The 72,089-nt window shown below is 36.3% G+C and overlaps 2 protein-coding genes across 2 annotated transcripts in view; one reads left to right on the forward strand and one right to left on the reverse strand.

The window, feature by feature from the left end:
• Positions 1–5,714: 5,714 nt before the first annotated feature.
• Positions 5,715–51,395, forward strand: LOC106870696 (uncharacterized). The gene is made up of 6 exons (XM_014916859.3): positions 5,715–5,854; positions 22,710–22,943; positions 31,042–31,113; positions 34,327–34,416; positions 36,000–36,119; positions 49,489–51,395. Exons 2-6 carry the CDS (start codon positions 22,734–22,736, stop codon positions 49,771–49,773), a joined length of 777 nt encoding a protein of 258 aa, XP_014772345.2. The 5' UTR covers positions 5,715–5,854; positions 22,710–22,733; the 3' UTR covers positions 49,774–51,395.
• Positions 51,396–70,242: 18,847 nt separating this feature from the next.
• Positions 70,243–72,089, reverse strand: part of LOC128249092 (uncharacterized) — a 43,932-nt gene continuing 42,085 nt past the window's right edge. The window contains exon 6 of the mRNA XM_089360148.1: positions 70,243–71,436. Within this exon, the coding sequence (XP_089216274.1) occupies positions 71,362–71,436 (75 nt within the window). The 3' untranslated portion in view covers positions 70,243–71,361. The remainder of the gene's footprint in view (positions 71,437–72,089) is intronic.

A 72,089-nucleotide genomic window follows, 5' to 3' on the forward strand; every position in this document is an offset into this window, starting at 1 on the left:
AATTACAGATACTTTCAGAGAGAGAGAGAAAGAGAGAGAAAGAGATGTATATGTATACATATACATGTATATGTACACGTATATGCATAGATATATATAGATATAGATTTATATGCATACATGTATATGTATACATATGTGTAGATGTATATATATATAGATGTACATGTAATATGTACACATATATACATATATATACATGCATACAGATATCTATACATATATACACCCATCACACACAAACACATGCACACAAACACACACATTAGTCATTTGTTTTCTTATCCAAAACTACGTCAAAAGTACTGAACGGGTCTTTATGAAATTTGGAAATTATATTCTATGTATAACGGCCATAACTCCCATGAAAATTCATATATTTTTGATGTTGATGAAATTTTAACCCGAACATAACAGATGAGCATTATTTGTAATTCAACGGTACAACGGTGTAAGACTACCCTTTCAGATATACTTACATTGGGATTTCTGCAATGTGGTGCATAAATTGTCAAGTAAATGAGACGCATCTTTGCCTCCACTGATTCACTTGCAAAGTGTTGAGTAAAATTATTTCGTTGCAGACTTCCTTTGGGTCTTTTTATTATCACTGCGACACACATAGTCCCCAGTTGGTAACATTGATTTCAAGGCCCTCCTAGATGAGAGACTGGCATTCCACTTAATGTCTATGTTCCATGCTGGCATGGATTGGAGAGTTATTAATGTAGAAATATGGTATCGTAGCTACTAACAGTTGAGGGTTGCGTAGTCTAGACGGCGTTTTTAGATTTCATTATTCTCTTTAACCCGGGCAAAGCCGGGTATTTCTGCTAGTTAATAATAAACATAAACATATTCATGAAGATAAACATACCTTAGATAAGAATAATCTATGGACTCAACTTACAAATAATACTATAAATACTGTTAACCCAGTTAATAGCTTACACAATAACTATATATTGAAGAAAAAAACCCACCATACAAATAGCGTAGTAGAAATGAAAAAGTTAGACATGATATTGACAATAGCAATATAAACATACGTATGTTACATTCTAAGCCTACTAAGCCTAAAGAAAGTTATGACAATAATCAGAAAAATATAAAAATATATCCCTAAAAAGGGATAAAAGTGTTACATATAACTATCACTTCTATTCTGTCATCTGTATCTAATTTGTTAGCTAAAACTTTGGCTTCACTGTTAATATTATCATAAACTTGCAGGTCAACCATTATATATTTCTATGTAATGCTATTGCTTAACAACTGCTTGCACATTATTGTCATTTTCATATAAGTTTGTAATGTCATCAGATAACAATAAGACTTATTCTGACTCACAGAGTATAATACCTGAATATTTTATAATAAATAAATTTAAATGAGAAGCAATTAAAGAGTAAATTTTTTCCACTTTCCATAGTATTTTAAACAATCCACTGTCTTTTTAAGGTATGAATTTTAGATGTTTAATTATAATTAATACAGTGTCTCTATATATATTAGCTATTGAATGGCTAATGAAAAAAAGTAGTAATTAAAAGCGATGGACACATAAAAGGTGCAGCAATATCAAAGGAAGGTTAACCGGGAAGATAGTTTTTGTGTGTGGCAGATGCACAGGAGCAATAAACACTGAAGATGTACAGAAAACAGATTCTATCACATGCCAGAGGGAAAAAACTAGAAGTAGTTGCTAGCTTCCAATACCTAGGCAACCATGTCTGTAGTGGGGTGGGTGTGGTTGCTCTGAGAGTGTAGCAACTAGAATAAGAATAGCCTGGGCAACTTTTAGGGAGCTCCTACCTCTACTGGCAACTAAGGGCTTCTCGCTCAGGATTAAAGGTAGACTGTATGATGCATGTGTGCGAACTGGTATGCCACACGGCAGTGAAACATGGGCCGTGACTGTTGAGGAGATGTGTAGGCTATAAAGAAATGAGGCTGGTAAGATCTGCTGGATGTGTAATACCTGTGTGCATACACGACAGAATGTGAGTGCCTCGAGAGAAAAGTTGGACATCAAATGTGGTGTGCAAGAGAGACGACTGCACTGGTATGGTCATGTGTTACATATGGATAAGGACAGTTGTGTGAGGAAGTGTCACATCCTAACTGTGGAAGGAACCTGTAGAAGAGGTAGATCCAGGAAGACATGGGATGAGGTAGTGAAGCATGACCTTCGAACATTGGGCCTCACAGAGGTAATGACAGGAGATTGAGACCTTTGGAGATATGCTGTGACTGAGAAGACCTGGCAACTAAAGTGAGATCGCAGCTATGGCCGATGCCAGTGTTGCATGTCCAGCCCATTTAAGAGTACTCTTGATGTGTTGGGCGATATGATATGCTTGAGAAGACTTGTTGAGGCAAGTAAAACCAAAATCGTAGCTGTGGCCAATAGCCCCCTGACTGGCTCCCGTGCCGGTGGCACGTAAATAGCACTATCCGAACGTGACCGATGCCAGGCCCGCCTGACTGGCTCCTGTGCCGGTGGCACGTAAAAAGCACCCACTATACTCTCAGAGTGGTTGGCGTTAGGAAAGGCATCCAACTGTAGAAACATTGCCAGATCAAACTGGAGCCTGGTGCAGCTGCTGGCTCTCCAGACCTCAGTAGTCAAACCGTCCAACCCATGCCAGCATGGAAAACAGACATTAAATGATGATGATGATGACAATATACATACACACACACACACACACACACACACACACGCACACGCACGCACACACACACACACACACACACACACACACACACACACACACACACACACACACACACACACACACACACACACACACACATATATATACTATGGGCGTCTTTCAGTTTCTGTCTACCAAATCCACTCAAAAGCTTTAGTTGGCTTTAGGCTATATTAGGAGACACTTGCCCAAGGTGTCACGCAATGGGACTGAACCCGAAAACATGTGGCTGGGAAGGAAGCTTCTTAAGGCTAGCAATTTCAGGGGAGATGGGTAAGTTGATAATACCGACACCGATCTTCAACTGGTACTTATTTTTTCAACTCTGAAAGAATGAAAGGCAAAGTCAACCTCAGTGAAATTTGAACAAAGAACGTAAAGCCAGATGAAATGCCTCTCACCATTTTCCAAGCAATTCTGCCAGCCTGCTGCCTTAGTGTTCATAATATATTGATTTGTTGCGTGGTCTTAAAATGTGTATGAGTATGTGTAAGTAGATGAAACCAACCCTAGTTTGTGTTTGGTTTCTCATTTTTATCCCATCAGATGAAGAGCAAAGTCAAGTCTGGTTAAGTGTGACAAGCTGAGGAACAATGAAAGAAAACATGGTAAAGTGCGTTGCTTCACTGTCATTCTTATACCTTCAAAAGTAGAATGAAACAACCATCTAAGAATTATTAAAGTGCTTCAAGAATTACCAAAGTACTCACTGGGTTTGTGATTGTCATGCAAATTCCAGGGGTCTCTGGACAGTCAAACAATGATTTCCCTTGTCCAGGTGCAAGAATGTTTAGGTGCTGGTTAAAGTTGGTCTTGATTTCACTTGCAGTAAATCTGACAAACTCTTTTGAAAAAGTTCAGTTTCAAATTACATTTGTAGGTGACATTTTGTGAAGGCAGTGAAAGTTAAGAGGACATACTGCTTGGATGGCACAGTTGCTGGCTCTATTAGTTTGGCTATTAGGGTTATTAGTTTGTGATTTAAGGGAGATCTGGCTGTTGTTTCTAGTACCTCCCCAGATCTCCCTCGTTTCTTTCTCACTCTCAAATCTATTGATGTTTTTCAATATTTTCTCCCCATAAACACACTTTATGGAACGATGATGCCGTTGTAACACGCACGGTCCATTGCTGGGATATAAGCAAAACAAAAACAAAAACAAAACAAAAAAAACATGGTAATTAAAATTTTTATCGGTACCCCAGCCAATCGTGGCCGTGTAATAAACGAGGTGGGAGGTCTGGGTGTGTGTTAAAAACAACAGCCAGACCTCCCTGAAATCACACTTTTACTTATGAAAATATTAACTTCTTTTAACCGAAAAGGTTTCTTCCATGGGTCGTATGTACGTTGTGCAAAAAAAAAAAAAAAGAAAGAAAACAGTTCGGACTAGCGTGGTGAGGGGATGATGAAAATGAAAAACAAATCAAATTTTCAAAATTGCTTTTTTTTCCCATAAAACAATGCCCCTCGTCATTCTGAAGGCTGTGGTGAAAAAAAAATTGGAACAAATCCCTGTCAAAACGGAGAAATTCCAATTTATGTGGGCCGTCTGATCCGAAACTCCGCTTTTCAGAAACTCCTCCGCGAAACCCTTTGCAAAAGAAATTTTGCCAACAAATTTTTGTAATCGTAATCTATGCCGTTTGAAAGGTATTTGTATGAAATTTCATTAAAAGATACCCATTTTCCTGAAAGTTACGAGGGGGAAAATGTTGGGTCGTGTGAATTTTCCGCAACTCCTCTCCCCAACCCCTCGGGAAAACTTTTTGCAATAAATCTCTACAATCTGCAGGATCTAAGCGGTAATGTTGAAAACTTCGTTAAAAAGTATCAGTCTTTTTGGAAGTTATGAGGCAACAAAGTCGAAGTGGGGTACACATCTGTAGTTATGCCTATATAAGAAGTCTGATCAATAAGTATCCATCTAACCGACCATAAACCGCTGGTTTATACATTCAACGCCAAGCCTGATCGTCACTCACCCAGGGAAGCCCGACATCTAGACTTCATATCCCAGTACACGACTGACAATCGACACAAGGGTACGACCAACTCAGCAACTGATGCCCTGTCACGCATGGAGCTTAATGCAATCCACACCACTGTTACTATTGATCTCCAGTGGATTGCTGCTGATCAACAAGATGACGAAGCACTGCTAAAGCTCCGGAATTCGTCTTTACTGAAATTCCGACAATTCTCGATACCCTCTGCTACAAGCTATATTTGGTGCGACATCTCCACCAGCCATGAAGCCCATACGCGCCGCGATGTTTTCTCTGCATTGTATTCCTGGTGTCCGCGTCACACAAAAGCTGATATCGACCCGTTTGTGTGATCCAGCATTAATAAGGACACCCGTGAATGGGCTAGGAGCTGTGTCGCGTGCCAAAAAGCAGATTCACCGACACAGTAAATCTCCTATCGGTTCATTTGCAACAGCTGATTCACGTTTCCTATTTCTTTACTGCCCACAAGGGGCTACACACAGAGGGGACAAACAAGGACAGACAAACGGTTTAAGTCGATTATATCGACTTCAATGCATAACTGGTACTTATTTAATCGACCCCGAAAGGATGGAAGGCAAAGTCGACCTCGGCGGAATTTGAACTCAGAACGTAGCAGCAGACGAAATGCCGCCAAGCATTTCGCCCGGCGTGCTAACGTTTCTGCCAACTCGCTGCCTTATTCACGTTTCCTTATTCTTTATTCAGCTGATTCACGTTTCCAGCATGTGCAGATAAACATCCTTCTCACAACTGCACTCACCTTCTCTAATGCGCTATTTCTAGCAGGTGGAGATAACATTTAAAAGTTTGTGTGGAAATCAGCACAAACAATATGAAATGAAATGAAGGTTGCGGATTGGCTAAAATTAAATTATTTTAAATGTTTGTAACTTCTTTATTATTAATTTTTAGAAACAAATGAATGCAATTTTCATCATCAGCATGTAAAAGAAAATGAGATCTGTATGTTTTAAGAATATTCTGATGAAAATTTGAAAAAGTTAAACTTGTAACAATAAAGTAAACAATAACGTCATTCTGTGACACCTTTTACTTGGAGAAAGCTTACGAAGGAGATATAAAAGGATCTGCCTATTTTCAGTACTTCTAATATACAGGTAATTTATTATTAAGCAAGAGCTATTTAAGAACGTGTGTATGTGCTTATTTAAAAATGAGATAAAATGTTGAAAAATTAGAATCAGTTACAATTTATCTACACAAGTGTGTCACACCCTGGTCACACAAAAGCTGATATCGACCCTCAATGGTCAGAAAAAATGATATTTCTTTTCTTATGAAGGTTTCTGAAAAACGTTTCAGATGGTATAGATTTGATTTGTAGTGAAATTTGTTATGGAAAAAAATGTTCCGAGGGTGGAAAGAGGAGTTCGGAAAAGTCATATGTATTCGTATAAATTCATATATATTGGTTTAACTGCAAATATAGTTGTCGGCTTACTTATGAAGATAACTAGTTGACTGTTTTGACCAGGACGCCCTATATACACTGGCTCGGGAACGAAATTTACTTAGAAAGTGCAAACCCAGACCCAAAAAGTTTTACAAATACGGTTATGTTTTTTTTTGTCTTTTTAAAAAAATCTATTTATGTTCTTTGTCCTTTTAGAAAAAAAACTAATTTCTAGCTACTTTTTATAAATCACTTTTTACTCTCTGTTTTCTAAACCCGAGACAAGTAAGTAGAGGTGCAAAATTCCCCACAAAAGTTTTAGGGACTGTACCTGTACCTGTACTCCTTGCACCCCTGTTCCCGAGCCCATGCCCATGTAAGTTGGATTTTCTCCGTTCTGACGGGGAGTTTTCCCATTCTTTTTTTTTTTTTCCATCACGGTCTTCAAAGTGATGATGCACATATTTTTATGAAAAAAAAATTTTTGAAAATTAAAATTTTTTTTCACCTCACCACCTTGATCAGTTGGGTGGATGGGGCGTACACTACCACGGGAGAAACTTTTACGGTAAAAAAAAATTAGATATATATTTTCAGGCGAAATGGGATTTAGGGGAGATTTGGCTGTTGTTTCTAGCAGATCCTACGACCACCTTACTCGTTTCCTTGTGATCCTCACATGTATTGATATTTTCCAATATCTTTCTCCCCATAAACCCATTTTATGGTTTGATGATACGGAAATAACACACGGGTGGGCCATTGCTGGGATAGAAGCAACAACAGCAAAAGAATTTGGGTACTATTCAAGAAGAGTGGGCGTGGTGCGCGTACCCGCGCATCCGCGCTAGCTAGTCGTGACTAGTTGATCCTAGGACTACGTACTGCGAGTGCGCGTCATGTGCAAAACATGTCTGAGGGTTTTTTCTAAACAAAGTAAATAATAATGACGGAGGATAGGATAGAGAGGATAAAAATAGGTTCTTCAGAAACTCTTCTACCACTTATTAAAAAATTCTTTATATATATATTCTGATTGTTGGAGTGCGTACAATGGTATTACTGAAATAGATGTGACACCAAAATACACCCTGGAAGAACGTAAAACGACGTTTTAAGAGTAAGATGGGGAAGATTCAACAAAAGAATATTATTTACTTTGTGTTTTATTTACTCTGTTTTAAAAACATTATTTACTTTGTTTAAAGAAAAAAACCTCTCATGTTTTGCGCATTCGCACTAGATAGTCGTTGTAGGATCGACTAGTCACGACTAGCTAGCACGGGTAAGCGAGTGCGCGCACCTGGACCACTCTTCTTGAATAATATCAAGAATTTGGTTAATGTTTACAACTTGACCCGGAAACGAAAATCAGAAAAAAAAAAATAGTGCAATGGGTGTAAAAAAAATGTGTAGGAAACGAATATAAAAAAAAAATGCGCACAAAGCAACGGGAGGGTGGGGAGAGGACCTCGGAAAATTCAGAAGATCCGAGTTTTCCCTCATAGCTTTTAGGAAAATGGGGTTTTTCCAATGAAATTTTATAGACCTTTTAAACGGCATACATTATGATTATAAAGAAATTGACCCAAAGGTCAAACTAAAGTCTTTGACCCGAGCAAAAAAAAAAAAAAAATTGCAATATGTGTAAAACAAGATGTAATAAACGAATATGAAAAAAAAAATGCGCGCTGACGAACGGGGTGGGGGGAGATAACTCGGAAAATTCACACGATCAATCTCACAGCATCCGAAAACTCAATGTTAGCACCCGGTCGCAAAAATGAAAATAAAAAGTCGTGTACTAGGTGTAAAATAATGTGTACTAAACGAATATGAAGAAACAAAATTTCGCCGACGGATGGGGAAGTGATGAGAGGACTCGGAACATTCCCGATGTGAATTTTCTGAGTCCTCTCCCCCGGCCCCCGTTAGCCAGCGCGCATCTTGTTTTTCATATTCGTTTACTACAGGGGTGGGGGAGAGGACTTCGGAAAATTCACAAGATCCGAGTTTTTCCCTCATAGCTGTATATATATATATGTGTGTGTGTGTGTCTCTCCCTCTCTCTATATATATATGTGTGTGTGTGTGTGTGTGTGTGTGTGTGTGTGTGTGTGTGTGTGTGTGTGTTTGTATATATGTTTGTGTATATACGACAAATATCCGTCGAATGTAAATAATGAAAAAAAACCCCATTTTCCTAAAAGTTATGAGGGAAAAACTCGGATCTTGTGAGTTTTCCGATGTCCTCTCTCCAACCTCCCGTGGCTTTGCGCGCATATTTTTTCTTATTCGTTTCCTACACATTAGGACTTCTATGAATCGTATATGAAAAAGAAATTTAAAAAAAAAAAAAAAAAAATATGTGCGAAAAAGAGTTTCTGTGAGATTTGGCTGCTATTTCTAGCATGTGAATAGACTGCTTGCTGGCTGCTTATTTAACGTATTTCCCAAAACCTTTTCTCCCCATTTCACCCACCCATCACCACACCACTTATAGCGAAAAGGGTTTCAAAACTTTTTATTTATGCTGTAGATGCGACGGGAGGGGAGGGGGTAATTTATTATTTATTTTTTAAATTGAAATTTTACAAAAATTTTTGGAATTTTTTTTTTTTTGCAGAATCATAATCTCCGTATTTTTCTGCACATTTTGAAAAAAAAAAAAAAAAAAAAAAAATTCTGAAAAAGAGTCAAAAATGAAGAAATTGGAGGGGAGAGAGCGAAATTTAGATTTTGAATGCCGATTTTTGCCTTTTTGTTTTTTTTTTCATATTCGTAATTTGAAACGGGGTTTCTGTAAAAAAAAAACAAAAACATATAATCGAGCCGTCTGCATTTTAAAACCGAAAATTAAAAAACAAAATTTCCCAAAACCTTTTCCCCTATTTCGCCCACGCATCACCCACGACTTACAAAGTCACACTTTTAGCGTCGCAGTCAACGTATGTACCATGGCGAAAATGGTTTCAAAACTTTCTGTTTATGCCGTAGAATGCGAGGGGAAGGGGAGGTTTTTTTTTTTATTTTAAATTGAAACTTTACAAAAATTTTTGAAAATTTTGGGCAAATTTTTTTCAGAATCATAATCTCCGTATTTTTCTGCATATTTTGAGAGAAAAAATTTTTGAAAAAGTAGCCGTACACTGTGAGGGGAGGGGGAGGGGGAGGGGTAATCTCCACCACCTCCTCCCTTACTTTATTTCTACTACTGCTGTTTGAAATAACACCTACGCAAAAATTATAAACAATACAGGTCACTACGACCATCAACAGGTCAATGTCAGGACACCCAACCAATTAACACTCTGCTACTATCATAGCACTCCTTCTTCGAACCCACAAGAGTTAACAAGTGAAACAGAGACAGGCAGAAACAAGAAAAATGCCTCTGTTATTTGAATGCTATGTCTTTAAAAAGACTTTTCTTTTAAATTTACCAAAATCTAATTTTTCAATAATTTTTCAAAAATTTATTATTCATATTTACTGTTGAAAAGATCTCAAGGATCGAAACCGGTTCTGTAATGTTCTTTATAAAAGTATTTTAGCATTTTCTACTTTGTCTTTTTTCCATATATATATATATATATATATATATATATATATATATATATATATATATATATATATATATATATATATATATATATATATATATATATATATATATATATATATATATATATATATATGGAAAAGTAACCATCCTAGGGCTATAATAGAAAATCTAGTAAAAAATATATCTTTAAGACTCTCCAAACTATCTGCTAACAATAGGGTATTTAATAATGAAGCTAATTTCTATAATGCAGCACTAAATAAGGCAGGATATAAAGAAAGGGTCTCCTATATTGAAAATGGTAGCAAAGGAATTGAAACAACTGACAACAAAACAATAATAATAATAATAATAATAATAATAATAATAATAATAATAATAATAATAATAATAATAGGAATAAACACAAAGTAAATAAACTAAATAAATCAAAGTACCCTCATAAAAACAACATAGGTAACTTAAAATTCTTTAAAAGCAATATTAATAACCATGAGGATAATAATAAGGATAATAAAATCTGGCTCATAATCCCATTTGGGAGAAATATCAAGAGTAATCTAATAGCTAAGTTTAGAGAAGTGATAGGTAGACACTTCCCAAGGAGCTCACACTATGGTAAGATTATCAACACACATATAATCAGATTTGGATTTTCAAATACTAGGAACATAGCACAGATAATAGCAGCACATAACATTAAAATACTTGAGTCTAGGGAAACAGGTATGAATGAGAACTTGAATAATAATATAAATGGCAGTAATAATAATAATAATAATAATAATAATAATAATAATAATAGTGAGAATGATAACAATGATGGTAATAATAATAATAATAATAATGATAATAATGGTGATAATGATAGCAGTAGTAATAATAATAATAATAATAATAATGGAGGTTCATTTATTAATAATAGGAGTAAGAGCATAATCACAGTAAAAGAGGTAAACCCTAGGAGAATAAAATTTGAAGGACCTAATGCGAAAGTCAAAAATATAATATATCAATGCAAAGTAAAGACTCAAACAGATACCATGGCATACTTGGGGTGCACTTCAGGACAGGTATGCCGTAGAATTTCTAACCATTTCTCATGCTTTAGAGATAGGAAGAAAATGGCTAGCACTAGTCTTAGCAAATACATCTGGGGTCTTAAGGAAAGTAATAAACAGTATTCATTAGAATGGTCTATAATAGCTAGATCAATGCCATATGAGAGAGGAAGAAAGTATTGTTCGCTCTGTACGGTGGAACTGTACCACATACTCTTCTCTAAGGATAAATTGATTAATAAAGTAAAGAATAATGCTCTGAAATGTACGCATATCATAAGAGGTACATTTCGTTGGTATAAATGATCTCAAGATGTGATGAAGTACAGCATGATGTCTCATGTATGTGCAATTATGCATATATGGATGAGTGCATAAAAGAGAGTGTGTGTGTGTGTGGGTGTGTGTATATATATGTATGTATGTATATATGTATATATATATATATATATATATATATATGTGTATATATATCTGTGTATGTATGTGTATGTATGTATATGTATATATGTGTGTGCGTATATGTGTGTGTGCATGTGTATGTATATATGTATGTGTGTTGTATTTGTATGTATGGGTGTATATATGTATGGGTATATATATGTGTGTATATGTATGTATATATATATATATATATATATATATACATATATATATATATGTATGTGTATATATATGTATGTATGTGTGTGTGCATGTGTATGTATGCATACATATACGGGTAATATAGTATAGTAAAGAGAAATAAACAAAATAATTAATCTAGTGGAAATCCACAGGAGAGCAATAAAAATAGAAAATTAAGGAGTTATCTCCCCTATAATAACAAACACGAAAGCTAACGATGTCCTAAAGACCCAATAATAGTTATGTATGTGTTTTTTCGTGTTTTATTCGAAAGGTAACCACTCCTGAAGAAGTGCCAAACGTCTAAATCCAATGGACCAGTCACTGGATAAGTTTGGCACAGAAATGTTAACATAGAGTGGTGAATAAATCGATATATCGAATTTGAAGTCTCTGTCTCTTTTGAATATGAAAATTTAAAAGTTTAAAAATCTTATGATATAAATATAAACTGTGAGAACGACCCTTAAGGAATCTAATTAATGATCTCCTAAGGTAAGTTCTTATGCTATATTGGTAACGGTTGCTACATCCTCTGGAAAAAATTATTATAATATTTTCTCGTCATCAATAGACGCAGATAAATAACCGCTGCCAATGGAGACTTTCAACATTGATATATCCATGAAAGATATACCTATCCCACCAAAGAAAATCTACATGGAGCAGCTTATCCATAAGACGCATTCTTTCATAAATAGAATTCGTTGGAGAGCACACTTCTGGGATAACAAAGGAAAACAAGAAAACACATCAGATAAAGGATCGAAATATAAAAAAATCTTTAAATCTAGGAATAATCCGCCTTACAACCATAGACTAGATAAGTTTGAGGAAGAGATATGGTCAGTTGTAAAGAACATCAAATTCAATATGTCACAGAGAAAGAACACACACATGAGACACATAGAAGAAATCATCAGAGAAATAAAGAATACCAATAAAGTCCTAGTAAAATCAGATAAAACAGGGAACATATATAAATTGACTAAACAGAACTACAACAACCTACTGCAGAAGGAAATTGAGAAGAATTATAAAATAGCAAACTGGAAAGTACTTAAGGAAGCTAACATAGAAACTAAAGAAATAATGGAAAAGTATAACCTGACCGATAGGACGGAACCGCTGGTACCAAGAGAACCAAGATTTATACTCAAGGACCATAAAGTAAATTTCTGGACACAGCCATCACTAAGACTCATATGCCCAACGAGATCGGACATAGGAATATTAAGCAAGAACATTATAAATAACTATCTACCCACAATAACCACTAAGTTAAAGTTAGAATTATGGTCTAATACAGACCAAGTAATTAATTGGTTTAGATCAATTGAACATAAAGAAGAAACTAAATTTATCCAATTTGATATAGCTAACTTTTATGGATCAATTAACCCAATAGTACTAAACAAGGCAATGTGGTTCTTCCATAAAAAAGCAGGCCTCACTAAAGAAGAATTTAAAGTTATAACAGCAGCAAGGAAATCGTTTATTAGCTTTAAAGATAAGATATGGGTAAGGAAAGATACCCCTGGAGCATTTGATGTTGCCATGGGAAGTTCCGACTCAGCTCAAATAGCTGATATGGTGGGATCATTTATCCTCTATGAATTAAATGATCAATTCCCTAGGGTTAGGGGGGGTTTGTATAGAGACGACTGCCTGTTATATGTTAGGAATTGCTCGAACCAGGAACTACAGAGAATTAAGGGTAGGCTGGCCAGATTTTTCAGCAGAATGGGGATGGGTATAGTTTATGAAGATGATGTCTCAGTAGCAAATTTCCTAGATGTAACATTAGATATGAAGAATAAAACATATAGACCATACCACAAACCCCTAACTAACCTACAGTATATAAGTAAATCAAGTAACCATCCTAGGGCTATAATAGAAAATCTAGTAAAAAATATATCTTTAAGACTCTCCAAACTATCTGCTAACAATAGGGTATTTAATAATGAAGCTAATTTCTATAATGCAGCACTAAATAAGGCAGGATATAAAGAAAGGGTCTCCTATATTGAAAATGGTAGCAAAGGAATTGAAACAACTGACAACAACAACAACAACAACAATAATAATAATAATAATAATAATAATAATAATAATAATAATAATAATAATAATAATAGGAATAAACACAAAGTAAATAAACTAAATAAATCAAAGTACCCTCATAAAAACAACATAGGTAACTTAAAATTCTTTAAAAGCAATATTAATAACCATGAGGATAATAATAAGGATAATAAAATCTGGCTCATAATCCCATTTGGGAGAAATATCAAGAGTAATCTAATAGCTAAGTTTAGAGAAGTGATAGGTAGACACTTCCCAAGGAGCTCACACTATGGTAAGATTATCAACACACATATAATCAGATTTGGATTTTCAAATACTAGGAACATAGCACAGATAATAGCAGCACATAACATTAAAATACTTGAGTCTAGGGAAACAGGTATGAATGAGAACTTGAATAATAATATAAATGGCAGTAATAATAATAATAATAATAATAATAATAATAATAATAATAGTGAGAATGATAACAATGATGGTAATAATAATAATAATAATAATGATAATAATGGTGATAATGATAGCAGTAGTAATAATAATAATAATAATAATAATGGAGGTTCATTTATTAATAATAGGAGTAAGAGCATAATCACAGTAAAAGAGGTAAACCCTAGGAGAATAAAATTTGAAGGACCTAATGCGAAAGTCAAAAATATAATATATCAATGCAAAGTAAAGACTCAAACAGATACCATGGCATACTTGGGGTGCACTTCAGGACAGGTATGCCGTAGAATTTCTAACCATTTCTCATGCTTTAGAGATAGGAAGAAAATGCCTAGCACTAGTCTTAGCAAATACATCTGGGGTCTTAAGGAAAGTAATAAACAGTATTCATTAGAATGGTCTATAATAGCTAGATCAATGCCATATGAGAGAGGAAGAAAGTATTGTTCGCTCTGTACGGTGGAACTGTACCACATACTCTTCTCTAAGGATAAATTGATTAATAAAGTAAAGAATAATGCTCTGAAATGTACGCATATCATAAGAGGTACATTTCGTTGGTATAAATGATCTCAAGATGTGATGAAGTACAGCATGATGTCTCATGTATGTGCAATTATGCATATATGGATGAGTGCATAAAAGAGAGTGTGTGTGTGTGTGGGTGTGTGTATATATATGTATGTATATATGTATATATATATATATATATATATATATATGTGTATATATATCTGTGTATGTATGTGTATGTATGTATATGTATATATGTGTGTGCGTATATGTGTGTGTGCATGTGTATGTATATATGTATGTGTGTTGTATTTGTATGTATGGGTGTATATATGTATGGGTATATATATGTGTGTATATGTATGTATATATATATATATATATATATATATATATACATATATATATATATGTATGTGTATATATATGTATGTATGTGTGTGTGCATGTGTATGTATGCATACATATACGGGTAATATAGTATAGTAAAGAGAAATAAACAAAATAATTAATCTAGTGGAAATCCACAGGAGAGCAGTAAAAATAGAAAATTAAGGAGTTATCTCCCCTATAATAACAAACACGAAAGCTAACGATGTCCTAAAGACCCAATAATAGTTATGTATGTGTTTTTTCGTGTTTTATTCGAAAGGTAACCACTCCTGAAGAAGTGCCAAACGTCTAAATCCAATGGACCAGTCACTGGATAAGTTTGGCACAGAAATGTTAACATAGAGTGGTGAATAAATCGATATATCGAATTTGAAGTCTCTGTCTCTTTTGAATATGAAAATTTAAAAGTTTAAAAATCTTATGATATATATATATATATATATATATATTGTGTAAGATATAAGTTACAGGCTATGCACCATCTAAGGGATAGATGTATCCATAGGCACTCCTAGTGTATTACCTCAGTATGTATGGTACTTGTTATAAGGTATACATTAGTAGGTAATTTAAAGGTAAAACTGTGGTTTTATATATAGAGAGAGACGATAAGAAATAGAGCAATAATGAACAATGAAAGGTGGATCATTGGTGTTTTAAAGTCATTATTTAATTAGAATAAGAATAATTAAATTATGCCTTTAAAACACCAATGATCCACTTCTCATTGTTAATTATTGCTCTATTTCTTATCATCCGGGACTCGCACTGATGTCAGCCAGTTCCTGCGCCGCATCAAACTGTGCGCGTTCTTTCATACGTCAACACAGCGTCCCGACAACCGGGACTACTTCTCGGACCTGGGACGCCGCCCATCCAACTAGACGCCGCCTCCAGGCCATTTCAGTAGCCTAGACTTGTTCGTGGATGACTGTAAGGCGTTGGTCGAGCGTTCCGACTTTAAAAAAAGATCCCTCCGGGCCAATCTCACCCGTGCCGAATCGGTCGCCCTCCGCAATCTCCGCCGCCCCGACGACATCGTCATCAAGCCGGCGGACAAAGGTGGAGCAGTGGTGGTGTGGCGCGCGGACCTTTACAGAGAGGAAGCGCTCAGCCAGCTTCACAATCCCCTCTTCTACCGCCTCCTCCCCTCCGACCCCACCCCTCCTACCAACGGCTTGTGTCCTCCACAATCCATGACCTCATCTCCTCCTCTGCTCTTCCCGCCACCGCCACCAACCTCATCGTCCACACACCCCGCACCTCCTCCATCTACTTCCTTCCCAAGATCCACAAACCTAACAACCCTGGCCGCCCCATTGTCTCTGCTTGCAATTGCCCCACCGAACTCATTTCAAAATACCTCGACCATATCCTGTCCCCGTTAGTTGCTGCCCTCCCATCCCACATACACGACACTAACCACGCCCTTCGCCTCTTCAATTCCTTTTCTTTCCATTCCGACCCCTCACACCTCCTCTTCACCCTGGACATCAAATCCCTATACACCGTGATTCCACACAACGATGGTCTCTCAGCCCTCCAATACTTCCTTGACCACCGCCCTGACCCCACACCTAGCACCCCTACCCTGCTTCGTCTGGCAGAAACCGTCCTCACCCTCAACTGCTTCACGTTCGCCGGAGAATCCTACCAACATTTGTCTGGGGTCGCGATGGGAACGAGAATGGGCCCCAATTATGCCAACCTCTTTGTTGGTTACATTGAGGCCCAAGTATTCTCCCAATTCTCCGGTCCGACCCCAGAACTATACGGTCGCTACATAGATGACTGTATATGAGCCACCTCACTCTCCCGCGAACAGCTCTGCCTTTTCATCTCCTTCCTCTCTAACTTCCACCCTGCTCTTGACTTTACTTCTACCATCTCTGACACCTCTGTTAACTTCCTCGACATCTCTCTTTCCATCAACCTCCCCTCCAACTCTCTAACTACCTCCGCCTTCTTCAAACCCACTGACTCCCACCTTTACCTCAACTTCTCCTCCTCCCATCCATTCCACACCAAACGAGCCATCCCCTACTCCCAGTTCCTCCGCCTCCGACGTTTGTGCAGCCTGGACCAGGATTTCGAGACCCAGTCCCAGTATCTTGCTCGTCTGTTCATGCATCGAGGATACTCCTCCCACCTTGTCCAATCCGCCCTCGCCCGCACCACCGCCCTCTCTCCTCCCCCACACCAATCCCCTAACCGTACCCCCTTCCCACTCCGTCTCCACCCTGCCACCCTACCCCTTCGTCGGAGGATCCTATGGGCCTTCCGTCGCCTCCAGCTCGGTAACACCTCCCACCCCATTTTCCCTAACCCACCCCTATCCTCTTTCAAACGCGCCCGCAACCTACGCGATCTACTGGTCCGTAGTACCTTCTCCTCTTCCTCGCCACCCCACCCGGCTCCTTCCCGTGCTCCAGATCCCGCTGTCACACCTGCCCCTTCATCACCAACACTACCTCTGTCACAGGGTCGAACCTACACACTCTTCACATTCCACACAGTTTCACCTGCACCTCCTCCAACCTAATTTACTGCATCAGATGCAACCTATGCAACAAACTATACGTGGGGCAGACGGGCCGCCGGCTGGCCGACCGTTTCACTGAACACCTAAGGGACGTTCAGCTAGGTTCGGACTCCCCCGTCGCCCGTCACTTCCACTTGGCCAACCACTCCCCCTCTAACATCTCCGTTTTTGGCCTCGCCATGCACCATGGGTCCACTCCTTCGCCACTCCACTTGGAACAGCGCTATATTTTTAACCTTAGATCATCTTTCCCCTTCGGACTCAACACAGCCCCCTCCTCCTTATGACTCTCTCCTTTACGACAATGCAACACTTTTCTTTCTTTATTATTTATTATTATTATTATTATTATTTTTTACCCCTCCCCCCTTATCCACTTTACATTATATCCATTATTCACTTTTTTATTACAATCACTACAATTTTCCACAATTTATTTCATCTCTTCCTACACGCACACATACCCACACACAAAAAATACACGCACCCATACACACACATGTATGCACACCTACCCCCCCCCCCCCAACACACCACACACACACAACACACATGCATGCACTTACACGCTCAGATTCGCCCACACACTTATACAAACGCACATACACACGCACACTTGCGCATACGCACACACGCTAACAAACACGCAAACATACACACACACACACACAAGCATACACACCCTTGCACACATAACCCATATATACCCCCATTCACACATACCTCCCATACACCTAACACATACACCTCCCACACACCTTACATACATACCGCCCACACACATGACAAACATACATGCGCGCCCTCACACACACATATAGACGAACGCACATATACACACACACACACACACGCACAGTGGTAGAGACACACACCTACTTACACAGCCCTACACACACAGACACACACACACACATACATACGCGCACGCCTACATACGCGTACATACACAGCCACATACATATGCACACACACACACACACACAGAGGAGTGCACACACAAAATAACACATATACCTGGCACACATCCTTACGCTCTCACACACATACGCACGCACACACACATAAACACGCACATACACATACACACGCACACACACCTCTCACATACACAAACACATACGTGCACGTACACACATACACATATACACACATGCACACACGCACACACACCTCTCACATATACAATACTCACTCACACAAACACACATACAACTACACACACAAGGGGCATAAATGACAGACGCACTTGCACGCACGTACGTAAGCAAACACATGCACACACACACACACAGGAACGCACATATACACAACATACACACACACACACGCACGCACGAAAACATACACAATATACACACACACGCACACGGACACACACATAAACACACGCACGCATACACACACACGCACACTCACAAGCCCACACACGCACATCCACACACATACACACACACACACGCACACCCCCACATACATATACACACGCACACACACCTCTCACCAACACAACACACTCACACAGACACGCATACAATCACACACACATGGGCATAAACAACACACGCACATACAGAAGCAAACGCACGCGCACACACATACACAGCAACGCACATATACACAACATACACATACACACAAACACACACGCACGCACAAAAACATACACATACACACACGCACACGAACAAAATACACACACACACACACGTACCCAACACCTACAACCCCACACAAACACACGCACACAAACACACACATACACACTAACAGATAAACCACCAAACCACGCACACACACACACACACATACGCACACACACACGTTCTGTTATCACACACACTTGCAGACCCTCGCGCACGCACAGATATTCACCTCCCTTTTTCACTCTCCTGTCTTAGAAAGAACTTTTCCTCCACCACCTCCTCTTCCGGTCCTTCCACAATGTAACCTCGTGGGCATCGGTGCCAATTTTTTCTTCCTCCGTTTTTCCATTCTCTGAACTTTCCGTCTTTCCGACGAAGGGCTCTGCCCGAAACGTCATACTCTCTCTCTTTCCTTTCCTGAGCGTCTAATAACACTATCCTTATCACGTCCTCACTTTGTTGTTTTTTTTGTTATTGTTTTTTGTCTTTTTTTGAACTTATATATATCTATATATATATGTGTGTGTGTGTGTGTGTGTGTGTATGTATATATGTGTGTATACATACATACATACATATATGAGTGAGTAGACAAACGAAAGAAGGGCACTCAACACATTTATTGAGAATTACATGTATAGATCAAAGCAGTTTGATCAGACTCATTGATATTCTGAGTTTCTAGCGTGTGGCTAGTCTTTGGACATTGGGGTCTGAATGAGGATTCGATTGAAAAGAGTCAATGTTTATTACTGAACGTTAGCCTGCGATTGGTCGAGAAAGGTGACACGGTATTGTGGTTTAATATTGGTATTTCAGCAACAACAATTTGTTGGAAAATACCATATTGCTGAACAGGAAATTGACCGCATGGTGGACAAGCAATTGATTGTGTGGTTGGGGGACAGTAGGAAGGGACGGTATATGTGGGAGTATATATGTATATTTACATGTATATGCCTATATATCTGCGTGTATGCATCCGTACTTATACAAGTGTGTGTATATGCTTAGATGTGCATTCACACATCTGTGCACGCACACATACACATCGACAGACACACACATGTGCACGTGCACATATACGCACACACATGCACATACATACACACACATACACACATGGATACATACACACACTCGCATGCACACCTTTATCTCCATGCACATATGCACCCGAGCACACAAGTGTGCATGTGTACATACATCCACACGCACGGGTGCACATGTACACCTGCACACACACATCCGTACACATGCATACTATGACCAGCTGCATATACGTGTTCACACACATACGCGTACGCGAGTATATATACTCGTATGGTCATGCTCAAGGGATGATGTACAAGAGGTGAGAGTATGAAGAGAGACAGGCATGGAGAAGTGTTGTGGACTGGTGATTTGTGATGCTGTTCATAGGGGTTAATTTGTGGTGGTGACCTTGGTGCAGGCTGACCTAGGGTGGCTGGTACTAAGGAGGTATATCCAGGTTATCAGCAGCCAGTGGCTTGAAATTTACCAGGAGGATCTATCTCTGGTGACAGCAATATGATACCTCATATTTTTGTTGATAGATACTGTGGGTTGGTAGATAATATGCAATTTTTCGTGGAGGCACAGCTGGTAATTAGGAGCGCTGGGTGAATATAGTGGCACCCTGTTAATAATAGTCCACTTGATGTTGGGTGTTTTGTCTTGGAGGTCACGAAGTCTCCAGAGAAAGCACAATAGGGAAGTGAAGTTCTCTCTGTCCCTGAATCTAAATGAATGCAAGTGCTAGGAATATCTTACCTTGAAGTCATTGGCTACCATGCCCGTGTAATGCCCAGTAATGCCATCGGATGGTGTAAGGGTGGCTCTGTATATTACAGCCCTTAACATCACATCAACAGGCATAAAAATGCACTCACAAAACCCCAACCTCTACGTACAACTTCTGAAACCCTACCACATCCCCTCTAGGAGGATCCTGCCTCTCAAGGATGTTTGAATGTACGTCGCGGGTGGCACATAAAAGACACCATTTCGAGCGTGGCCGTTTTCGTGTGGGTGACACGTAAAAGCACCCACTACACTCTCTGACTGGTTGGCGTTAGGAAGGGCATCCAGCTGTAGAAACTCTGCCAAATTAGATTGGAGCCTGGTGTTGCCATCCGGTTTCACCAGTCCTCAGTCAAATCGTCCAACCCATGCTAGCATGGAAGGCGGACGTTAAACGATGATGATATGTAGCCATGTAAGAGTTGATATGTGGGTTCGATTCAGACAAGTTAGCTCATCATTTTCAGTCAGTTTGTTTATATATAAATGTCATTTAAATTGGAGAATATATATTATTATTATACTATATTATCATAGTTATTATTAAACTAATAGTCCTTCATAGTTGCTTTCTCTCTGTAACTTACAAAGCCTACTGGTTTATTTATAAATATAGCTGAAATTGATGGGTGAGTGTTTGGTCCAGTCAGATGTGCATGCAGCCATGTAAGCATTGACATGTGGGTTTGATTCTGGCTAGGACTAGCTCATCATTTTCAGTCAATTTGTTTATATATAAATGTTGCTTTAAATCGGAGAATATATATTGTTATTATGATATATTATTATAATTATTATATATTAAAAGTACATAGAGGCTTGGTAAAGTTCAGAGAAATACTACTTCTGTTAGTAATGAAAGGTTGCTCTGTCAGAGGGAAAGGCAGATTGCATGATGCCTGTGTATGTACAGCTATATTACATGACAATGAGATATGGACAATGACTAATGAAGCCAGTATGCTATGATGAAGATGTGGAATTAAGTAGTGAGAAAGGATCTATGGGCATTGAGACTCACAGAGGGGATGACAGAGGGCCAAGGCTCTTGGCAGCTTGCTGTGCTTGAAAAGACACATCAAGCTAAGTAAATTCGTGGTTGTCCCACCTCAACAAATTCCAACCAACCAATGATGTTGATGATATACATTCACATACATTTACTTTTGATTTACATCAGTGTTGACTAAGCATTCCGTTTCAACCTTTGTTATAGACACCTTCACCCTATCCAGATTGGTTTTCACCAACACTTCTACTGCAAATCATTTATGGACAGCCATTAAATTTTTACCTACATGGCATCCACTATTATATCTGCTACAATGTTGTACTTCTTGGATGATATGAATTTTAATTCAAGGAAATAAGTCTGTTTAAGAATATTAGTTTTTCTGATCACATAAAACCATGGCTAGTAATAATCTAGTCTTCTAGAAAGAAGCAACTGTAGAAAATGTGGGTATGAAAGTAATTCTACCAAAAAGTCAAAGTTGTAGGAAGGAAGAATTGTGTGAAAATGCTTATTACAAAGTCAGTGGGTATAAGTATCAGATACAACAATAGGAGAAGAACTAGGTGCCATGGATGAACTTACTATTTCAGCAGTGAAGAGTCTGTTGTACTAATGTTGTGTAACTTTACCACCTTAATTACAGATGATCAAATAATTTAACTATTGTTTTTGAGTTACTTATTTTTCTTAATTTTAATCCTGTTTCCTCCAAGATTATAAACTTGATAATATTTATATTAATGATATTTGCAAGTTAAGAATATTTGAAAAACAGCAAAAGCTCCATTTACTTCGTTCATGATTAAGTTTTTAAAATTCTCTTTGTTTTTAGAGACATCTCACACAAGCACCAAAGATGGCTGTTGGTTTCAAGTACACTACAATAACAATAACAGGAGCACTACATTTTTCTCTTGGAATAATCTGTGTCATGATTTCCATAGTTGGTCTTTCAGTAGACAATTATAGAGTATTATGGAGTAGCTATTACAGGGATAGATACCCCTACCATCTGGAGTTTCCATCCAAAAGTACTGCTGCTGCATCATTTGTTGTAAGCCTATATGTAAGTATTAAGGTTGTTTGTGACAGCTGTATATTGATCAAAGATCTATTGGTACACCAAAATTTTTCAGTTGTTAATACTGATGGAAAAAATTCTTTAGACAGATGATTGATTTAGATTTCAAATTGTTTCTTCTTTATTTGTTGTAAGATACCAACACTACTATTTTTTGGTGGGTGGAAGCATAAACTGACAGTTAGGAGTAATTGAAACCTACCCAAAATGGTTTGAAGTACTCTCAACCTGAACATGCAATAAAATACCTTACAACAGAAATCAAACTTTCAAATCTGTTTTAACCCTATCCTAACATAACATAGCTGAGTTCACATGGATATAATAATTGTATTTTATTGGAAGAAAAGGATTGATTAATTTTTTATTGTTTCTTTACTAAAATTGTTAAGCTATTCTCGTCATTGTACATTTGCTTTTGTATGCTGGTATCAGCAGGATGGGACAGGTCATCACAGTCCTAGTAAGTTGTAATTTAGATTTAACTTCTCTACCATGGCATATGGATCAGAAATTCTATAATGTTTTTCGTACAATGATATCTTTTAAGTTGATAATTTTGTAATATTAATAATTTTTTAATGTTATAATAAAATCTAAGTTGCATGCAATATAATTTAGATATAAAAATAATTGATCTCATTAGTTGACAACATTCATTATGAGAAAATAGTCAACCAATGTAATGTCAATGTGTGTGGAACATAGTGATCAACTTGCATGAATGAATATTTCTTCTAAGAATAGGCAATAATTTCATGTAAATGTGAAGAACCTGGAGAAAACTATAAATCATAGCTCAGCATGTTTGAGTTGAAAATAAGTGATAAAACAGTTACTCATTCATGTAAATTTCTCAGAGACATTTTCTTGGAATTGGTTGAGATTGATTTTTGTAGGATTGGTGGAAAGGATGCTAAGAGGGATACTAAAGTTGTTGAAATTAATGAAAATTATTTTCTTTATTAAAAATACTAGGTTTGTAAAATGAGCTCACTTCAGTAAGTATTTTGTGGAATGGTGTTCTTGACTGAAAAACATAGATGTGGTACCTTAGCATGATTGAAGCTTTAAAGCTGAAACACTTTAAAGAATTTAAAGAAAATATTTTTGATCATATCTGTCAGAGCTGACTAAATATGAATTTGAAATACACATTTGATTCCTTAAAAAAAAGGGATGGCCACAGTTGGAGTGCATTGTTTATACATTTTCTCGGTCAGAGTTAATCTAAGACTAAATATTTTGGGTTATTGCTGTTGAAAGTAGTATTTTTAGTACAGGTTTAAAAACTAAAATTAATGACACTTATTTTTAATGAAATTTCATTTTCAGGCCAGCATCTGTTGAATATACAAATCTTCACTGTGGAATCGAAGGTTATTCAGTTGTTGATAAAAGTAAATTTTTCTAATAGCATATTGTAAGCACCTAGCTAACCACACTGGCTTTGGATATTTGGTATTATTTCTAAACACTTACTCCAACAAACTGGAGAAAAATTGGGTGGAACTGTGCCATCCCATCTAAAATTATTCACCTACAATTTTTCAAATGTCTCATCTGTAATCTACAGTGTCTTTATAAAGAAGTTATCCTTTAAAATATCTCGCACTGTTAGATTTGTTGCTAATCAGTTACTGAAAATCCTCAGATTCTTTTCAACAGCTTGTGCTTGCTGTCTCTCATACTTGATCTGACGAGAATTCCTGTTAATTACATCACCATTTCTAAAATTGTATTGCATTGTTTCCCATTGTTAGAAGAAAGTCTTTGAAAGAGGGAAATTACTTCAACAATTATTGGAAGAATACTTAGCATATTATAATGCTACGATATCTTGTTAATAGCCATTAGGAAACCACAATCCATTTTGGTCTGAAAAACAAATTAAAAACTGTTTTTCAACCTGATTTCTATTCATATAACCAACAGATTCTACTTCTACCAATGAAGGATCTATTGCTTGTACAATCTAGTTTTTTTTTGTTTATATTTGCTGAGTCTTGAAGAAAAGATACTTATCATCTTTGCATTCTCTCCTCAACTGTTGAGACTGATGCTGTTAACACTTTGTTTAGACTGTTGCAAGTCAATAGCTCCAAGAAAGGCATGAACTGTGATGAAATTCCAAATGGCTGATGTTGTGAGGAGAAAGAACTGGGTGTACATAACACCTGGGGAGTTGGACATAACATGAGTGATGAAAGGAGAAACAATTGGGTGAGGAGTGCCATAGGGAAAGCCATTTACACTGACCATTGCTGAGGAACAGAGGCCATTATAGTAGTGGTAGAAAAGGTAGAGAAATAGTACACCAGTGTGTCAAAGGTAGGAGCATGTTTGTGAGTAATTTTGTACCAGTTGATCAAGAGATCTTTCTCTGAATGTTGTCCCAAATATCAGTATATGTAGAAGAAATACTGTACCAGATGGTAAAGTAAAACTCCATTGTGGGACTCAGCCAAACTTTGTAAAGTGACAGCAGTTGCTGAGGATGAAATATTTTGTGGCCCAGAAAAGAAGGGTCAGTATTTGGGATACAGTCCTAGCTATGTTAAGGATATGCTTTGTCCTGGAGAAATCCTCAGTGATAGTTAAGCTCAACAATTAGAGCCACTGTAAGGGGTCTGATTGAGGCTGTAGCATGACATTATTTCTTGCTATGGCTTCTCTGGAGGTTATGACTGAGGTCTCCATACGTGGAATCAGTGCAAATTTAATATGCAGTGTCTAGTTTGTGCATCATCAGGGTAAGAGTGGGTATTGCTGAATGTGACAGCAAGTGATCATTGACATATGGAAGGAAAAGAGATGGGGACAAAACTGAATCCTGAACACATTTGATTTGATTGAGACAATAAGAGTTTCATTATCACATGCCTACAATTGTGTGATCAGCTAAAAAACTATGGATCCAAGAGATGGGAGATGGCTTGTGCTTGTAAATGGGATGATACAATAAGAGATTCACATGCCTGAGAGCAGAGAACTTTCCTGATGTGTAGAAAAACGAGATTATTTTCCCTGAACTTTTCTAAAATGAGATCTCACGGATGGGTGACATAAGAGAGTAGGTCTCTGATAGATCTGGCTCTGCAGATACCACACTGGTGGTCACTGAGGAGAGAAATAGGGGAGAGTTTCAAGATACTAGAAAATGTCATTGTTAGTGGTCATCTCTGTTACCTTAAAGATATTAAAAGTAAGTGAAATAGAATGGAAGTTGGTAAGCCAGAGGAATTACCATTCTTAAAAATAGCACACATTACTACATGTTTCAAGGAGGTTTGATGAGTATTGGAGCAAGTTATAGGATCCAATGTTTGAATGTAATAGAAGAGACATTGTCAGTATCAGTTTGAAGCAATCAAGTGTATTTTTGTACTTGGCATTGATGTATGCAAAGTCGAGATCCTGGTGGATTGAAAGGGGTTAGGTTTGCAGGAGATGAACCAAGTGTGTATAGTGTGAAGTTGAATGCAAAGTGAGCAGTGAAGGGGAAGGTTTTCTCCATGGAGATGCTACTCACCAAGATAATGAAGGAGAGGAAAAGATTTGCTGCAGTTTGGGAGGTAAAAATAACTGAAGTGCTGAGCATGTTGTATAGCTCCTACATAGTAGTCTTGCAACGTTTGTACTGTTCATAAATACCACCTAATTTTTAGGAGTGTAATTTGCAGAATAAATACAGAAGCCTAATTAATTTCTATGCAGTAATTAGTTTGGCCCATTCCTTTATGGTTGTTAAAATAAGTACCACATATATATATACAATGGGCCTTTTTCGGTTTCCATCTACCAAATCCACTCACAAGGCTTTGACCAACCTGAGGCTATAATAGAAGACACTCACCCAAGGTACTACGCAGTGATATTCAAGCCAGAACCATGTGGTTTGCAAGTAAGTTTCTTACCATACAGTCAATCCTATGCCTATATACCTATTTGAAAACGAGGACACTCATCTATGAGAAAACATGGGATTAAAATGGGAAAAAATATGTAGAGAATGTTGAATTAAAAACTGGAATGAGAAGAAAGAATGGAAAAGTGAGAAAATTAAGTTCTTGATCCCCTTTGTAATGGAGAGGAGACCAAAGTCTATGAGATAGCTACTCAATTTGGAGAGGATGAAGTCTTATGTTCAACAAAAAGAGCCTGCCTATGTGCTGGCATTTCCTAAAACTATCAAATCTGGAATTAAGTAGTACGATGGAATTCTTGCATCTGAAAAGAGTGCATGATCTTTCAGCCATGCATCTCTCTGATCCACTTCTATATGGCATAGATTTCTCCATAGTGCTCCAGTTGATTGTATGTGGTGTGTACTTGTTCTTCAGAACCCATACAAAGCTAGCCAAGTTAGTGGCAATTTTTTCATCCACCCTTATGAGTGAAATTTGGTAGACAGAAACAGAATGAAGCACACTATATGTATGTGTGCACCTGTGTATGTTGTGCGTATTTCATATTTGTGCCTTCTTGACATTAAATGTCAGTCAGACATGCGTTGTTATTTTTTTTTAATCTCCCATATAAACATACCTGGTCATGGGGAAGTGCTACCCTGCTTGGAAAGAACTGAAGGTTGGTAACAGGAAGGGTATTTGGCCATAGGAAATCTGTCTCAATGAATTGTGTCTAGCCCATGCATATATGTAAAAGTAGACATTAGAACAATTACATACACCCACACAAATGCACACACACACACCCGCAAACACACACACACACACACACACACACACACACACACACACGCAAAAGGATTAAAGTGGCTAGACACAATTCAAAACCAAAAAAGGAAATAATTCACTGTCACTAAAATGTGACAAAGGGTGAGGGAGCACTGGCATTGCTAGAAATAAGAGTCAAAGGACTCTTTAGCCACAGAAAGCACATTTTCAATTTTCTGACAGGGGAAACAACCTCCCCATTGCAATTAAGAGGCATTAGATTGGCATGTCAATTTTGCATGAAATTTAATGCTCATAATCCATAATGGGTGGTGAAACTAAATTCTATCCAATCAGTATATATTAATTTTACCATAGAAATCCCCTGTCAGTAAATAGAAAATGTGCTTTTTGTGGCTAAAGAGTTCTTTGACTCTTATTTCTAGCAATGCTGGTGCTCCCTGCACTCTCTGTCACATTTTAGTGACAGTTAAGTGTATATATATATATATATATATATAGTTTTAGGGAAAATAACCAATTTTCAAGAACTCATCGATGAAAATCCACTATCACATATAGAAAAATTTATAATTAAAAGCACAATAAATGAGTATAATATAAAGTAAAGTAAATATCATAAGATAAATATAATAAAAAGATTACACGTGTTTCATAACCAATTTTCAAATAGAAAAGAAATTTAAATCAATTAAAATCAATTGAAATTATCGAAAATAAGTTCTATTCAAAAATAGTAGAAAATCTTTAGCAAAGTGAAAACAGTACTTATCCAAATTTTTCCGTAATATGTATTCTTGTTTTTATACTATTCATTTGGTTCTTTATAGATTATTTTAATAGATAACTTATTTAACACTAAATTATTTAGAAGTTATAGTTTCATTTTAACATAATATTAGAACTTCGATTGGAATAGTGTTGATATATTTTCGATTATTTTTGATTAATATTATTTGATTAATTATTAATCTTTATAGTTTATAATATCGTTAAAGTTTTTTTTAAATCAAAACTTTGTATATATATATATATAAAGTTTAACCTTTTATTCTTAATAATTTTTTCTTTCCTAATTTTTTCATTCATAATTTTTTCCATTCATAATTTTTTCATTCATATTTTTTATTATTACGTTTGTAGAAATAAATAATCTTGTATTTTTCTATTATTCAATTGATCTTTAATTATAATTAAATAAACGTCTTTAGCTTTAAATAGTATAGCTTTAACTATTACACCGGTTAAATATGTACTAATTTTATCTTCATTATTATTTTAAACTTAAACTTCGTTCAACTTGTATTTAAAACAATGATAATTTAAAACAATGATAATTTAAAACAATGATAATTTATGTAAGATGTTTTTTGTATATAATATACATGTTATTATAATGGATGAAGGGATGATTATTGAATGGTTATTATTTTGATATTATGATATTTTTTAAATAATTTTTCTATCTTTATATAATAAGTATTTCATATTAATTCATTTGGTACTTATTGTTGGTTGAGATATATATCTAATTATTGTTCTACTTACGATCTGACGAGTAGCTATATTTTTGAATAGAACTTATTTTCGATAATTTCAATTGATTTTAATCGATTTAAATTTCTTTTCTATTTGAAAATTGGTTATGAAACACGTGTAATCTTTTTATTATATTTATCTTATGATATTTACTTTACTTTATATTATACTCATTTATTGTGCTTTTAATTATTAATTTTTCTATATGTGATAGTGGATTTTCATCGATGAGTTCTTGAAAATTGGTTATTTTCCCTAAAACTATATATTTTATATATACTTTATCTATAAGGCTCAATTTAATTTTAATTTTTTATAAATTGATTTTAATTGAGTTTTTTACCTGTAATTTTGTATTTTGTCCCTAATATTATTATTATATATATATATATATATATATATATATATATATATATATATATATATATATATATATATATATATATATATATATGAGAAAAACAACCAGTTTTAAATCTCTGATTAAGATCTATGTAGTAACAGTACTGAATAGTAAAGTTTATTTGCCAACATAATGTGGCAGCCCTGACCAAGACTATGTTACTACTTTTTAACCCCAAGAAAACGTCTTTTCCAGCTGGTTTATTGACACATGATCTGTGTCCAAGACATGCTGTAAGCAAGGGAGCTCACTGCTCCCTTGCAGCCATTCACTATACCAGCAGACCAATGGTTTCTGGGTTATTTCTCTTCCTCAGTGTTGGACAACTGCCTGGTGAGAGACAGCAGTCAACTGACCTTACTCACAGTATATACTTTCCAAAGCAATTGTCAGTCACTGATCCCGTAAGGAGAAAAACAACTAGTTTTAAATCTCTGATTAAGATCTATGTAGTAACAGTACTGGATAGTAAAGTTGACAATACTCATCCAGCATGCTCTGCTGTATGGGTAACATCAGTGTGCATGTATGACAGTGTTATTGATTTTGAGAGAAAAATTTGATATATGAAGCATCAGATGTGAGCAAGAGAGAAAACTGCTCAGGTATGATCATGTGATGTGTATGAATAAGGACAGCTCCATCAAGAAGTGCTGATCTCTAATTGTGGAGGGAAAGTGTGGAAAGGGTAGACATAGGATGACATGGGATAAAGTTGTGAGAAAGACCTTCAGACTTTGGACCTCTCAGAGGATATGACAAGGGACCAAGACTTCAGGTGATTTGCTGTGCATGAGTAGACATGTCAAGCTAAGTAAAATTATGGCTGTCTATAAATATGTCTTCTATGTCCCTCTCTCAGCTGAGAGGTCCTAGTTTTGTGGGTACATGGATGCTGGTATCATATAAAAGTGTCAGTGCCATGTACAAGATTTATGCTAGTGCCATGTAAAAGCACCCCTGCTGGCACTATGTGGATGTGTCCCTGCCGGTGGTATGTAAAAGTGCACATGCCAACACCACCTGAAAACATTTATGCTGGTACCATGTAAAAGCACTTATGTTGGTGTCACATGAAAGTACCCATGCTAGTGCCACTTGAAAGCACTTGTGCTGGTATCACATAAAAGTGTGCATGCCAATGCTATGCTAAAAGCATCCAGTACACTGGTTGGCATTAGGAAGGGCATCCAGCTACAGAAATCATGCTAACAGAGACAAAACAGAGCCTAGGTAGCTCTCCAACTGACCAGTTCCTGTCAAGCCATCCAACCTATGCCAGCATGGAGAACAGACATTAAATGATGATGATGCATATATGCATGTATATAATATTCCTATTTCTTTTTCTGAATATCCTATTCTAAAACTTCATGTTTGCATATTTTATTCATTTTTTCACTAAGCCTTAATTGAATTCTGTAATATCTGTTTGGCTTAGATTATTGCAGTTGGAGTAGTTGGAATTTTTACAGGACAGATGTCAAATCCAGAAGCAAAAACTAGAAAAATGGTAAATATTTCTTTGATTTTTAATGTTTTTTTTTCAAATTTTCACTGTAGTTTTGAAAAATCAAAGATTGTTAGACCTATTCATAATAATTTCTAGCTCTTGGTACTGCTTTATTTACTGAGACTAATGATTTTAGGATGTACACTGCTATTTTTTAATCATACAATTATTTATGTACTTTAATCGATGAAAATAATAAACAAATGAGTATTAAAAATGAAACTATGAGAAACAAGGCAACAATCTAATGTGAACATGCACGCATAGACACACACACAAAATGTGTCTTCTAAATCCTCTTGAACAGGAAGATTCTTTTTTTTTTTGTTACCAACTGGCTTATATCAAGGATTTCTTGCCAAAATATTAATTTCTTCACTTGGGGATGACAATCTGGATTTACATAAAAATAACTTGTGATTTATACAAAATTATGAAATAATTCTGTTTTGGAATGGTTTAACTCAAAGCAAATAAAGCTATTAATAATCACATGTAAACATTGGGTTAAGAAGCTCTTTGACTATAGTCAAAGGCTGCCCTAGGACACAAACCCACATTTTCTGTAGGCATGTCAGTACCAAAGTACTCCTTCAAATTTCTCTTTCTATTTTAGAAACTTATTTTAACCATCACTCTTTAAATCTTAAGAAGGTCTTGCAGATTTTTATAATCCCAGCTATCATGATCATTTGTAGCATGTGAATGAAGGATTTGCATTCTCTCCCCAAGACTCCAAGTTTGGCCATATTTTGCTCTAGTCAGGTTGATATGTATCCTGTTGCTCCAATAATAGTAAGTATGAAGCTGAAAGTGTATCTTGGGTACTGGATTTGCAAACTTCTTATCAATGGTCCATAGATGTCCTCTTTCTTTTGTATTTTTCTAACCACACTGGTGTCTGGAGGGCAGCTGATTTCTGCAACAGAACATATCTTTTCTTTGTGGTCTCACACAACAATATCTGGCCAGTTGTGTTTTAACTTGGTGACTTTTTTAATATTTAAGTTCCACTAATATTCTTTTGATCCATTAATTTCAATGTAATTAAATTTATTAGTAGGCATTTTTGTTTTCATTATCCTGTTCCAGACCATTCTAGCCACTGCATTATGCTTCATGGGAAGATAATATCTGGGAGACAGCTGGTGATAATGTAGTTGATGTCTTCAGTCTTGGCCTTACAAATCCTATATTTGTTGTCTGTCAATGTTTTCTGCATTATGCCACAAATGTAGCACATGACTGTATGTAGCATATATTTTGTCCCAGAGAGAAAGGCCACTGTACACAAGAAAAAAATCCTTAAGGAGGAGAAAGTTCTTATGAGACATTGTACAAAAATTCCAAATCGCCTAAGCAAACAAATTGAAAGTAGTGAAAAATCCTGCCTGAAAATACAACTGCTGAAGATTGAAGAAAATCTGCAACTTTCCCATGAAAAAGAAAAAGCAGACAAAGAGGTCTGAGCTATAGACAATATAAAATCTAACCCCAAAGCTATCTACAAGTTTGCCATAGACACAGCCTCAGTGCACTGCAGGGTAGGGCCTCTGATTGAAAAAAGAAGGTTCACTTACAGGAACCCCAATGAGGGTAATTGAAATACTAAATGAGAAATTTTTAAATGTTTTTACTCCATCCCTAAGACAATTTCAAGTCAGCAATCCAGCTGACTTTTCCGCCACTACAAATATAAAAACAGGGGCAGTTATGATTGATTACATCAATATAAAAGATGATGTAATAAGGGCTATAGATGAGATGAACCTGAACTCAGCTACTGGCCCTGATGGATTTTCAACAATCTTTCTAAAATCATGTTAACAACTCCTAGCAAGACCACTGCAGTCTCTTTTCTAGAGATTTCTTGCAACTGGCAAACTTCCAAGCAAGCTGAAAGAAGGGAAAATATATCCCATCCGTAAAGGAGGTAGCAGAGTAGAGACCAAAAACTACAGACCTATCTCTCTGACCTCGCACATCAGCAAAGTCATAGAGTGAATAGTCAGAATAAAGCTAATCACCTTCCTTGAGGAAAATGACTTGCTGATTGACACCCAATATGATTTCCAACCAGGAAGAAGTTGCCTGTTCATAATGGCCTTCTCAGATATGTCCTCAGTCACACCAAGAGCCACGATCACAAGTCATTCAGATGATGAAGTTCTCTCGATGGACACCAAAACCATCTAGCATACAATGATGTCACCTTACATGTAATGTGAGTATTGTTAGATATCAATACAGCATTCATTGGAGCATTCATTTGCATTATTTTTCCAGTCGTGTGAGCTACCCATGTGGTGTTCATAGTTTGTTTCATCTGAAGGGGTGGTCATGAATATTGTCTCTGTTTCTCTTTCCAATCTTTTTGACAAAATGCAGTTCCTCTGCTTCTCATTCAAACATTTAATTTTGGAAAGAATTGTTTGATGAAGGGTAGCTCCATTGCTTTTTGGAACTTTGGGTCATCTCTTGAACATTTGTAAAAGGGGAAGATTTTGAATTTTCCTTCACTGCATATTTCTAGATATTTGCTCAGTGGAATCTTGTGTAGTTCCTCTTGGATGTGTTGGCTGTGGGTTCTTGCACAGGAATTGTTTGTTTCGCCAATATAATTCTCCTTGCTGCTGGGGCGAGTAATGCAGTATATGAGATTCTGTGTCTTGTAGTTCATATCTGTATTTACTTTGAACAAGAGTCAGTTCTTGAATTTTTTGTGGGAACCACTTTCTATATATTTGAAGCTGTTGTTGCATGTTCCACATTTGCTATCTCCACATTCCTTTATGGAGAATTCTGATTAATTCTCTAATGTGAATTTTGCCCTTGTGAAGTGTTTTTTGAGATTATTTTGGCTGGCGTCTACATCATCATCATCATTTAATGTCCATTTTCCATACTAGGAATGGTTGGGTAACTTGACAGGAGCTGGTAAGGTCAGTGGCTGCAGTGTGTTCCATAGTTGGTTTGTGACACACACCATTTTACAGAGTGTACTGGGTGTGTTTTATGTGATGTCATCATCAGTGCTTTTTATGTGGCACCTTGGTCTTATGATGTGTGTGCGTGTGTGTGTGTGTGTGTGTGTGTGTGTGTGTGTGTGTCTGTGTCTGTGTGTGTATGCATGCAATCAGACATTACATACACACAAATTTATATATATATAAAAGAAGATAAATAAAATGCTTTCATCTTTTTTTCCCCCAGAAAAAAATCTATTTAATTTTGACGATTTTATCAGCATCACTGTTTTCAACTGGTGGAATATCTGCTTTTGCTATGCATTCTTTTTGGGCGGTAAGTACACCTTTATCTGAATTGTTCTGTTGACGATTTCTATTAATAAAAGTTAACTATTTTGTTTTTATGATGGAAAAAATCAAAACTAAGCTCATTTGCTTCCTGTCAGTCAGAATTCAAAGCATACGACTAATTGAATTATTCTACTAAATTAATTTGTTTTGGAAAATCAGTTTTTCTTTGTGTGAGCCACATTGTTAAAGTTGTAGTTCTATAAAGGAAAACCTTCAATTTTTTGCTTTTTGGATGAGAGAAAAGGGGAGTGGGAGAGAGGGGGAGGGGAGAGAAAGAAAGAAAGAAAGAGAGAGAGAGAAAGAGAGAGAGAGAGAGAGGGAGAGAGACAGAGAGAGAGAGAGAGAGACAAAAAGAGACAAAGACAGAGACAGAGTTTTCCTATTGACATAAAATCCTACCATTGCAAGGATGATGTTAGAAACTGTGGAAATCATGCCTATTTTAAAGAGAATATAGACATGAAGAAGGATTTCTATGAAGAAATGAAACCAAGTTCTGAAGTCAATTTGCTTGGAACTTACGGTACTCACAACTATAAACATGATTATAAATTTATAACTGTGATGTACAATTAATGTAGAGATTAAAAATATCTAGATCAGAAATTATTAATCAAGGTTGGGTTTGTGTCAAATTATTTTAAATTATTGGTTTTTATTGATGGAAAACATTTGTAGATTGTTAAACTAATTTTTGATTTTCTTAAAATTTTTTCATATTTTCTTTTATTCAGTTAAATTTTGGGTCCCTTGTACTTGTGCCCAGGCTGAGAGTGAAGGAACACAACCATTATTGCTCACATGTACATAGTACCTGTTGCTGACAAAATAAATAATAAATTACAAAACTCATCAAACACTTTTTAATTAGCATTAGCATTAACTAACATAAAAGACAATGTAGGTACTTAAAAAATTAATTTTAGATATTTGTAATTATGGTTTTATTGTTTGGCTGAAATAATGAGAATAGATAATCATTTGGTGCTGCGGAACAATAATAGAATCATTAATAATTGGATATTATTACTGAATTTTCTCAATAGTTTCTCTAATAGAAATCCTACAATTAGAATTGTGTGCGTGCATTTTATAAACTTCTCTGTAATAATTTCTATAGAAATGTTCTTTTCTGAAATTTTCTCTTGAGAGACACTGTAATATTCATATAAATTTATATACAAGTTGCTGGATGTAGAAATGGTAAAATGTCTTACAAAACAGGTTGTGGTATTTGGTTACATTCCTTTAGATTCTGAGTTCAAATCCATCCTTCCTTAGGTCAACAACTTTGTTTTTCATCAATCTGAGGCCGATAGAATTACAACCAGTAAAAGTAATTTAGGTTGATATAATTGGCTAAATCCTTGAAGGTGGCACCCCAGCATGGCTACATTCAAATTAGTGAAACTAGTGAGACAATAAAAGACTACATGAAAACCACTTTAATACTACTGAGAAATCCTTAAAGTTTTGCAAGATTAATTTCAGTGTTACTAGAAAAGTATGGAAGATTATCATGTGTGACTTTCTTTCTTATTCAAATGCTTTTTTTCCTTATTTTAGCTTCACTCTACTGACGAAAATATGGCTATTTTATTTTTCTTTGGACTATATTTAATGGTTGTGGAATTCGTTTTGGCTATTGTTACTTCATCCATTTGTTGCTGCTGTTCAGGAATAAAGGTAAGAGCAGTTTTTTTCTTTACTTGATAACTATTTTTTGTATTGCAAGACACAAGCAACTATCACACTGTTTATGCCATCTTAGATCTGAAGATCGTATATGCAACATTCGACACATTTAGACTGCAAGAGATTGGATCACATGATTTGGAGTTACTTCAGCTTATAATCCACAAAGTTTTCAAAAAGAAAATAAGAAAAGAGAAGTATATGATATGGTAAAAAAAAAATGATAGATTTAGACCAAGGGCCTGGGAACAGGGGATGCACTTGCAACCCCCCAAATCTTGTAGGGGTGCAAACTTCACTATTGCACCCCCTACTTAGCTTTCTCAGGCTAAGAAAATAGTGTTTAAAAATTGATCAGTAAAAAGTTGCTTCAAGCTAGGTTCCTTCACAAAATAGAAACAAAGAACTAAAAGCAATAAAAAGCACCCACACCCAATCCCTAAAAGATATATTACTGAACTAAAGCATCCTTATCATTGAAATTAAAATTGGACAACAGACGTTAAATGATTATTATTATTATTATTATTATAATTATTATTATTATTATTATTATGATATATATATATATATATATATATATATATATATATATACATATTGTGAAGTATTTGCCATCTAAATGTGACTGACCCATAGGGAATGATGCTACCGTTGTCTATAGTCCCAGGAAAACATCTCTTCCAGCTGGCTAATGACACACTGTCCAACTAGTGTTTGCAAAGTGATGAGAAGAGATTTCAAATACAAAATACACTATGCTTTTTCCAGTGACAAACTGTTGCTGATCTCAAAAAAGGAGAAACAAGCAATAAAAAAAAAACCGTTTGTGTATTCTCTTTCAGAGCATAGACTACTACCAACCTGAAGGACTGCTTACTCGTGTGTGTCACATCTAGGACGACCAGCTTACCTTCTGGGTCCAGAAAGACTGTACTTACATGTACGTCCAAGCTTTTCTTGACCAGCACCACCACGCCCCCGCCTCCTCCCCGACTAGGAGAAATAAGTTTCTCATAGTCGTTTAGAAGAGGCAAGAATGCCTGTGGCCTGTTCAACTTGGACTCAGTCACAACACATATATCTAATTTTCGTGACCTGAGATTGTCCAGAAGGCATGTTTGCTTTCATTTCGATCCCAGGCCACATAAATTTCCACACCCTAACCTAATTTCCATGGTAAAAGTTGAACATACTTACCTTTTAAACTTGGGGAGCGGCTGTACGACATTCGTCATCGCCGCCTTCTGTTTCCTTCTTTTCTGGTGTAGCCGCTGGTGCCAGAACTACTTTTTCTTTCATTATGTACTGGCTTACATAGAAAATATCCTCCGGATATCTTTGTTTGAACTGTCAAGAACCCTTTCGAAAGAGAATTCGCACTAGCTTGCATAGCCATGAATTGGGGCAAGGGATGACGGTCAGACGGTAGGTGATAACAGACGCAATAAATGTCTGCACCACCTCCGCCCTCCCTTTCAGGGACAGTGCTCTTCTGGACCAGGTCTGGGTTAGTGCTTCTACCCTGTCCGTCACCTCACTCCAATTCTTCTCCGTCTGGGAGTCCGGGCCAAACCAAACTCCGAGCAACTTAATAGGACCATCAGTCCAGTGCCCTATGATACTGGACGTTATCGGCTTGTTGCTCCAGGTGCCAAGCCGCAAACTGATGGACTTGTCCTTGTTAACTTTTGCCCCTGCCACCACCTCATATATTCTGATTGCCTCCGCTACTGTAAGGACTGCTTACTTACGTGTGTCACATCTAGGACGACCAGCGGACCTTCTGGGACTAGAAAGACTGCACTTACCTGTATGTCCAAGCTTTTTTTTTAACAACACCACCACGCCCCTGCTTCCTCCCCGACTAGGAGAAATAAATTTCTTGTAGTCATTTAGAAGGGGCAAGAATGCCTGTGACCCGTTCAGCTTGGACTCAGTCACAACACATATATCCAACTTTCGTGACCTGAGGTCGTCCAGGAGACATGTCTGCTTTCATTTCGATCCCAGGCCACTTACATTTACACACCCTAACTTAATATCCGTGGTAAAAGTTGAACATACTTACCTTTTACACTTGAGGAGGAGGAGCTTCACGACATTTATTGTCCTCTCCTTCCTCCTCTTCCTTTTCTGGTGCAGCCACTGGTGCCAGCAATATTTTTTCTTTCACTATGTACTGATTTACGTCAAATATATCCTCCGGATATCGCTACTTAAATTGTTTGTAATGTTCTGTATCCACTCTGGCTAGTCACAAATGTGGCGGTTTACCTTCTAGTGGTCCCCATATTTTGTAGTTTTTTCTTTGTAATAAGTCATGTAAGACCTTGTTTTTCGTGTTATATGACACTATTTCCCCCCACCCCTGTGTGTTTTGGCGGAGGGTTGGGGTGGGTTTTGATTTGGAAGTGGATAGGGTTGCTTTTTTATTTGTGTTTTGTAGTGTTTCTTTTTGTTTTCTTGTTAGGTGGGGGGAGTCTGGGCCGAGGGTTTTCTTTCTTTTATGAGACACAACTGTGAATTTCATTTCTTCATCTTCCGTCTTTTTCTTTTTCTTGTGTTTTATCTTTTTCTTTTTCTGGTTCTTTTTCCTTATTGATTTTCTCCTTTGCTTCTTTCACTTGTTGCTTCTCTTGTTGGGGAGGGACTTTGGTGCTTTTTGCGTCTGTATCTTCACTTTCTCACACTCGGAGTGGATGTGACCCTTTTCTCCACATTTGAAGCATCTGGGTCGACGCCCCTCCACAGACACTCTTGTGCTCAGTCCCTCCCCTATAAATATTCAGTCGAGCCTTGCTTCAAGAGTTTTGTTTCACGCTTGAACTAATAACTCAAGTGTCTGACCTTTCCAGTTCATTGCTTCTCTTTTCTTCATACTTAAGATATTAATCTCCTCCTCTGCTTCATATATTACTGCTGCCGCCATCCAATTGACATCGTACCCAGCCAGAATCTCCTCAATTACAATTTTTGCGGTTCTTCGGCTGAGGTACGTTGGTAACAACATTACCTGTTCTGTTTTTAGTGTTTGTGTCAAAATTTCTTTCGCAATGTCTGCATATTCAGATTGCACCTCCACCGCCGCATTTCTGGGACCACGTCCGACATATTTTATTTTTCCCCATATGGGGATGAGGCATTTTTCAACAATGTCGTTTTTCATTGACATGATTCTTTTATATTTCCTGTTGTATATTTTATATACAACAGTCTTCTCTGCTAAACTTTGAATAATCTCCTTAGGTGGCGACAGTTGTGTTTTGTTGCCAGACTTTTTAATCATTGTTCTATACTTGAACAACTGTTCTTTCGATATTTCGATTTCACAAAACTGTCCGCCAAATGGCAGCTGAGAAACTTGACTTCTTTGCTTCTTCCTGATTTACTTTTGGGTTTTCCTCCTGCAACAGTGGGAAATCTATCTCACTGAGAAGAAAGTCCAGCTTTGATGACATATCTTCTTCCATTACGAATTTAACTCGATCCATTTTTGTCACAACTGACAAAAAAAAAAAATGATTTTCCCCTCTAACGGGAACACAAAAAAACAGTTCGCACAAAAATGATTTTTCTCCCTGCAACGGGAGCACAAACAATATTTCAGAAACAATTTTCTGCTCCGTAGGGTGAAAATACCATTAAAAGGGCTTCCAAAGTTCAAATCTTAACAATGTAACAAATGCAACAGAAAACCATTAACAATAAATCAACAATAATAGACAGGTAACTCCCTTTGCAAAAAACAGCAGTAAAACACAGAAGTAGGTATCACCAGCTATGTATGAGAAGAGATTTCAAACACAAAATACTATATCCTTTTTCCATTGACAAACTGTCACTGATCTCAAAAAAGGAGAAACAAGCAATAATAAATCTCTGAGGGAGATGTAAACAATAGCAGCAAAAAATCATGAAGTATATTTGCCAGCTAAATGTGGCTGACCCTATATATATATATATATATATATATATACCGGAGTAAGCACATGAAATGTGCAACAAGGTGGAAAAAAGAGTACTCAAATACCAGAGGTAGAGTAATTTTCTAACAAAACTGTCCGATGAACGGGAACATGAAACTCAGAGTAACAGTCTTTTGTTATATTTTCTGCTGCTTTTAAATAAAGTATCATCATCATCATCATCATCGTTTAACGTCCGCTTTCCATGCTAGCATGGGTTGGACGATTTGACTGAGGACTGGTGAAACCGGATGGCAACACCAGGCTCCAGTCTGGATATATATATATTAGAATATATATATATTAGAAAAGATAAGTTACTCAGAGAACTGGATGGTTGTACATTTACAGATTTTTATGAATATGTCACATGTTTTTATTAATCATATACTAGCGCTTTCATCTACTCTAATAGATTCTTCATTTTTAAATGTGGCAGCATTCTCCTGCTGAACAAATTATATGAACGCTTCTTAATCTGGGAGTTAGGATCAGTTCCACAGAAGTTTAAAGATGTTTCTATTGTCAACAAATGTGAATGTGACAACCATAGAACTATCTCCCTTTTGTGTGTTGCTGGGAAGATCCTTGGAAGGGTTTTCTAAAACAGACTAAATGATGCCCATTCCAGCTTTGTGTTGCCTGAATCTCAGTGTGGATTTGGGGCTGGTAGATGCAGAGTGGATATGATTTTCAGCCTTATGCTACTTCAAGAAAAGGCTCATGAACACAACCAAGACTCTTATGTCACTTTTGTAGATCTAGAACTTTCAACGTTGTATCTATGGATGCTCTTTGGTTTGTCATTAGAAAGCTAGCTGTTCCCCAAAAGATGCTCAATGTCATCATTTCTTTCCATCAAGGGATGATGGCTTATGTTAGATTTAGTGGGGAAGTGTCCGATCCATTCACAGTCTCAAATGGGACAAAAGAAGGCTGTGTTCTTGCACCACTCTTATTTGCTTTGTATTTTACTGTCATGTTGGAAACATTGTTCAAAGGTGTTAAAGAAGGAGTAAAGTTACTTGTTCAGTCAACAGCATTTCAAAACAAAAACTAAGACTTTGATGCAAACAGTTTGAGATTTTCTCTTTGCAGGTGATTGTGCTCTTGTAGCACACACTCTTGAGGACATGCAATGGATTCTAAACAACTTTTTACATGCATCAAAGGTTTTTGATTTGACTATTGGCATCAAGAAAACTGAGCTTGTCCAACAGCCCATTCGTGACCATCCTCTGGTTGTTGCCTCCACTGTATATGTTAATGGAAAAGCATAAAAAATTGTTTCCTCTTTCACTTATCTTGGTTTCATTGTATCCAGTGATGCTAAGATGGATAAAGAAATTGACTCCAGAACTGAGAAGGCTAGCTCCACTTTTGGCATGTTTTATCACAGGCTTTGAAACAACCACAACATATCATTGAAGGTGAAAGTTGATGTATATAAGTCGGTGGCTTTGACATCATTACTTTATGGTTCAACAAGCTTGATGCTTTTCATATGCAACACTTGAATAACTATCTCCAACATAAAACTGAGTGACCATATTTGTAACAATGAAGTACTAACAAAATGCAACATATCAGGTATTGAAGCCATCCTCATCAAAATACAGCTTAGATGGTCAGATCATCTCTCATGTATAAGTGATATCAAAATTCTGATATAACATATAAGTGATATGAGAATTACCAACAGGAAGGTCAGTTGGAAGGCCACTCTTGCGCTTCAAAGACAAACTAAAAGACAATCTAAAGTGATGCAACATTCCCTTTTCTACCTTGGAAAACAAAACATTAGAATGCAGTACCTGGTACCAGTCCTGCTTCTCATCAGTTTAAATATTTGAGCAAAGTCGACTCCAACATTGGGACCAACTTCATGCTAGCATGAAGGTATACTGGCATAAAGCTGCTCCTCTAAATGGAAACCTTACCTATCACTGTGATTTTCTAGCATGAAGCAAAGCAGACCTTGCCATCTACTCAAGAAAACATATAGTGAATGATCCACAAACATTTGAGCAAACTGAGTCCTCGACTTTTTCCATTTGCCAAAACATGATTACTGCTTTATTTTACAGAACCATCAATTATCTTTCATGATGAGAAAATCCATTACACACACACACACACACACACACACACACACACACACACACACACACACACACACACACACACACACACACGCACGCACGCACACACACACACACACACACACACACACACACACACACACACATCAATATAACAACAACCATCGCCACTCTTTCAATACTAGCTCAATTGATGAGCTCGTAATCTCCACAATCAAGAGCCCTTCACAGTTCAGCTATTTACTTCCTCGTTTCCTCGAAATACCACAAGTGACCCATCATGTAGTAACACCTATACATAAAGGGAGTTACAGGGTTGAAGCTAAAAATTACAGACCTGTTTCTCTCACATTTCACACATCTAAAATTATCAAATGCGTTGTCTGAAATAAAATTATTACATACCTATTCTTAATAATCTCTTGAGAGAAAATGGTTGTATATATTTTGATTTTGTTAAGGTGATTGACAAGATTATTCATAGAATCATCTGAAATAAGTTAAGGGATCTTGGTACCACAGGAAAACTCCTGCATGGTAGAAGCCTATTTGTTGCTGCAAATGGTTTTTTTTCTGCAAAGTCACCTGTAATAAGTGATGTGTCTCAGGGAACAGTTCTAAGGCTATTATTATTTATCATCAACCTATCACAAGTGCACTCATCCAAACTAATGTGTTACACTGATGATGCAATAATATCAATGGCTATCCAAACTCCAGAAGATACTCTCACACTCCAAAATGTGCTAAACCTCATTTATCAATGGGTGTATTAAAGCAATATAAAATTTAATACATTAAAATTTCAGGTTCTTTGTTACAGGAGGAATACACACAAATCACAATATTCGACGCCAGAATGATTCAGAGTGCTAATGACATACGGAACTTAGAAGTAATTATGTCAAATGATGCATCTTTCATTAGCTACGTCACCAAGTTGACCTCTAAATGCAGACATTTCATAGGATGGATCCTACAAACCTTCATTTCAAGAGAACCAGTAGTTAGTCTAACTCTTTGGAAAACTTGAGTTCGGAGCAGTTTAGATAACTGCTCACCACTTTGGTCTCCTGACTCATCCAGTCTCATAGAAGAAACTGAAAGGTTACAAAGAACATTCACAAGTAAAATAACCTCTGGTTAAAAGCCTTAACTACTGAGAATATTTGAAAGCATTGCATCTCTACTGTCTTGAATGCTGAAGAGAGAGATATACTATCACATGTGTATGGAAAATCCTGTTCCAAATTCCAGCACAGAAGAATTAGAGAAAATTTTAATGTATTAACTGTCAAATACTGTCAGCTTCCAAATATATCACCTATGAAATCATGAACAAAAACACTTAATTGTACCAGTTTGATATTTTAGAGATCCTCAGCTTGTTAAACTGCAAGCCTAAAATAATTAGAAATATAAAGGGAATCTCTACTGAAACATTAAACAAAAAAAAAAAGAAGGAAACATTGGATAAAATCCTAACAATAATACTGGACCAGCCAGCCAGTCAAGGATGCACTCAGGGGAGAGAAGTCAGCTGCTACCAATTCAATCACAGACCAACTTCTAACCACAAAGTGACAACAAAGCTGATAGAAAATAAATTAAAACAGTGCTCAGATCTAGTTGAATCGATTCACAAAATCAGTGCCCCTTAATTTTGCTCAGATTGCTTTCAATTTTGGTGTATCAATGCAACTTTGAACTTTGATTACAATCAACCAAATACTTTATCTGCAAGTTAAAGAATCTGATGTTACTTGGAATTAAAGTTGAGGAAATTTGGGTAATTTTAGCCAATCAACAGACAGCAAGGCATTAACACTTCACCTGCATGTTGCATTGCATTGATTCTTCTCACCATGAGATTTACTTCGCCTGCATGTTTTCTTTGAGCAAAAATTTATATTCATTAATTAGAATTTTATTGTAGATATTTTTCATCATTTGTCTTAATATTTTTCATATTTTTCATATATCTTTTATATATACTTCTTTACACATCCATACACACAATACTTGTGGTGAGAAGAATCAATGCAATACGTGTGGGTGAAGTGAAACACAACACAATGTGTGGTTGTCATGGTAACAAGCTGTTAATGTGCATGTATGTGTATAGATAGATACTTCTAATATAGGATAAAATTTTTTTTTTAAATTTCATCAAATGGCCAGCGTATTAAAATACCTTTAAAGGTGAAAATTATAAACAATTATAAATAGGGGCAAAAGAAGAAAATTTCTATGCCAATATGCTTAGAAATAGACTTTAAATCGTCAATCACCACATACAAATATACATCACTATGAATACATGTCGTGCTGAAATCGAGGAAAGTAAGCTAACGGAATGTTTTTTTTAAATGCTTTCCTCGATTTCCGCAGAATGTCTATTCATAGTGATGCATATTGTATGTGGTGATTGACAATTTAAAGTCTATTTCTCAGCATATTGGCATAGAAATTTTGTTTTCTTTTGCCCCTATTTATAATTATATAGACAGACAGACAGACAGACAGACAGATAGATAAAGATGGATATAGCTGGTCTATGGGGTTACCCTGGGTTTCATGTCCACAAAGTGCTTAGCTTTACAGCAGTTCTTCAGGCCTTAGGCCCATGGCTTCTCTAGCAAGTGGCCTCTCACTAGCTAGAGAGGCTAAGCTAAGTACTTTACGGATGTGAAACCCAAGGTAACTCCATAGACCGGCCACATCTATCTTTATCTATATACTATTCTATAACATAGAACCTGCTTCTTTTTCAAATTTATGATTTACTGACGAGATATTTCTTTCTGTCTGTCTATATGTCTCTCTCTCTACCTCCTTCCCCCCTCTCTCGTTGCTCACACATGACTATCATCCATCTTTCTTTTCCTCACGTGATCATCTTTCTTTTCCTGCACGGATGTTCAAAAGAGTGGATGTGATTTTTTTCTCTCTCTTCCTTCTATCTTTCCTCTTTTCAAAAAAAGTGTTTCTTCCAGTGTTCACTATTTTCCTCTAATTCTGGTCTAATGACCCTCCATGTTTGTTTTCGTTCGGCTTCCTTGTATGTCTCCACTGTCAGGATTTTATTCCCAACTTTAACCCTCCATAATTCCTACATTTTATTTTAGAATTTATGGGAGCAACTGTCTTTAAAGACTCCTATTGTTGTAGCATGCTCGAAATGAGGAGTAGATAGACAACTGACAACTGATGAATAGTTTTTTTACTGTGGTTATTTGTCCTGTTTTCCATTTGTTTCTCCTTGTTTACATATTTCATGTTATTTGCACCGTTGATGATGCTTGTATCCAGATATGCATGTATATATATATATATATATATATAGTGAAAGTTTACAAGAAAACAAAAGACAAAGACGAGTGTTTAAACAACAAAAAGATGTATTAGTTTAATGCTCAGGAAGTGAGAAAATCTTTTACATTTTGAGCCTATGCTCTTTGACAGGAGGGAACACAGAAATAAACAGGGAGAGGAAATAAGAAGAATATATATATATATATATATATATATATATATATATATATATATATATATATATATATATATCCCGGCCCATCAGGAATCACTGCAGAGATGCTCAAAATATCTGGCAGTGTTGGCTACAGCCTAGTCACCCATATTACGAACCAGGTGATACACGAAGGAGTCATACCCAATGACTGGTGTAGCAGCATCATAGTCAACTACTACAAAGGTAAAGGTGACGCTTTAGATACTAATAATTACAGAGGCATCAAGCTGTTAGATCAGGTTATGAAAGTTACGGAGAGGGTCATAGCCCAACTAATTAGGGAGCGAATCAATTTAGATGAGATGCAGTTTGGGTTCGTGCCAGGTAAAAGCACCACTGATGCCATATTTCTAGTGAGACAGCTGCAGGAGAAATATCTAGCCAAGGATAAACCTCTGTACCTGGCCTTCGTTGATATGGAGAAAGCCTTTGACAGGGTCCCCCGATCCCTTATCTGGTGGTCAATGAGGAAACTTGGGATAGAAGAATGGTTAGTAAGAGCTGTGGGAGCCATGTACAGAGATGCTGTCAGTAAGGTGAGGGTTGGAAATGAGTACAGTAATGAATTCTGGGTAGAGGTAGGGGTCCACCAAGGTTCCGTCCTCAGCCCAATCCTATTTATCATAGTCCTCCAAGCGATCACAGAGGAATTCAAGACAGGTTGCCCCTGGGAGCTCCTCTATGCTGATGACCTTGCACTAATTGCGCAGTCACTATCAGAAATAGAGGAGAAGTTTAAGGTGTGGAAGCAAGGACTAGAATCGAAGGGCCTTAGAGTCAACCTAGCAAAAACCAAAATCCTAATAAGTAGGAAGGTAGATAAAACACAACCCCCTTCAGGTAGATGGCCCTGCTCAGTATGCAGTAAAGGAGTAGGTAGTAACTCTATAAGATGTACCCGGTGCAAGCTATGGACACATAAGAGGTGCAGCAATATCAAAGGCAGATTAACTACGAAGTTAGTTTTTGTATGTGGCAGATGTTCAGGTGCAATAAACACTGTAAACAAACAGGAAACAACTTCTATCTCATTCCAGGGAGAAAAACTAGAGGTAGTCAATAGCTTCCGCTATCTGGGTGACCAAGTTAGTAGTGGGGGTGGGTGCGCTGAAAGTGTAACTGCTAGAATAAGAATAGCCTGGGCCAAGTTTAGAGAGCTCTTACCTCTGCTGGCGACAAAGGGACTCTCACTCAGAGTAAAAGACAGACTGCATGACGCATGTGTACGAACAGCCATGCTACATGGCAGTGAAACATGGGCTGTGACTGCTGAGGACATGCATAAGCTCGCAAGGAATGAAGCCAGTATGCTCCGCTGGATGTGTAATGTAAATGTGCATACCCATCAGAGTGTAAGTATCTTGAGAGAAAAGCTGAACATAAGAAGCATCAGTTGTGTGCAAGAGAGACGATTGTGCTGGTTTGGACATGTGGTGAGAATGAATGAGGATAGCTGTGTGAAAAAGTGCCACTCCCTAACAGTTGAGGGAACCCGTGGAAGAGGTAGGCCCAGGAAGACCTGGGCTGAGGTGGTGAGGCAAGACCTTTGAACATTGGGCCTCACCGAGGCGATGACTACTGACCGAGACCTTTGGAAATGTGCTGTGCGTGAGAAGACCCGGCAAGCCAAGTGAGATCGTTGCCAGGGCCCCTGGACTGGCTCTTGTGCGGGTGGCACATAAGATGTACCATCCTGAGCGTGACCGTTGCCAGTACCGCCTGACTGGCCTTGTAGGGTTTTCGAGCGAGATCGTTGCCAGTGCCCCTGGACTGGCTCTTGTGCGGGTGGCACATAAAAGACACCATTTCGAGCGTGGCCGTTTTCGGGCGGGTGACACATAAAAGCACCCACTACACTCTGAGTGGTTGGCGTTAGGAAGGGCATCCAGCTGTAGAAACTCTGCCAAATTAGATTGAAGCCTGGTGTTGCCATCCGGTTTCACCAGTCCTCAGTCAAATCGTCCAACCCATGCTAGCATGGAAAGCGGACGTTAAACGATGATGATGATGATGATGATGATATATATATATATATATCTATATATATATATATGTACCTCTCTCCCAGAGAGTGAGAGAGGGGATATATATATATATATATGTATGTATGTATGTATGTATGTATGTATGTATGTATATATACATATATACCCCACCTCTACCCCCACCCGCAACCTAAACCACACACCACACACACCACTATACCATATACACCACCATATCATGCAACACATCACATCACTTCCCAGCCCATATCTTCACACCTACACATACACACACATCAAGGTTACCATCCCTCTTCCACATGCACATACTCTCTTATACACACATACGCACACCTTCGTTTTGGGATCACTACAACTTTATTATCTCCCCTTCTTCCTAGCTCTCCTGTGTGACCCTTCTGTCCGGCATTTGCCATGATAGATTGCTAGCCACTACACATTCTTTATTTTCTCTCCTTGTTTCTTTCTGAGTTCCTTTCTGTGAAAGAGCGTAGGCTCGAAACATTAAAGATTTTTTCACTTCCTGAATGTCAAACTAATACATCTATTTGTTGTCTACACCACCTGTCTTCGTCTTTTGTTTTTTTGTGAATTCTTCCCCTATATATATTTATATATATATATACATATATATTATATATTTTTATTATTTATTATATATGTTATATATATATAGAGAGAGAGAAAGAGATAGATAGATAGATAGATAGATAGATAGATAGATAGATTTTCAGTAAATAATAAATCCGAAAAAGATGCACACTCCAAGTTATAGAACAGTATAGTATAAAGCTAGATAAGACTAGTCTATGGGATTACCCTGGGTTTCACATCCCAAAAGTGCTTAGCTTTACAGCGCATCATCAAACCCCCAAAATCTGTTGGCACATGACTCTCTGGAAAGTGGTTTCTCTAGAAAATGGAGGAGGAAAATACTTCATTACTTTGTCAACAACAGGGGATTGTCTCCCTTTAGCTGTTATTCATAATCAACTCTGTTAGTGTGTGGATCCCAAGAAGCTAGCTGGAATTTCCTGGAGTGCAAATAGGGTCTGAAGACTTATATATATATATATATATATATTGCACAGTGATCACTTTAATCTTATAAAATATCATTACTATTATTATTTACAGAATTGTAAAAATTCATTGCTGCTTATCAAAAACCATCTCAGAAAAACACATGAAGTTTGCTTACAAAAACAACTTTATGAACTAATTATAATTCTTAAATCTGATGAGAAGAAGCAAGGTTCTAGTGGTGGAAGCCTGAACTACAACAGGCTTCTCCCACACAGAATGTTTCCTGTTACTTTTGGGTACCTCCTCGTACTGAATATAGTGTATACATTGTCATCAAAGAGAGACAAGTGAGAAAGTATGTGTATGAGATATGTGAAAGAAGCCAAAAGGAATTAGAGTAAGGTTGGGAGAGATGAAAAGAGCTGAAGAATGAAAGAAAGAAACTAATGAGAAAATGAAGGAGGAAGGCAGAGTTTTCTTGAATCCTCCTTGTTTTAATTTTGGGGTGAAGCAGAAGGATCAAGGATTTTCTTTTCTTCAAGAATTATTCTATGATGATTTTAGAGGGGTATGAAAATTTTGTAAGAAACTCATTGAGAGATAGTGATGTTATAAGACAAACATGCAAACACGACATATATATAGTAATTAAAAGCTATGATTTACAAGTAATATTTTACTTTTTAAAATAATAATCTATTCAAAATTATTTTTCTGCTTCTACAGAAAGATGCTGTCACAACACAAAGACCAGAAAATTTGTTTCTATCACCAGTTGTTTATCCACCAAATGTTGCTGAATCACATACACCTCTACAATACCCTGTTCAACCTCCAAATGCTGCTGGGGCATATATACCTCCACAATACATTGCTCAACCTCCAAATGTTACTGGGGCATATTTACCTCCACAATACATTGCTCAACCTCCAAATGTTACTGGGGCATATTTACCTCCACAACACATTGCTCAACCTCCAAATGTTGCTGGAGCACAAATGCATCGATAAAATAATACTTCTTTTTCAAACGTTGCTGAAGAAGCTAATCCTTCATCAAATACACAATGAGATGGAATAGAACTTTTCATAATTTGACTAATTGTAAATTGTTTAAAAAGCATTATATATATATATATATATATATATATATATATATATATATATATATATAAAACTTTTATAAGTAATATTCTAAAAAAATATATAACTGAACTTATATTGAGTGCTCAATTATTTTGAGCAAATAAATGTGTATATATGTGTTTTTATATTATTAATAAATTCATGAACTTATCAATAATATACTCAGGAAATCAATATTTAATATTTCGAAAAACATATATCCAATATGACACGGCAACATAATAAATTTAAAATTTAAAATATAAATATACGAAATATAAATATCAATATGTATAAAAATCTGAATGTAGATAAATATACGTGTGAATATAAATGCATATAAAAATTTATGTGTAATTAAGCATGATTTTATACACAACGAATTATGTAAATCATATAAAATAACTAACCCATCACAACTAGATATACTAAATGATGAACATTCCATAATTATGCAAAAATTAGATATTGAAGACTGCACAGAAATATATACTCCAAACACTCCACACTTTAATCTAAAAGACCATAAACAAGATTTCAATATTAATCCTGCCATTAGACTAATTTGTCCTACTAAATCAGACCTCGGAAGAATAAGTAAGAACATACTAGATAGAATTATTCCTATAATAAAGAAAAAACTTAATTCTAATTTATGGTTCAATACGGGAGAAGTAATCTCTTGGTTTCATTTATTACCTAATAAGACTAGCTTATCATTTATACAATTTGATATTAATAATTATTATGCATCCATATTACCTATTATATTAAATAAAGCAATAATTTTAGCTAAAAATATTACTGATACTACACCACTTGAAATTGACATTATTCAATTAGCTAGAAAAACATTGATAAAATTCAATGATAAATTATGGTGTAGATCAGGTAACAATAGTTTATTTAACTTATTTGATATCACAATGGGATCGTCCGATTTGGCACAAATAACAGACTTAGTGGGATTATATTTACTAAATGAAACTAAACACTATTTTCCATCCTTGAAAGGAGGAATATATAGGGATGACGCACTCCTTGTATATAATGGTAGATCCAAAAGAAAAATAGGAAAGTTAAGAGAAAATTTACATAAATTCTATAAAAATTTTGGCTTATCCATCACATTTGAAGAAAGTTATACTAAAGCAAATTTTTTAGATGTAACATTAGACCTCAATACTTCAATATATTCTCCATATCATAAACCAAATGACTATCTTAAATACGTAAATATAAATTCAAATCATCATATTTCATTACTTAAAAGTATAGTAAATAGTATTTCTATCAGAATATCTGACTTATCATATAATGAGGAAATTTTTAATTGCCATGCTGATTATTATAATCAAGCGTTATGGGCAAGCGGACATAAACAAAGTATTAAATATATGAAAAACACCAAATTAAAAAATTACATAGCACAATTAGAACTAAACAATATGATAGAAAATAACAAAATACAAAATAAAGATAACACCACATGCACCAATAATATACAATTAAAAATAAAACATAAAAATTATACACAATATAATAAAAATTCTAAAAACAATATAACACAAAGAACTAAACATCACTAATAAATATCCTATGAATAATATACACTTCCTAAAATCATTAGATAAATTCCAAAAATTACCTACGTGGAGCTCAAATAGACAAATTATATGGTTTACACCTCCATTTTCCTTAAAAGTCAAAGGCTAAGCAAAAAAATTTTTTAATATAATTAAAAAATGTTTCCCCACAGAACACAAGTATCACCACATATTCAATAGATCATGTATTAAAATTTCTTTTTCCACAACACCAAACATAGGATCTATTATTGCCAGTTCAAATAGACGAAAAATTCATACATATAAAAAAACCTACCATAATAACAATAATGTTAATAATAGCAATAATAATGACATCATAAATAGAAGTGCAAATAAATATAAGAATATAAATACGCAAACCCCTAATAATAATATTGATATAATACGACAGCAAAAACATAATAAATACCATATAACTGAAAAAAGACAAAATATAGCAATAAACCCAACAATACAACCTAATATAAATAAAAATAATTCACAAAAATGAACACACATAACTCCAACATAATAGACACCACAACAAATTCTATAAATAATACTTTATATACCACTAATAATAATAAGGATAATAATAAACATTCACAACAGAGATATAAAAATAATAATAATTGCTCATGTAAAAATAAAAAAATATGTCCCTTACAAAGAAATTGCAAAAGATTAAATATAATATACAAATGCATAGTCACAATAACTAATAACTCACATAAAATGGTATACATAGGGAGCTCTATTAATTTTAAACAAAGATACCTGGCACATATACATTCCTTTAAACCAAATACAAATAATAATACAACCTCATTAGCTACATATATACAAAAACTTAATAAAAATAAAATTAATTATAAACTAGACTGGTCAATAATAGATTCTGCCACACCATACACACATAAATCAAATAATTGCCGTTTATGCACATTAGAATCACTGAATATATTACTATATAAACTAGATAACTTAATAAATAACAGATTAGATGCGATAACATCATGTAAACACAGGTATGATAAAACCTTCAAATATTATAATAAATCCCAAAATAAGGTAGAATAAAAAACACATGTGTGTATTCTTATGAATATATCTATCTATTATATAAAAAGCGCACATATTTGGGTGTATATACCTATGTATATATACATATATATAGGGGTAAATATTAGATATATATGCATGTTAAACGTAGAGACTTAATAAGGGAATTCTAATGATAGCAATTTATAATTAATTAATTAAAATTAAAAATAAATGCTTAAGAATTTGAACTTAGATTCTAGTATATTACTTCATTGGAAAAAAAAAAAAAATTATACTAAATTGAAATTGAATTTAAAATGGAATCTTCTGATAAAAACTATTTATTTGCAATATTCTGAAGTCTAGCTAAATTTAATGTTGAAATATTCGCGGTGGATGAATTTTCAAACTTGGATCGGATTTATAGGATTACCAACACGTCTAACAGCAGGATGAGTTTTGCCGAGGTCTTGTATACATTTAGAAAAAAATATACCAATTTTTATACAAAAAAGTGTTTAACACTTAAAATTTCAACAAATGAGGAAATGAATGAACTTTACATATTTCAGAAGGATTAATTTTACAATTTATAGGAAGGACAGTATATATTTTATTGTTATTTTTAATTTTTTAATATTTCTAATGTTTTAATATTATATATATACCATTGGTTCTTAATTCATCTCTGAAGAGCGGAATTACTGATAATAAGCTGATCTTTGGATCACTTTGTGATTATAGTAATATTCGCGAAACGATCGTAAGATACTTAACTCTTTAAATTTTAGGTTCTTTTATATTTTATATTTTAGACTTTACAATATTCATGCTTAATTACGCATAAATTTTTATACGCATTTATATTCACACATATATTTATCTACATTCAGATTTTTATACATATTGATATTTATATTTCGTATATTTATATTTTAAATTTTAAATTTATTATGTTGCCGTGTCATATTGGATGTATGTTTTTCGAAATATTAAATATTGATTTCCTGAGTATATTATTGATAAGTTCATGAATTTATTAATAATATAAAAACACACACACACACACATATATATATATATATATATATATATATATATATATATATATATATATATATATATATAAAGAGAGAGAGAGAGAAAAATAAATAAATGGAGTTAAATGCAGGTGTTATTCAAATCCTTTTACTTCTGACATATTTTTCGAAGAAAACATTGGTATTATTCCAGAAGGAATAAAATGGTGTAAAACAATGCAATCTTCTCATCAGGGAAAGAAAGAAACTAAACACATCAATAAGACATTTTATCAGAATTCGACGACTGGCACCCATGCCAACCTCTCCTTCATTGGACACTAAACTCTGCTTGCGAAGACCTGTTGGGGCAAGTGAAACCGAAATCGTGATGGCACCTGTACCAGTGGAGTGCTAAGAGCACCGTCCGAGCATGATCATTGCCAGAGCAGCTGACTGGCTTCTGTGTCAGTTGCATGTAAATAGCACCATTTGAGTGTGATCGTTACCAGCGTTGCCTTACTGGCACATGAAAAAACATTCAAGTGAGGTCATTGCCAGTGCCGCTGGACTGGCTCCTGTGCAGGTGGCATGTAAAATACACCATTCTGAGCATGGCCATTGCCAGTACCGCCTGGCTGGCCTTCGTGCCGGTGACACGTAAAAGCACCCACTACACTCTCGGAGTGGTTGGCATTAGGAAGGGCATCCAGCTGTAGAAACTCTACCAAATCAGATTGGAGCCTGGTGTAGCCATCTAGTTCGCCAGTACTCTGTCAAATCGTCCAACCCATGCTAGCATGGAAAGCAGACGTTAAACGATGAATGTATATATTTGAAAAAGGGAAAGAATGACTTCACTGGTAGTTCTAATCAATTTAAATTTCTAATAAATTTCTAATAATTTCTCGCATTTGTCCCTATTAACCCTTTCAACCTGGAATTTTTTCTCAAGATTTGCATGCATTTATCTCTAAAATTTTGGTAAAACTATATTGTGCAGATGCTTATTAGATGGTTTACGGTGGTGCCAATTATGTAGACACTATTTTTAGTCTGGTACATATTTGTACCATTTGAGTTTTCTAATCTACCATGTATGTACCACTGTATTTAAATGAAGTACCATGTATGTATCAGTTGTATCAAAATACCGCAGAAATATGTATTAGAAATATGTCTTAGAAATATGTATTGCAACATCGTTGCAAGAATATTACTCTCCAATGTTTATAAACTATGCACAATATGTTTATGATTAAGTAAATATGTTTACAGCGAAGAAAATTTTATAAATAACTTACTAAAGCATGAGAACCAAAGGCTGCACTCAATTAGTAGGAAAGGAGTTGAAAGAAATTCCATTTGCTGCACCCAGTGTAAACTATGGATACATAAGAAGTGCAGTGGAATCACAGGTAGATTAACAGATAAAGTTGTCTGTGTATGTGACAGATGTGCAGGAACAATAAGCACTAAGAGCACATGGGACTTAGATTCTCTCAAATACTCAGGAGGCTCTCTTGAGGTTGTAGATAGTTTCTGTTACCTAGGTGACAAAATTAGCAATGATGGAAGATGCTCTGAAAGTATTGTTTCTAGAATAAGAATTGGGTGGAGGAAGTTCAGAGAGCTATTACCTCTGTTGGTAACAAAAGGACTCTCTCTCAGAGTGAAAGATAGACTATATGATGCTTGTGTGTGAACAGCTATATTCCATGGTAGTGAGACATGGGCTCTGAATGCAGAAGACATGTGTAGACTGGAGAGAAATGAAGGATGTGTAACATCAGTCCACATGTACGACAAAGTGCAAATGTATTGAGAGAAAAGTTGGGCATAAGAGGAATCAAATGTAGCATGCAAGACAGAAGACTACATTGGTTTGAACATATGATGTGTATAAATGAGGACAGCTGCATAAGGATGTGCTGATCACTGAAAGTAGATGGTACCTGTGGAAGAGGAAGACCCAGGAAGTCATGGGATGAAGTGGCAAGGACCGATCTCGGGATGTTGAGCCTCCTAGAGGAAATGACAATGGACCAAGATGTCTGATGATATGAAGTTCTTGAGAAGACCTGCCCATGTCAGTGAAACTGAGTTCTGGAAGTGCTGTGTGACCCACCTACACTTAACGAGAAAACTTCTCACACACTCTCCCACAAAGAAACCAAACTACAACTCTACATCTCTTCTCTTCCTCACATTTCCACTTCATGCACTATGCTTACCTCCCACTCCTCAATCCTGTCCTCTTGGCCCTGTGCCACTGTATCGTTACTCTCCACTAGCTTCCGAACTGTGTTCCACCCACACGCCCTGTCTCACTGTAGTATTCCTATCTGCTAGCCCCTGACCTGTGTGTTCCACCCACACATAGCAAAACCTTTTCACACACCCTACCCCAACAAACCAATCTACATCTCTACATATCTTCTCTTCCTCACATTTCCTCCTTCAAACACTATGCCTAGCTCTCACTCCCTAGTCCTGTCCTCATGGCCCTGTTCCTCTGTATCATTGCTATCCAGTAGCCCCCCCCCCCCCGCCCCGATTATCTACATACCCAGGTTTTCAGAACTCATTTTCCCACTCTGCTCTCTTTAATCACACTCCCTTCGCAGTAGCCTGCCACTTATATTATGGCGTTCAAACCTCAAGGGTATGCCCTGGCACTTACCATCATCTCTCTCTTCCTGTACTCAACCATCCCATTTATATTCTGATCTCCATCCCTTGTGAGTATGCCCAGCACTTTGCCACCATCTCTATCCTGCTATCTCCCACTCACTCTCTCCTTCTCTTGCACTTCCCTCAGGTTGGGTAACCATGCATTTCCTTTGCAGCAGCGCACCTGTTTCTGTCTTCAATTTTGATCTCTTTCTCTCTCTCTGGCCAGGTAACCTTGTACCACCTGTTTCTGTCTTCAATTTTGATCTCTTTCTCTCTCTCTGGCCAGGTAACCTTGTACCACCTGTTTCTGTCTCTCTGTCTCACTTTAACTGTTCATCATCTGACACATGATCACTTTCCCCGATTCTCCCTCCCCTCTCAAAAGAGTTTTTTTTTGTCTTGGAAGTACTTGGTGACCCTATCAGTGGAGGTTCCACTTAAAAGCACCCAGTCTGCACTGTAAAGTGGTTGGCATTTGAAAGGTCATCCAGCTGTAGAAACCTTACCAAAACCTACCTTGCCTGTGCTTTTACCACATAAAAATCATTAAGTCCACTCTGCCGAGTGGCTGGCTGGTGTTGGGAAGGGCATCCAGCAGTAAAAATCCTGCCAAAACTGTTACAGAAGTCTGGTGCAGGCTTCTTCCTGGTTGGCTCTTGTCAAACTGTCCCACCCATGCCAGCATGGAAGGAGGGCGTTAAATAATGATGATGATGCTCTGTCTAATGTCTTTCATAGAATTCCACATGTAGGGGTTGCTCATCTGCAGCTTGGGAAAATCTGCATTCATAGACTGCACTGCTTATAGGCAACAGCACAGAAATTTGAAGCTATTTAAACTATGCAAATGTGGCTTCCCTGGAGCAATGCAAAATCTCAGTTAACCAGGTCAGTGAGTTCAAAAATAAGTGAATTTCCACTAGCTGAGGTACTTTCCACTGTGACAAAGTTTTCCAATTTTTCTAAAATTTGAAAGATCAAAGAATAACTTGATTATGCTAATTAATAAATTACACAAGCTACAACTATAGTGGTGGTACAACAACAAATATATTGCAAAAGGTTTTGACCACAAATCAAAAATATTAGATGACATTTTTGATATTAAAACTTCATTTTCTCATCAGGAAAATGTTGAAACAGGAGTTTCTTAAACCATGGCAACATTTCATGCAAAATTACATTTGCATATGATTTTACAATACAAGTAGGATCAAATGATTCATATGATTTTCTCCCATAGTGTTGCATAGATAACTCTTCAGTCTTCTAAGAGTGCTAAAAATGGGTTTTAAAGAAAACATGATCAAGGGTAAATTTTGAACTGCATTTCTAAGAAAATATTGAATATTGGAAAGGTATTCTGTTTAAAAAAATTGTCACAGCAGTGATGCTACGCAAAAAACACTGATGCTGGTGCCACATAGAAACCACTCAGTACAAACTAGAAAATGGTTGGCATTAGGAATGGTATTCAGCTGTAGAAACCAAGCCAAAACTGACTATGGAACCTGTTAAGCTGTCCATCCCTTCATGGAAAACTGATGATGTTGTTGTTGTTGTTGTTGTTGTTGTTGATGATGATGATGATGATGATGATGATGGTGATGGTGATGGTGGTGGTGGTGGTTGTTGTTGTTGTTGTTGTTGTTGTTGTTGTTGTTGTTGTTGTTGTTGTTGTTGCTGCTGCTGCTGCTGCTGCTGCTGCTGCTGCTGTTGTTGTTGTTGTTGTTGTTGTTGTTATTATTTGGTGAAAGCTCACAACTTATTTTGCTGGGTATGATGAAAAGTGTCAGCTGTCCACAGCCAGCGGACCAAGGTGGCACTTGTCTACTGGTCATGCTTCAAGAACCCTGCAAAGAATTCTTGCAGTTCCATGCAATGCTGATTTTTGCTGGTTTTCTGCCTTCACACTTGCACCGATCTTTTTCAGCCATGTTGGTAAGTGAGTGCTGCTACTTCCAAGTACACCAATTACTATTCGTATCATGTCTACTCTCCTTATTGACAACAACCTTGGTAATTCCCACTTCAAGTTGTCATAGTTGTTTATTTTTTTTTTCCTCTTTATCACAATTTTTGTTGGAGATCCTGGAGTCTTGCATGCATAGCAGGCTGACTACCTACAGCGTACAGTGCCATGCTATCCATTCTATTCACCTATCTAATACTTTCCTGATTATTCTAGCTATGCCAAGGAGGCAAACCTTTTGTAACAGTCCTACTGGGCACTCTATTCCAATTTCCTTTATATTCCCCTTGATGCCTTCTGATACTGTTCCCAAGGACCCAACAATAATTAGCATTATCTTCACCTTCTTCATTTCCCATAGCTGGGTTACTTCATACTTAAGAGGGTTGTATCTATCTTTTTTCCTTCCTTCTTGACTATTCTTTGGTCAAAGGGGCATGCAACATATAGGCATATGTAGTGCACCACTAGCTCAGGTCTGTTATGCTCTAATACATTATTAGTTTGGATTGGCAAATCCAAGAACATTTTGCAAGACACTGACTCCACCACTGTCTGTGGTTTGTGCTCATAACATGTCTTGCCTCTCTTTAGCCCCCACTTTTTGCACAGTTTCCAATGTAGCACTTTCGCTACTTGGTCATGTTACCACAACTTGTAGTGGTTTGGGGCAAGTCTAGGGCATTCGTTCATGACATGGGCAATGGTTTCATCTCCTCTATTGCAGAAGCAGCACAGTGGAGACACTTGCTCATTACTAAGGTTGACCCTCCAGTTTGTGGCCAAAGCTTAGTCTTGTGCTGCCAGTATAATGTTCTTGGTCTCTTTTTTTAGGGTTCCTTTCATCAGCCAACCCCTCCTATTTTTTCCAGTAACTTCTGTTGTGTTCCATGGAATTAATTGTGTAGTCCCTTGCTGCATAATTCTTCTTCATGTCCTTTTTGTTCTTCTTCCTTTCTTTTCCTCCTCTTCTCTGCTCTTAATACTCCCTTGTTTCTAAATGTTACTAGCAAGGTTTCCTTACTTTGGGCTAGGTATCTCATTAAGCTCTTGAGTTCAATATACACTCTGTCTTCCACACTTATCAGTCCCCTTCTTCCATTTGCACTCTTCATGTATAGGTGATCAGTGTCTGCACATGGATGATGTGCTCCATGCATCGTTTGGAGCTTTCTTAACTTTCTGTCCATCTCCTTTAGCTCCTCCTCTGTTCACTTCAGGATTTCAGCTCCATACCAAACTACATCAACTGTGCACGAGTTTATTGCTGCAATTATGTTTCTGGCATTCAGCTTTGAAGCCAATATTTTTCTCACTCACCACAGGTACTCTCTTTTTGTCTTTTCCATCATGTCGTGGTGTTTGATTCCATCTGCCTCAAGTATTCCCAGGTATTTATAGTTAGATTGAGGTTGAATTGCCTTCATCATTTCACCACCTGGCAATCATATGCCTTCTGCCCTGGCAAGCTTTCCTTGTCTCATCACCATCGTAGCACATTTTGAGAGTCCAAACTCCATCTTAATATTATTGGAGAAAATCTGCACAAACTGGACTAGGCTGTCCAGTTCTGCCTCAGTTTTTGTGAATAGCTTCAGATCGTCCAGGAATAGTAAGTGGTTTAGTTTTCCCTTACTTAGTTATCAGCTAATTACTGTTTAACAAACTGATATAGAACAAACACACTACAAACATAAATTAGTAAGATCTGCCAGAAAAATACACTGAGCAAAATGTAACTTCTGTGAATGAGAAACCATAAGCATGGAGTTAATGGGACATGTATAAGAACACATTAAGATTAAATTTTGCAAACCCAGATAATACTTCAGTAAGGCTGGGAACCTAGACAATGCCTGAGCTTGCTATAGAATGGCATTACCAGTGGTAGGTGCTTGGGTAGTTGGACACAACACAAAATTAGAGGAGGAGAGACGAATGTGTTGGGACTGCTTGAGGAGAAATGGTATGAGCCCAATTGAATCCATGAAGAAGATGTCATTATATAGTAATGATAAACAATCAGAGAAATGAGAACCCATCTGGGATCTAATGGCTAGAGCATGCCTATGAGCAATTTTATGATAATCAGTTGAATGGCCTTTCTTTAGACATAATCTGAGTTGTCTGTATGAGAAATAGCAGCATCTGCCAACATGTGGGATATAGCTGAGTGTTGTAAATGGTCAGTAATTGTTTGAAGATGAAGAGTAGGGACAGTCTTTTATGTATGATCCTACTAACTAAAATATGTACTTTTACCATGGGAGAACTCTGGTGATCATGAGGTTTAACATTTGGATTAATAATGAGGAATCTATCTTCATACTGCTCAGTTTAAAGGTGAGGGGCAAGTGCAATGATGTCTTTTTTTTTATCTAAGTACTTGTGTTTTTTTTGCTGTGTCCCTATTGGAGATGCTTTTGTAGTTTCTGTTTAAGGTGCAGAAGCTAGTATAAGTTAGGCATGTGATGTACAGATTATTTATAGATGATGCTTCATTGGTGAAGGTTCACACTTACATATAATCTGTGTGAGAATGTGAATTGTTTGTCCTAGTGGAAATTTGGTCATTAATGTAGAGATAGACGGAAAGGAGATGAAAGAAAACTGAACATAGAGCAGAGTAGATAGAATATGAGACTGAAAGAGCTCATGATAATTTACTCTGACTGGAAGCTACTAATATAAGAGGGGAGAAATGGATGGAAACCATAGGTGAACAGTTTTGATGTCAAGGGTAACAACTTTCAGTTGGTAAATTTTGAGCTACAGTTCTAACAAAGTCCTGAATGTCAGACAATTAAAATCTCTAAAAGATGCTGGCATTCAAAGAACATATGCAAATCAAGTTTTACATGAAATGTTGCCAAGTTTATCAACAAATTTGGCTTAAGGAAGCTTTTGTTTGAACTTCTCTGATGTGAAGGAAAAGACCTGAACAGTAAGAGAGTAGGTCTCTGAGAATCAAATTTTATGGAATCCATACTGATGGCCGTTAAAGTGATAAAAAGATTCAAGGTGTTAGAGAACATCATTATAAATGGTTTACTCATTAGCTTTGAGATATAAGATGATAGTTGACAGATTGAAGCGTGTTGCTCATCTAGAATCTGGGCTCATGACAACATGTTTTTGAGGATCAAAACATATCCCTGTACAGAATGAAAGACTGAAGGGTTTGGTGGGTATATGAGTTGACCCTGTTAAAACATTCTTTGAAGTTAATAGAAGATCATTGTTAGGGCTGGTGAACTTGCTTGTTTGAAGTGCCTGGAGATTTATTTTTTTCACACCTAGTGTGTATGTATGCAAGGTGGCGAGTCTGGGGTTGTGGATAGCAATAGAGTGAGAACAGTTTTACCAAGTGTGAGTAAGTATAGTAAATAACGACAACTGACTATGTTTCTATATGGGATAACAGCAAACTTTACCAGATGAGATTTACTTGCTTTAAAACTAAGGCATGGGCTCACTAGATGGGAAGACATTTTTTTTACTAATGTTAGATGAACTGAGCAGCTAATTTTTCTATTTTTCATTTCTTTTCCTTCTATGTCATTTGGTAAACTCAGTGATACCTAAATTTCTTGTACTTCTTCAAACTAATCTCACAAAAAAAGATTTCTTATCCTCAAAACTACATCTGTGTATCATTTGTGACAGACTGATGTTAAACATTACCATCTCGACTGCATATCTTGGCACTGTTTCTCATCTTTCCATCACTAACTTTAAAGATCTTTACAATATCAGCTAATATTCTTCATTATTTAGTTCAGGAAAAACAGATCAAATTTCAAACCGGCTTGCAGACATTCTCAGGCTAGAGAAATTTGCATATGTTGAATTTGGAATTTTAAATGTTAACTGCCATAGTAGGATGGTGAGAGGAGGTGCTATGCTAAGAAAAGCAAAGCTAAGTTAGGAGGAATCAACAGGTAGAAGAAAGTGGTACTTGAGAAGTAGCAATTAGTGATGGGGAAACCAAAAGCTAAGAATGAAACATGACAGAATTGAACAATGAAGAAAAAAAATGATGAAAAATGTAGAAAAATGGCAAAATGGAAAATTAAAAATGAAAGATGACGAGAAGCTGAGGTATGGTGAAAGGTTTTAATATATTACATGAACAGTGAGGAGGTTTTTTCTCTTCAAATTTTCAAAAGTTTTATCTATCTATCTATCTATCTATCTATCTATCTATCTATCTATCTATTTATCTATCTATCTATCTATCTATGTCTACCTGTCTTTGTTTGCTTGTTTCTTTCTTTCTTTCTTCTTGACAGTAGAAAACTTTCTAGAGTTAAAAAATTATTTTCACTGCACTTTCTGAAGAGATCCTACAGATCATTTTCACTGAACTTTTCTTAATTTAGATTCCACAGATGGGTAACATAAGAGAGTAGGTCTCTTATAAATCTAGCTCTGCAGATGCAATACTAGTGGTCATTGAGGAGAGAGAGAGAAGAAGAGAGAAAGACAGAGAGATCAATTAAAACGTTGGAGGGCTTCATTGTTAGTGGCTGTCTTCATTACCTCAAAGATAGTAAAAGCATGTGAAATAGAATGGAAGTTAGTGAGCCAGAGGAATTGCCATTCTTAGAAATAGCACACACTACAGCATGTTTCAAGGAGGTTTGATGAGTGTAGGAACAAGTTCTAGGATCTAATATTTGAATGTAATAGAATGAACATGGTCATTATTAGTGGCCTCATTAGCTTGAAGCAATCAAGTGTAATATTGTACGTGGCATAGGTGTATGCAAGGTTGAGACCCTGGTGGGGTGGAAGTGGTTAGATTTACAAGAGATTGGCCAAGGGTGTATAGTGTGGAGCTGAATGCAAAATAGTCTCACTTGGATGTTACTGTTGCTTTTAGCCCCAGGAGGACATCTCCTCCAGCTGGCTTATCGACACACTACTGTGTCCTGTTTGCCAAGGGAATTTCACTGGAAAAGTAGATATAAGATTGCCAAGATTTTGTCTCTCTCACCAAGGATCAGTGGCTATCGAACGCCGACGAAGGGAAATAACCCTGAAACCCGGGTCCGTTCGTGCTACAGATCATGGTGAGAGGGATAACTTCCCTTGGCAAACAGGACACAGTAGTGTGTCGATAAGCCAGCTGGAGGAGATGTCCTCCTGGGGCTAAAAGCAACAGTAACATCCACCCCTAGGGGTCAGCCACACTTAAGTGGCAATATACTACACTTTATCGTGCAGTTACTGTTAATACTTCATTTAGAGAATTAACATTGCTTATATAAATATATATATATATATATATATATATATATATATCATCATCATAATCTTCGCCGTTTAACGTCCGCTTTCCATGCTAGCATGGGTTGGACGATTTGACTGAGGACTGGTGAAACCAGATGGCTGCACCAGGCTCTAATCTGATTTGGCAGAGTTTCTACAGCTGGATGCCCTTCCTAACGCCAACCACTCAGAGAGTGTAGTGGGTGCTTTTACGTGTCACCCGCACGAAGGCCAGCCAGGCGGCACTGGCAACGGTCACGCTCAAAAAGGTGTATTTCATGTGTCACCAGTACAAGAGCCAGCCCAGGGGCACCGGCAACGATCTCGCTCGAAAAATTTCATGTGTCACCCGCACAAGAGCCAGTCCAGGGGCACTGACAACGATCTCGATCGAAAATCCCTCGAAAGCCAGCCAGGCAGCACTGGCAACGGCCACGCCCAAAATGGTGCATCTCATGTGTCACCCACACATGAGCCAGTCCAGGGGCACTGGCAACGATCTCGCTCGAAAAATTTCATGTGTCACCCGCACAAGAGCCAGTCCAGGGGCACTGGCAACGATCTCGCTCGAAAATCCCATGTAGGCCAGCCAGGCGGCACTGGCAACGGCCACGCCCAAAATGGTGCATTTCATGTGTCACCCGTACATGAGCCAGTCCAGGCAGCACTGGCAACGACCACGCCCAAAATGGTGCATTTCATGTGTCACCCGCACATGAGCCAGTCCAGGGACACCGGCAACGATCCCACTTGAAGGTCCATACACATGCTGCGGACACAAGTGCCAGAAAGGTGACGCTGGGTACAGGTGCCATCACGATTTCGATTTCGCTTGCCCCAATAAGTCTTCGCAAGCTGAGTTTCGTGTCCAATGAAGGAGACGGCGTTGGCATGGGTGCCAGTCGTCGAATTTAATTAGATTTCGATTTCACTTGCCTCAACAGGTCTTCGCAAGTGGAGCTTAGTGTCCAATGAAGGAAGGTACGCATAAGTGGACTGGCTGAGGCCTTAGATTTAGGTCTCACTTGGCTTGCCGGGTCTTCTCACGCACAGCATATTTCCAAAGGTCTCGGTCAGAAGTCATCGCCTCGGTGAGGCCCAATGTTCGAAGGTCGTGCCTCACCACCTCATCCCAGGTCTTCCTGGGCCTACCTCTTCCACAGGTTCCCTCAACTGCTAGGGTGTGGCACTTTTTCAGACAGCTATCCTCATCTATTCTCGCTACATGACCATACCAGCGCAATCTATCTATCTATCTATCTATCTATCTATCTATCTATCTATCTATCTATCTATCTATCTATCTATATATAAATATATATAAATATATAGTTTTAGGGAAAAGAACCAAGTTTCATGAACTCATCGATGAAAATCCACAATCACATATAGAAAAAATAATAATTAAAAGCACAATAAATTAGTATAATATAATACAAAGTAAATATCATAAGATAAAGATAATAAAATGACTACATGTGTTTCATAACTAATTTTCAAATAGAAAAGAAATTTAAATCGATTAAAATCAATTAAAATTATCGAAAATAAATTCTATTCAAAAATATAGCTAATCGTCAGGTCTTAAATAGAACAATAATTATAATAAATAAATATATATATCAACCAACAATATGTACCAAATGAATTTATATAAAATACTTATTTTATAAAGATAGAAAAATTATTAAAAATATCAAAAAAATAAACATTCCATAATCATCCCTACATCGATTATAATATAATCGATTTAAATTTCCTTTCTATTTGAAAATTAGTTATGAAACACGTGTAGTCATTTTATTATCTTTATCTTATGATATCTACTTTGTATTATATTATACTAATTTATTGTGCTTTTAATTATTAATTTTTCTATATGTGATAGTGGATTTTCATCGACGAGTTCATGAAACGTGGTTCTTTTCCCTAAAACTATATATTTATATATATTTTATATCTGTAAAGGTCAATTTAATTTTAATTTTTTATAAATTGATTTTAATTGAGTTTTTACCTGTAATTTTGGATTTTGTCCCTAATATATATATATATATATATATATATAATATATCTATCTATCTATCTATCTATCTATCTATCTATCTATCTATCTATCTATATATATATATATTTATATATATATATATATAATTATATATAAAGGGCATTAACTGTGTAGTAATGCCTCACGCTTCGAGGGACTAAATAAGTAAAAAACTACCAAAAAATAACCAAAAAATAAGCAACATATTTACTGAAAGCGAGGGAATGCAGCTTTCAAAATTTATCTCTTAAAAACATTTAACTCAACGGTAGACCACTGGTTTCTCAATCAAATACAGAAAAACTGTGAAGTAACCTGTATTCTTTTGTTCATCAGTACACGTATGGTCAAGATTCATAAAAATAAACAAGAATCAACCTACCACGATGTAGCCACCACAGTACGATGACTTCTGTCCATAATTATATATCCATGAAAGAGATTTGAATTTATCCGGTTGCATCTCAGTAACATGTGCTTATACAGAATAATATTCAGCACTGAATATATTCTAATTATTTATAATATAATATAGGATAAATTCTTTATAAGAATTTATCAAGTAGTCAGCGTGAAAAAAACCTCATAATGAAAAAATAATGAAAAAATTTCGTAATGAAAAAATTCATCATTTTTTCTAAATATAAATAATTATATATAAAGGGCATTAACTGTGTAGTAATGCCTCACGCTTCGAGGGACTAAATAAGTCAAAAACTACCCAAAAATATATATATATATATTGATATATATACATATATACTGATATATATATTGATACATATATATCATATATATATATATATATATATATACATATATATATACATATATATACATACATATATATATATATATATATATATATATATATATATATATATATATATATATATATATATATATATATATATATATATATATATATATATATATGGGACAATGTACGAAAAAAACAACAACAGACGAGGGCAGGTGGTGTAAACAACAAAAGGATGTATTAGTATGACGCTCGGGAATACGGAAAGTCTTTAACGTTTCGAGCTACGCTCTTCAACAGAAAGAATACGGAGAAAACAAGGAGAAAAACTCGGAGAAAAAAATGAATAGTCACTGGTCAACGATCTATCATATATATATATATATATATATGATATATATGTGGAGGGAAGGTGGGAGAGGTATGCAGTAATATACATCTGGAAGATCCTGGAAGGAGTTGTACCAAATTTTGGCATTGACAGCTACATGAATACTGGCTGGATGTCCAAAGAAGGAAAGGTATGCATAAGTGGGCTGGCTACACCCCTGTTAAGGCCACGGGTTATGGTTTCACTTGTCTTACAGGGTCTTCTCACGCACAGCATATTTCCAAAGATCTCGGTCACTAGTTATTGCCTCGGTGAGGCCTAATGTTCGAAGGTCGTGCTTCACCACCTCATCCCAGGTCTTCCTGGGTCTACCTCTTCCACAGGTTCCCTCAACCACTAGGGTGTGGCACTTTTTCACTCAGCTATCCTCATCTATTCTTGCCACGTGACCATACCAGCGCAATCGTCTCTCTTGCACACCACAACTGATGCTTCTTAGGTCCACCTTTTCTCTCAAGGTACTTACACTCTGTTGAGTATGCACACTGACATTACACATCCATCAGAGCATACTGGCTTCATTCCTTGTGAGCTTACGCATATCCTCAACAGTCACAGCCCATGTTTCACTTCCATGTAGCATGGCTGTTCGTACACATGCGTCATACAGCCTGCTTTTACTCTGAGCGAGAGGCCTTTTGTCACCAGCAAAGTTAGGAGCTCTCTGAACTTTGCCCAGGCTATTCTTATTCTAGCAGCTACACTTTCAGCGCACCCTCTCCGACTACTGACTTGGTCACCTAGATTGCTGTTTTAACTGCTGCCCTTTTCACAACTGGGTGAAGTCGGCCATTTGCTGGGCCATGCACTACATCTGCACATCGTCTTTCGGGAGTAGACAGTGCACTATTTTTGCTTCTTTGTTGTCTTTCCTTTTGTCCTCCTCAGGGAAGAGAGTGTTGTCTGGAGCCCATGTGGTTTTGGCAAGCCTTCTGGTGTGCAAAGCAACAGTTTGCTCCATCATCACTGTACCAGCAGTTTCCTTGCAGGTAGAATTTGCAAATGCTCCTGCTTTTTCCCTTCAATTCCTATATCTTCTTTTGGGGGTCCTCCATTTCATACCAATATTTTTAATTGTTTCTTCTTCCTCTTCTTTGACTCTTCGTTCTTCTTTACTTTTGACAGCTTTTGTTATGTTGAGTTTGTGTTCATCTTTTCCTCTTTCATCTCTCACATCTATCTATATATATATATATATATAAAACATTTCGACTCTCACACATATATACATAAAACATTTTTGAAGATTTGACTAATAATCCAAATTAATAATTTGTATTGCTATACTTCAGGATGGTTGTTTTTTTTTGCCAGATTAAAACATGCTTTATTATTGTTCTTATTTTAGTATTTTAGTGTCCTTTGCTTGACATCTTTCATCACACATCCTGTGATCTCTTCAGTGACTCTATTCTGGCAGAAGAGGAAGAACCATGTGGGATGGTGAGTCGCTGAAGAGGTCACAGGATGTGTGATAAAAGATTTCAGATAAAGGACACTAAGATAAAGTTGAAATAAAGAACAAATATATAGTGCATACATCTTTTTGGAAAAAAAAGCAAAAAAACGAAATTGCCATCCTGAAATATAACAATATCTGTTTCAATACAAGATTTCACACCGAGAATCTTGCAATATAAAGACTTGTAATAATTTCAATTTTTTTTTTTTTTTGCAAAGTGATATAACTAACTTTGTATTGTAGTCTTTCATGAATATTTAGTCAATACCTTTGCATATTTAAATATGCTTAGCTTTTGTGTGGGTGGGAGGGGCAACATAATGCAATTTATAGAATGATCAGTGACCTATAAGAAATATAAAATTGTAACAAACTGCAAACAAATTGAAAGAGAAAATTTAGCAAAATATTGTTACTGAAGCTAACTTTTAGAAATTTAAAAATATTTTCATAATCTTATATAATAAAACAGAGTTTGTGTGTGAGTGTGTGTGTGTGTGTGTGTGTGTGTGTGTGTGTGTGTGTGTGTGTATGCATATGTTTCTTATGGATTTGAAAACTGATATATGAGATATCAATAGATTCAGTAATCTTTCAGCTACCAAATGGAGTATGTTTTTTGCACAACAACTCTTTCTTACTACAAAAATAACCTCGTAAACGAGGTTGGGTCGCACAATCTTTAGCTAAGGGAGGAAACTCAGCCTGGACAATTTTTTTGTTTTAGAGAATAATGAGAAAATGTTTAAAATACATGAAATTTTACCAGGTAATGAACCTTCAAAGATGTACTGCCAACTTTATTAGTATTATTCAGTAGATAATCTTTTAATGGGAAGTATGTTTGTCTGTGTTTTGTTTGACTCAAAGTTGTCTCTGATATAGCAAATCCATTGCATAATTTTTGTTTGTTTTTTTTTATCTTCCTGAAATACTGCAAATCTGTGCCTTTCTTTTGATGAAAAGGTGTGTTTTAAGAGAGATTTGGCTGCCATTTGTAGTAGCTCAAGTTACCACAGAGATACCTCTATGTGTGTGTGTGCTTTGTTGTGATGAAATAAAAAAACTTTTTCTCAGAATATTGCTAATTGTTGGAAGTTGCTAATTGTTGGAAGTCAAGTAGACTGATGTGTACACATAGTGTTATCGTATAGAGTGGAAGTTCAATATGAAGTTTTGAACTCATTATCTTGTGGTTAGTAATTCATTACCTTAAATTTGAAGCCATTAAGTCTTTAAACATTATTTTGCTGGGTTTAGTCATTCAACTGTCGCCATGATGGAGTATCACCTTCAAAAATTGAAGAGTTCATACTGACTTCAGTATGTATTTCAAGCTGGCATTTATTTTATAGATCTCTGCTTGATGAACTGCTAGTGTGACACAATACACAATTCAACAACAAATGAAAGCACACGCACACACATATTAGGTGCAAGATTGAGTGTGTGGTTGAGAAGTTTGTTTCCCAATGTTCAGTCCCTCTGCATAGTACCTTGGGCAAGTGTTTCCTACTATAGCCCCAGGCCAACCACAGACTTGTGACTGAATTTGGTAGACAGAAACCGCAGTATTGTTCATCAGAAAATGACTGACAAACATGTCTATAAAGAAAATTTGCTTGCTTCATACTCCTCTTGCGCCGATTCTGCCCATAAAGAAGGAACAAATAATACAATGTGGCTGTAGGTCATAACACCTGGGCAACACCGGGGTGCATTGCTAATACAATAATAAGATATGAGGAATGAGACATCATAGAAATAAAAGGTGGTAAACGTGTTATTGAATGATTTAAAAAAGAGCCATGCAACAAAAATAATAAATGGTTGGTTCAGTGAAGGTAGCAAAATAAGTACAACGTTAGATGCAAGCAACACAAAAAAAATCATAGAACAGTTTAACCCTTTGAGTCCTGACTTCTTGAACCTTATTTGATCATATACCTGGCTTCCTGATGCACTCCACTGGTAGAGCAGTGCTACAACACAGAGAAAAATAAGCCATCCACTGGTAAACCAGTGTTACGGGCTCAAAGGGTCAAAAGACATTTGGTATTAAACAGTAGTTATGCAGAAGGCTATATCAATAGGGTTAGTTTTGTATATGTGAAAATAAAATAAAGTTGCCAAGGTTTATTAACTCAAACATTTGAATACAAAAGGATTGTAGTTGTATTAAGTATGCAGATTGATTTAGAATATCTTGGTTAGTTTTGCAGAATAAACATTTTTGGATCTTCTGATTTGGTGGGCACCACTTTTTATTTATGTTTTATTTAGTGTGTTTTCTACTGAAACACTTTCAAACTTCGTATACTTGTATATTTTGTGTTATAGCACAGATAAACATTTTTGTATTCGAAGTTATTTCATGTAAAAAAAATTGTCGTATTTCGGTAATTTCAACCAATCACTGACGTCTATTGAGGTGAAAACAATTACTGATATGGATTGTCAACAAAACGTTGTGCAGTGTAATGGGATCTTTTCCCTTGAATAAAATTAGTGCCGTTGTTTGTCAACAACAACTATCGGCAGTACTGTTATTTATGACATCGTTCGTGCGTTTGTACTGGTTTTAGCTTTAGGGTTTTAGGGTTAGGGTTCAGGTTTTAGAGTTAGGGTTAAGGTTAGGGTTTTAGGGTTGGGGTTAGGATTAGAGTTAGGGTTATGAGTATTGGCAAAAATACTCATAACCCTAACTCTAACTCTAAAACCCTAACCCTAACCCTAACTCTAAAACCCAAACCCTAACCCTAAAACCCTAAAGCTAAAACCAGTACAAATGCACGAACGATGTCATAAATAACAGTACCGCCGATAGTTGTTGTTGACAAACAACGGCACTAATTTTATTCAAGGGAAAAGATCCCATTACACCACACAATGTTTTGTTGACAATCCATAGCAGTAATTGTTTTCACCTCAATAGACGTCAGTGATTGGTTGAAATTACCGAAATACGACAATTTTTTTACATGAAATAACTTTAAAAAGATAAAATTTTCTCAATAACACTAAGAGTAAAAGATGTTTTATATGACACATTCTACCAGTGTCCCAAGTTTGAAAGTGTTTCATTAAGAAAACAAGTGGTACCCTCCAAATCAGAAAAATCCACATTTTTTAGTCTGAATACAAATACTGGTAAGTTTTATAATATATATTGTTCTTTAAAAATTCTCAGTTTAACAAAATATGTAAATTTTATTTCATTGCATTCACGTCTGGGTATGTTTAATGTGCATATTCTGGTGGAACGTATGCCTGGCCGGATTGCATGACAACAACATTACGACTAGTTTGTGCAACCTGTGAAATATATAAATTTTTAACTGATTAGATCCCTTTAAGAGTAAAATATTTTTGTTTAGAAGCAACTTTGTTACTATTTCTTTCAATAGACATTTAATTACTCTAATTTATTCTACTCAAATGCACATTCGTTTGTTAAAGTAATATAAACAATGCAACAGAAAGTGTGAGGAATATTAATGCAGTGTATGGAGATGAGAAAATAAGTGTCAACAGTGGTTCCAGAAATTCTGAGCTGGAAACTAGAGCCTAGAAGATGAGCTGTGTCCTGGAAGATCTGTAGAACTCGATGAAGATGTCCTGCAAACCTGAGGGGAACAAAATCCCATAATAACTGTTGAGGAACTAGCAGAGAAGCTTGGTCATTCAGTTATTCATTGACACTTGTGTGCTATCAGAAAAGTTAGCAAATTGTGTCAATGGGTTCCTCACAAACTTTCCGAGTCTAATTGTGTGCAGAGAATGAATGTGTGCTCTTCTTTGTTGTCACGTCTTACAAATGAACCATTTTTTGACATGATGAGAAATGGGTTCTCTATAAAAATGTCAATAGCTGAAGACAGTGGGAAACACTGGCACTTCAGGCTAAAGAAGGTTTTCACCCTCATAGTGTTTTTATCTGTTGATGAGATATGAAAGGTTTAATCTAC

The sequence above is a fragment of the Octopus bimaculoides genome, chromosome 11 (assembly GCF_046866305.1).
Source record: "Octopus bimaculoides isolate indiv1 chromosome 11, ASM4686630v1, whole genome shotgun sequence".
Lineage (NCBI taxonomy): Eukaryota > Metazoa > Mollusca > Cephalopoda > Octopoda > Octopodidae > Octopus > Octopus bimaculoides.

What these genes read in the sequence shown, in the direction of transcription:
- LOC106870696 (XM_014916859.3), top strand. Translation starts at nt 22,734, where the DNA reads ATGGCTGTTGGTTTCAAGTACACTACAATAACAATAACAGGAGCACTA. An exon ending in CATTTGTTGTAAGCCTATAT is followed by an intron (nt 22,944 to 31,041) that starts GTAAGTATTAAG and finishes TGTTTGGCTTAG; the next exon opens with ATTATTGCAGTTGGAGTAGT. An exon ending in GCTGCTGTTCAGGAATAAAG is followed by an intron (nt 36,120 to 49,488) that starts GTAAGAGCAGTT and finishes CTGCTTCTACAG; the next exon opens with AAAGATGCTGTCACAACACA.